Below are 72,089 nucleotides of genomic sequence, written 5' to 3'. Positions count from 1 at the left end.
TTAATTTTGAAATACCGGTAATATGAGTATAATCAATACACATGCCATTAGTTACGTTTGAAAATATAAGACACCATAAATCTCGATATGTTACATAAATGTACATTATGTTATGTTTAGTGTTAAATAATTAGAATACCATGAGATATAATAAAAAAAAAAGTATTAATAATCATCTTTAAGTTCTCAAAACAATATTTTGTTTTGTAAACAAAACTTACCCAAAATGTCCTTTGGGTTTTTCAAAAAATGTTTGTTAAAGAGAATAAATGTTTTTGGTGAAAATATGATTTTTTTAAATAATAATAAAAAAAGTTAGAAAATGCCATGTGACAATTTGAAGAATTTTGGTGAAAACTAAATGGAGAATTTTGTGAAAGACCCACTCTTTTATTAGATAGGTAGATTATTATTATTGCCAAGTGTTTTAAATTTAATTTTAACGAATAATAAAGTTATTTATACATGAAATGATAAATATTTATGGACAACACAAGTTTTTTAACTTTATATTTTTGCTTAGGCATGCAAACGAATCGAAACTTTTCATAAATTGTTCGGTGATAAGTTTTTTTATGTTCGTTTGTTTAATAAGCGAGCTTACATGAACTAAAAATACGTGTTCCTTTAATTAAACCAACGGATGTTAAGACATGTTTCGTTCATCAATTATGTTTGTAAACGTTCGTTTATATATGCTCGTTTACATATTAATAACAAATAATTAAACATTATCTGGAAGGGTTATCTACTTAATGGTTTTATATTTGTTCATTTGTATTCATTTAAGTGTGTTTGTATATGTCTGTTCATGTTTGTTTGTAATTATTTATATTTCTTCATTTATGTTTGTGAACTGTTCGTTTAGATTTCAAACAAATGAACATAAACGAACACAAACATGTTCATTTTTTAAATAAACGAACAAAATATGTGCCCGTGTTCATTCGGATCATTCACAGACATTTAATTTGTTGTATCGTTGTCAATAAATAAAAGATCTAAGGCGGAATCATAAACTCACATGTTTTTTTCATGACCAAACATGAAACTAACGTGTTTTCATTAGAGGTATAGAAGTTTTATTATATAAATCTAAGTATATATTACAGAGTTAACTACAAAGGTGATTTTATTATGGGTGATCGAGCAAATATGTTTGGTTAATGTCACACCCTGACTTACGGTCTAGGCGTGTGGTCAACAGTTGGTACCGGTTTTGTTAATGTATAAATTTTAGCAGAAGACTTTAAAAATTATATTTTTAAAAGAAAGCTTTATTATAATAAAATATTAATATATCTTTTATCAGAGTTTTTTAGCGAAAGACTTTTAAAAATATTTATTATAAAATATTTATATACTTTTGAAATCATTATTAATAAAATATAATTTCTTTTGTAAAAAAAAAAGCTTCTCGGGTAATAAATACCCAAGTATTTGTTTTATAAATCTTTGTTTAAATCATGTTGTTTTAACAATTTAAAACAATGAGCCATATCTACCCTGCGAACATCCACTTCATGAATGACTTCAATTCTTAATACTGTAATTTCCTGAAATATTAGAAAATACGTCAACGATATGCTGGTGAATACGCTGACGCTAAAAATATTTTCTTTTACTTTATTACCCCTCGAGGGTTACGCAAGCCTCGGCCCATCTTGGCTTAGGAATAACAAAGTTAAAACATCATTATAAACTCGAGTCTCTACACTAGGTCACCTCAGCAAAACACCGCAGCGTTTCGACATAACTTAGGTACCATAAATATACACATGATCAGTCTCACTCGAACATAACTTAGGTTCGGCCCATCGTGGCTGGAGGTCGTGACCAAGCGTGGTGCGATGAGCCCACCGCATTCCACATATGTAAGGATCCAGACAAACGTATACTACAGCCTGAGGGCTAGGCTTATATTCTTATTTACAATGTTTTTAGAGACACTTAGTCTCATGTAAAGTTTTACACATAACACGTTTGATTGTTTGAAAACAAGTTTGTAAAAGTGTAGCGTATTCACCTTTTCGATTTGGATCGGCTTCAATACACCGTCCGAAGGTCTTTCCCGTTGCTATCTCGCACCTATAGTACGAGTATAGCCTTTTCTTTTGGATCAGCTTCAATACACTGTCCGAGGGTCTTTCCCTCTTCTTTGTTATCTCGCACCTATAGTACGAGTATAACTTTTTGTTAGTCGGATATACAATCTGGCTTAAGACCTCTAGTCTCTTTTGTAAAAATCTTTACCTCGATTTTAATTTCTTTTTGAACCTTTAGTTCAAAACATATTTTCTTTATTTTAAAGATTTTAGTTTAAATATTATTTCGTTCTTTTCTTTTTCAAGTAAAAACTCTTTCTTTTAGCTTATTTCTTTTACAAGATAAACTTCTAGTTTAACTTGTTTTCCTTTTCTTAAACTCTACGTTTCTTCTTTATTAAGAAAGATATATTTTTCTTTTACTTATTAATTAAGAATAATAAACTTAAATAATATTTTCAACTATAACTATTTTCTACTTTTCTTTTCCTTTTTCTTTTATAATATGTTTGAATCTATAGTTCAAATATATATTCTTTATTCTCATATTCGGACTTTTAGTCCATCATGTTTACTTTACGTTTCCAAAACGTATGCGCATATATATATATATATATATATATATATATTCTTTTACTTATATTTCTATCTTTATTTATTAATAAAGATTATTTTACTTTTCTTTTATTTCTTTTCTTTTATTATTATTTAAAATATTTTTAAATAATAATTTCGCTTGATATATATAAGCGATAGTTATATTTATATCTCTCTTTATATAATTTCTTTGTTTTTTTTTCTTTATTTTCGAGGTATTAACTATACCCTTGACTAGAGTCTAAGCCTTTATTATTTTATTAAGATTTTATTTGAGCATTATGCCTACCTTGTTTGGCTTATTATTTTCTAAACTCACGGGCAGCACTTCGACGTTGGCACGTATATCGAGAATATTGATCAACACCTCCTTGGCACGCAAATAGAGGCACGCCGGTCTTCAAGTCTCGTCGGTACGCACTTCAAGGTGGGTCGTCGGGTCGTCTCGGGTCGACACGTACTTCGATGCGGAACGTCGGGTCGTCTCGGATCGACACGAACTTTGCGACACCACAATGGCCGGTCGGAATTTTGGTGGCGGTTCGCCGACAATAGAGGCGGTTCGCCACCTTTGCTATTTTTACGCGAACCAGCCGGTCTCTTAATAGGGATCCGTTGGGATTTTCTTTTAATATAACAATGACTCACTATCTCCTTCATGAACTATTACCACTACGGCACTACCCATTTCTTTTTTTTTTTGTGAATTCGTAACACACACATATGACACTCATATGTCTTTTATCCCATGAATTTTATATTTATAGATTTAAGGGTCGGCTCCTTCGTTTAATGAAGGACCAGATGTCATTAATTGGAGTTTAGTGTCAATTTTTAGTTGGATAAATAAACAGATGTCATCAAATTAAAAAGAAAGGTGGCACTAACAGAAATGAATATATTTATTATTATTATTTTTTAACGATCGTATGGTATTTTTGACCCGTTATTTTCGTAATGTTACAGTTAAGTTTTTAAACATAGCCAAAAGCGATGACTAATAATCGGTTTTTGAAATATCATTAACCGAAACCGGTTCGTTTATATTGGTTAGTATTTTTGTTTTTGGTTCAATTCGGTTAATAACCAAAACCAGGTGACCAACTCTTTTGCTTGGAAGTACATGGTGGATTAAAAAATATAATATATGAAATGAATGTATAAAAGCTAGAAATATATGATAGTGGAGGTGTAAAAGCTAGAATAATATGAGAACATGAATGGCTCAATTTAGTTCGGTTACTTTGGTTAACTGAGGCTACAAAAAGAAACCATAACCGATTTTTGGTTAATTCGGTTTGGTTTTGTCAGATTTTAGTTCCGCTTTGTTTAACGATTCGGTTTTGTTCACCTCTAGTCTATGTGAATGTTCATGTTTTTAATGTTTTTTTTTATCATATTGTCATATTTAGAAAACTAATGGATTTAGTGTATGTGAAAGAGTTTAATGAAACATGTCATATATATGTTGTTTCAGTTACTTGTCGTCGATGTTGCATTAGTAAGAAACTCATATATTTGGGCAAATGATACTGTTGGCAATTAAAACACAGTTTGCAGTTTTAAACTAATTTACGCATTTTCATGCAAAATATGCAATTATGCATGACTATATTATTTTTAGACTTCGTGGTTATAATTTATAGAGTGTCACTTGTTAAATTATGCAAACAATAAACATGTTACACTTACATGTACGAGATTGTATTTCCATAATCTGAGCACATAAAGTCTTAACATGAGTTTAAGAGAAGCAAAACAACAAAAGACAATGCATACTTCACTTGTATTTGGGTTAGGGTTTAGCATTTCTGGTTAAGGTTCGACGGGCCGGTGTCGACGACGCTGAAATTAGTTCAATCGGAGTTCATCTGATAAATGATTCCCAAGTTTCTTATTTTTTTTGTGGTTTCCCAATGAACTCAAAGCCCTTCACGTACTTACTAGTTATATGTTTGTTATATTAAATAAACGTTGCTACATTTTATATAGCATGTCCGTTTAGGTTTGGGTCCCTATTAAAGCTTGATATATAAAGTTCAGACTTGCTCATTTATAAAATATTTAAATGAGCTCCAACTTAAGCTAGCTGATTTTGAGTATATCATAAACGGCTTTGCTCGTTTACAAAGTTGATCGAGGTTGTCACTTGTCTTGTCAATTTTTTCTCGATAAATATTATACCACATTTTACTATATTTTTTATGCTAATTTTTGTTTGGATTAGTTAAATGAAGAGATAGAAAGATGAAAAAACAATAACTGAGTTCATCTAAAAATGTTTGCTTTGTGAAATAGGTTCTATTGGATGAGATTCATCCTGATTTATTAGAACTAAAAAAATTTCATTTAAATATCGCATTGCTTTAGTTGAAAGATTCCACTTGAATTGGAATCTGGTCATTCACTATGACTCGCTAAACATCCATGGCTGAATGGTTAAAGCACCTAACCGATAATTGGCGAATTCATAGGTTCAATTCCTACCGGATGCACGTCAATGGGACCCTCCAATAAGTCTATTGGAATTAGCTCTGTATCAATGAAATCTCATCATCCATACATAAATAAATGATGTGGTATATTCATATCATACTACATGAACAGTAAGAATTAGCAGTCTTATTGAGACTAGAACTCATAGGGAATCAAATCGATATATGGATGGAATCAGGTATGCAGTATTTACATACAAAAATATTTGGTTATTGGGGAAAAATCAATATACTTCTTATTTCGAATTAGGATCAACTAGGACAGAAATAAAGCATTTGGTCGAACTCTTCTTTGGTGTCGAAGGTAATCGCGAGATATGAAACCGGGCCTAGAGATCAAACACAAAACAATTGGGCCCAATCTAAGTTGATTGGATTCCGTCTTTTTAAATGCTTTCAAAGTTTCAATCCGGGTTATATGAATAGAAATGAATTTGGACTTTAGATCGTTGGCCACAAAATAATAAATTTGTCATAATTCAATAATAAATATTCAAAGAATTTTGTGGTTCGGTTTTGGTGATTAGGTTTTGAAACAAGGCGCAATAAATAACGAAGCGTAATTTTCGGGTTTGAAAAAAAAAACAAAACCGAATCGTCGGTTATTATTTGGTTTTGTCCGTTAATCCGTTGTTTGATTCGATTAACTGAGTTTCTCTCGATCCTACTCCAAACAAAATCATGCTCTCTTAAAGATAATAAAAGGGAATAAAAGAGACAACTTAACAACCAAATGGGCTTAGTATATGCCCACGTATCTAGCCTAGTTCGGAGGCAAGGCCCACGTATCTAACCAAATTGTCAACACCTTTTTTTTAAAGTCCGAATATATAAAAACCAAAAAGAAAACCCTCTAATCAGAAGCTAGGAGCCTTTCTTGTTCTTTCGGTTTCATTACTTGTGTCTTTCTTGTTCTTTTGGCGGTGTGATTTTTGTATTTAGGTGTTTGTGGTTGTAATGGTGTTTCTAACGTCTTGCTAGTTGATTGTTGAACATTTTACCATTTCTTTATTCCCAAACCATCCACAACGTAACCGCTATGATTACTTATAACACCTCTAAAGGTCATCGATAAAAGAAACAAAGTCAAAAACCCGTAACTTCGTATGTTGTTTGGGTTGGGGTTGCAACAAAGGTGTGCAAGTGCATTTTTTTATTTGAAACTTAACCAACATATGTGACATCATTACTATCTCGAACTTGATGTTCCCTAAACGAAAAAAAAAAGTAGACGTTCTAGTTGATACACCATACACGATTAAGGTTTTTTGAAGGTTAAAGTACGAGGCTCGTTTTTACTTTTTATAAAACTTCATAATGTGTAATAGTGTCGAGTCAGTGGACTGCTGGGGGACTAAACAGATCTTACTACCGAAATTGTTTCTACTCGTCCAACTTTTTGTAATTTTTTTTAGCTTCCTCCGTCTCGTTAGAGGGGCGTTTGATCTGTTCCGGAGCCTCAAGCATAATTTTTAGATTGTAGTGTTTCGTATAACAAAAAGTAAGATAAGAGCATCCACAACAATATATTTTTATGGGATGTTTTTGGATGTTCATCCACGTCACCCATTTTTATCTATTGTGGATGTAATTTTTGGCATCCATTTTTCAAAGACGTTCTTTCACAAGAACAACCAAAAACTCGACTTTTTGCAGGTGATTTGGGGGGGGGGGGACTTGAATAAAAGGGAAAATGGTTAAAGGTAGTGACGATATGACATTGATTATGGGTGTTTGAAGGATTTCTTTTTGGATGGGTTTTTGGTGTTTTTAAAGAAAATGAATTTTTTATGACGTGGTAGTTGACTGGACTTGTTTTTCTTTTCTTTTCTTTATTTTTTATTTTTTTTTGTTTGTGTGTTTTTAGGTGTCCTTATTGTGGATGCTCTAATGAAAATCAGTTTTGCTCAAGTTTGTCGTCCCACATTAATGAATAAAACAAAAATATAAACTTCACAAAATCTGTAAAAACTATTAAAAAATGTAGTTTTAAAGAAAACATTTACAAAACAAACACCCATTTTGTATTGTTTAAAACGAATAAAACATCGTTAAACAAACGATGAAACATATAAGATACGTTTTTCGAGTATAAATTTAAAGAGTCCTTCTAAATGTAATACACGTTTATTTTTTCACCTAATGAATCAACATGTCATCGTTATAAAGAGAAAATGTTAGGAAAGTTAGCACTACAAAGAACGATGCTTAGGCAACATACCATTCATATACATGTTGACTAATTCTATATGAAAATGCTTTGTAAGGTCATAAACAAACTCATAATGCAATCAATTTTAGACAAAAGGATGATTGACTTTTAGAAAGAAAAGTTAAACATCACATTAATGAGATTGCTCACCATATCCATATTCATACCACTTTATTTCTACATTAAATGGGATTCATATTATAACTTTCAAAATATAAAAAGACAAGTTATTCGCGATAAAGCTATGCGTTATGGTCCACTCAAACACCGTGTCGTGTGAGGCGTTGTCAATATGCAGCTTGACGCACCCTTGGTTATTTGTTTTAAGTGTAAAATGTGTAGTTTTTATAAATGTAATATATAACAGTTAATTTAATCATTTGTTTTCACTTTCATTACATCATATCATTTTTGGTAAAGTATTTATAATATAGAAATGATTAAGTGATTCTTAATTTTAATATTTACAATTGATACATCACTTGAATTAAAGTTAAGCCATCATTATTAGTTTATTACCACTCATGCGTTTGCATCATCCTCCTTATAAATAAGTTTATGTTATGAAACCATTGACTAATTGTGCAAGTTGTATGTTAACTTTTCACAATTGTCAAAAATATGGTCACATAAATACTCCAAGTAAAATCTAATAATTTGAGTTTGTCGGCAATTTTACTTTTGTGTAGTATAAATAATACTACGATGTAAATGAAAGATTATCCCAGTACACATTCTCATCTTTTCACATTCTCATCTTTTCTTTTTATCCTCTTGTTTCTTTGTTCAAATATTACTTCAATAATCTTATTGTAATTAAGGCTAATATTATAACACGTTATTAGCACGAGCCGCTTATATCCTAATCAAGAAAGGTAATAGACACAAAGGTGTATACATAAGCATCATAAACACTTCTTTAATTATGTACATTGGAAATATATATATATATATATGCATATACATATATTAAGTAATAGCAGTAATGTGTATAAACATTGTTATTAAAATTTGATAACTATTCTAACTTATATTTATATATGCACACTAATATCTCATTTAAAAGTTAGATTTATTTACACTAACAATTCTATTCTTATTATTATGCATAATAATTATATATTTTATAAAATAAACAGTATTTAATATCTTATTTATTATCTTACTTTAAAATAATTAATATTATACACACACACACATACAAACGGTAATGTTACCGTTATAAAACGGTAATATAACCGTTGTAAAACAGTTATAAATTTTCATTATAAATAACCAATTATCAACTCCATTTTATTTACAACAAACATTCTTCTTAAGTTTATCCAATATAAAGCTTTCAAGATAATTCATCCAGTTTTAGTGTTAACTACCATAATGCTGATAATCTTATTGTTCTTAATTTGTAATCTCCCACCTAGAGAGTTTAATCTTTTCTTTTTTCTTTATCTGTTTATAGCTTTACCTTTGTATTTTCTTTCAATTTTAATAAGTATGTAATCCTAATATTTATCTTAGTTGTGTTTAGTAATAAAATGGCAAATATCGCAAAACTTGAATTTCCGGCTCTCAATATCACCGGAGATAATTATATGTCATGGATGGCACATGTCAAACAACATCTTAAATCAATTGGTGTTTTGGATACGATAACAATGGGAAATAATTGCGAGGATCAAGACAAGGCAAAAGCCGATGTCTTCCTCCACAAACACATTGATGAGATGTTACAATTTGAGTATTCAAATTGTGAGGATCCATGCATTTTGTGGGATGATTTAAAAAACAGATTTGACCATCAAAGGGAAGTTCTACTTCCAACTGCTAGAGATGAATGGAACAATCTCAGGTTCCAAGATTTTAAAAAAGTAAACGAGTACACCTCTGCTTTGTTCAGAATAGGGCTGTCACTTTTACCCGAAACCCGAAACCCGACCCGAAAAAACCCGTACCCGAACCCGAACTAACCCGACTCGAAGAACCCAAACCCGAGAAAATACTAACCCGAACCCGAACCGAAGTAATTCGGGTTGGTTCTCGGGTTTGATTTATAAGATTTGGGTCAACCCGAAAAACCCGAATAAACTTTTAGTTTTGAAATTAAATATATTTTTATATATAATAGGCTAAGTCTTAGTCACTAAAATTATCAGAATATGGCTCTAATCGATTATTGTCATTCTAACTATTATGGATCGATTGCTTATTATTAATTTATGAATTCCGTTTATTACTAATAGCAACCATAATCGAACAACCAAATCACGCCCGATTTAATACGATTATGGTTCGAGTTAGTTTTATTCTTCTTTTTGAATTGGTTTATGTTAAGTTAATTTATTATTTGATTATATATGTTATAAGTAAAGAAGAATATTCTGTTTTAATTTTAGCATTATAGTTTTTAAAATAATTTTAGTTTTGTGTTTTTTTCTAGGATACACGAAACCCGATTAACCCAACCCGAAAAAACCTGAAGTACCCGAACCCAAAAAACCCGTGAGAGATTTGGGTCGGGTTTCGAGTCAAGATTTAAAACTTTGAAACCTGAATAACCCGACCCGAAAAACCCGAAACCCAAAAAACAAACCCGAAGAACACCCCTAGTTCATAATATGCTCAACGCTCTGATTTTGTGGGCAAACTGTTACTGAAGGAGATATGTTGGAGAAACTTTCTCCACATTTCATGCATCAAATATAACCTTGCAAACGCATTATCGATTGCAGAATTTTAGGAGATACTCTGATCTAAATGCATTTCTCCTTGTAGCAGAAAAAAATAATGAATTATTGATGAAAAATCATCAATCTCGTCCCACAGGTTCATTGGCAATACCAGAAGCAAATGTTGCTCACAAAAATTCTCATAAAAATTCTTGTAATAAATGGGAACAAGGTCGTGGACGAGACCATGGACGTGGCCGTGGTCATTTTGACAAAAGGCATTTTAATGATCGTAAACATTCATTCAAATGGAACATTAATTCTTACGGTCGTGGTCGTGGCCGTGGTCGTAACCAGAGATCCAATAATTATCATGTCCCACACAATACCAATTCCAACCACCACAATAAATGGAATGAAGCTTGTAGGTCCGAGAACAATGGCACACCCTGTTTTAGATGTGGAAGTACAAACCACTGGGCAAAGGCTTGTCGCACAGCTCCACATCTGTGTAAACTGTACCAAGCCTCTTTTAAAGGAAAAGAGAAAGAAGTGAACCATGTTGATAATTTTGATGATCTCAATGCTGATTTGAGCATTGCAGACTTTGGTGTGGATCTCTGAAACAAATGTTGCTTGACGACAATAATTATATGCAATAATTAAGTGTGTTTCTTTCTATCTTTAGTTATGTAGTTTCCTTCATGTATTGTTTGTTTTTCAATTAAATAAAGTTACTATTAACATATCATAATATCTTTGTTATACACTTATTATTTTTCTTAATACTTTCAAGATTTAAAATGAAAATCACTGGAGCACAAGATCAAACAAATGAAGAAGATATATGTATAATGGATAGTGGAGCCACGCTACTATACTTAGATCTAAAAAATATTTTCATAAACTGAAACCGACAAAAGGGATCATCAATACAATATCAGGTCCTACAAACTTGATAGAAGGAGTGGGAAAAGCTAATTTAGCATTACCAAATGGTACAGAGCTCAAAATAGAAAATCCTCTATTTTCCCCAAAATCAACAAGAAATTTGTTTAGTTTCAAAAACATATATCATAATGGATATGATACTCAGTCAAGGACTGTTAGTAATGAAAAATATTTGCATATCATAAGCAAAGATCAGATATTGGAAAAATTGCCTATGCTCCATTCTGGTTTGCATTATACATATGTAAATGTGCCTCAAGCACATATGGGAATCAAAGAAAATTGTTGCGATTCTGGTATCATAAACTTATGGCATGACAGATTAGGCCATCCAGGATCCACAATGATGAAAAGGATCATTGAAAATACACATGGGCATCCACTGAAAAATCAAAAGATCCACAAAATAGATAAAAATGTCACAATGTACATCTTTTTCTCTTGGAAAATTAATTACAAGGCCTTCGCCATTAAAAGTCGATAAAGAAACACCAATATTTCTTGAAAGAATTCAAGGGGACATATGTGGACCAATTCATCCACCATGCGGGCCATTTAGATACTTCATGGTCTTAATAGACGCATCCAGCAGATGGTATAATATCTCTTTATTATCGACTCGTAATGTTGCTTTTGCAAAATTTCTTGCTCAAATTATCAAATTACGTGCACATTTTCCCGATTATACTATTAAGAGAGTAAGGCTTGATAATGCGGGAGAATTTACATCACATGCTTTTGATAACTATTGCATGTCTGTGGGGATTGTTGTAGAACACCCTGTTGCTCATGTACACACACAAAATGGCTTAGCCGAGTCGTTGATCAAACGCGTACAGCTAATAGCTAGACCATTAATAATGAGGAAAAAACTCTCTGTTTCTATTTGGGGTCATGCAATTATGCATGCTGGGTCATTAATTCGTGTGAGACCAAGTGCAAATTATAAATATTCTCCCACACAACTTGTTTCCGGAAATGAGCCAAATGTCTCTCACCTTAGAATTTTTGGGTGTGCTGTGTATGTTCCTATTTCACAACCACAACACACAAAAATGGGTACCCAAAGAAAGTTGGGAATATACGTTGGATATGAAACATCTTCCATAATAAGATACCTTGAACCTTTAACAGGTGATGTATTTACAACACGTTTTGCTAATTGCCATTTTAATTATACAATATTCCCGGCATTAGGGGGAGAAATGAAAAAGCAAGAAAGAGATATATCATGGTGTGTGCCACCATTGTTACACCTAGACCCAAGATCAAAACAAACTGAGACAGAGGTTCAAAAAATAATACATCTACAAGAAATTGCTAATCAGTTACCTGATGCATTTACTGATATAAACAGGGTCACTAAATCTCATATACCAGCTGCTAATGTTCCAGCTCGAGTTGATATTCCAAGCAAGCAAAATAATAATAATGCACCTCATGAATCCCCAAAACGTTTAAAACGTGGAAGGCCAATCGGTTTAAAGGATAAAAATCCTCGAAAAAGAAAGGGCTCTGAAAAGGATACTGACCCTAAGGAAGGAATGATCGAAAAAACCTTCCCTCAGGAAAGAATAAATGATATAACATTTCCTCATGAAGGAATAAATGATTCCAATAAAGAATTGTCAATCAACTATGGTCAATCACATATAATGTGGGATCGAGATGAAATGGAAAATGTTGATAATATATTTTCTCATTCTGTGGCAAGTGATATCATGGAAGAAAATGATGACCCTGAACCAAAATCTGTAGATGATTGTAAAAATCGACAAGATTGGAACAAATGGAAAGATGCCATGCAAGCTGAATTAAATTCCCTAAATAATCGAAAGGTTTTTGGACCTATTGTCATTACACCAAATTCAATGAAACCTGTAGGATATAAATGGGTTTTTGTGAGAAAACGAAATGAGAAAAATGAAGTTACAAGATATAAAACAAGACTTGTAGCTCAAGGTTTTTCTCAGAGGCCAGGAATTGACTATGAAGAAACGTATTCTCCTGTTATGGATGCTATTACGTTTAGCTATTTAATCAGCTTAGCAGTCTCTAAACATTTAGAGATGCGTCTTATGGATGTTGTCACAGCTTACTTGTATGGATCACTAGACAGTGACATCTATATGAAAATTCCCGAAGGATTTAAACTCCCCGAAGCAATAAGCTCAAAGCCTAAGGAAATGTATTCCATAAAGTTACAAAGATCGTTGTATGGACTGAAACAATCTGGAAGGATGTGGTACAATCGTTTGAGTGATTATTTAGTAAGCAAAGGATATACAAATAATCTTATTTGTCCATGCGTCTTCATCAAGAAGACAAAATCAGGATATGTGATCATATCTGTGTATGTTTGTTAGTGCACAAAAATTTGACACTGTGGATATGTTATCCTGGCATATGTTTTGGATCAGTTATCCTTAGCGTGTGTTCCAGATCCCGTTAGGATCAAGGATCCATAGTACTTATTATTTACTAACGGTTGTTCTCACGTGTAATCTAATATTTAGCAGGTATAACGATTAGAAGACTCAGTCTATCTACTAACTTGTAGTCAAGAAGATATTTACGTATCTGGATCAATTATCCTTCTGAAAAGTTCCAGAGCTATGTCAGGATCATGGATCCTTGGTATTTGGTGCTATTAACGGTTATTTCTTATATGAAGGCTGATATTTATCAAGTGTAACGGCTCCAAGACCTGGTCTACCCCCTATTTCGCAGCCTGAGTGATGGAGCACGTGGTCAAAGAGGCTGTTACGTTTACATTGAAGATAAAGGCGGATTTTTAGGAAAATTAGTTAATATCATTTATTATTAATAACTCCATTGAGTTATTATCTATTATATATAATTGAGATTATGATTAGTTATAGGACACATTGTATACACACACACCTGAGTATTCTCTCTATCACAGCTCACACACTTAGAATTATTGTACCACTGATCATAATATCCACAATTGTAACACCCTTTTTTGATTAATAAAGTGGCGATAGATGATTTGTCATCATCCGGGGTTTTTGTGCCGGTGATCCGAACCAGATCAAGGGCTTTTCCCCGTAACAAATCCGTGTGTTTGTGTTTGCAATCGATACATACTTGTTTTCATCACCATAGCACTAATCCTCACTAAACGAATTTGGATACATTATCCTTGAGTGATTTTTATCCAAAACAATGTTGATGATCTAAATTTAATTGGGACACAAAAAGAAATTAATGAATCAATTGCTCTTTTAAAGAAAGAATTTGAAATGAAAGACCTTGGAAAAACCAAATATTGTCTTGGTTTACAAATTGAGCATATGCATAATGGGATACTTGTGCATCAGTCAACTTATACTGAGAAACTCTTAAAGCATTTCAATATGGACAAAGCAAATCCTTTAAGCACACCAATGGTTGTTAGATCACTCAATGTTGACAATGATCCATTTCGTCCTTGCGAAGATAATGAAGAGATTCTTGGTCCCGAAGTACCATACCTCAGTGCAATTGGAGCACTTATGTATCTGTACAAGACCTGACATTTCTTTTGCAGTTAATTTATTGGCAAGATTCAGTTCATCCCTTACTAAAAGACATTAGAATGGCATTAAACATATTTTTCGGTATTTAAAAGGAATTGCTGATTTAGGTTTATTTTATCCTAACGATTTAAAAGAAGGGTTAGTTGGTTATGCAGATGCAGGTTATTTATCTGATCCCCATAAAGCAAAATCTCAAACTGGATACGTATTTAAGAATGGAGGAACTGCGATTTCATGGCGTTCTCAGAAACATACACTCATTGCAACATCTTCAAATCATGCTGAAGTCATTGCATTGCATGAAGCTTCAAGAGAATGTGTATGGTTAAGATCTATGTCACGACACATATTGATTTCTTGTGGACTAGAGAAAGATCGAATTACAACTCCTATCTATGAAGATAATGCAGCTCGTGTCTCGCAAATGAAGGAAGGGTATATCAAAAGTGACAGAACAAAGCATATACCACCAAGATACTTTGAGTATACTCGGGATCTATTAAAGACAATCAGGTTGAGATGAGATATGTCCAGTCCAGCAAGAACTCAGCTGATCTTTTCACAAAAGCACTTCCCACAGCAACATTCAGGAAAGATGTTCATAATATTGGCATGCACCATGTACGGACAATGTAATGACCTGCAATTTGAGGGGGAGCTATATACTGCATTCTTTTTCCATTAGTTAAAGTTTTTTCCCATTGGGTTTTTCTTTAGCAAGGTTTTTAATGAGGCAGTTTTCAAGACCCCGAATTTTTGAAAAGGTGTCATCCAAGGGGGAGTGTTATGAAACCACCGACGAATTGTGCAAGTTGTATGTCACCTTTTCACAATTGTCAAAAATATGGTCACATGAACACTCCAAGTAAAATCTAATAATTTGAGTTTGTCGGCAATTTTACTTTTGTGTAGTATAAATAATACTACGATGTAAATGAAAGATTATCCCAGTACACATTCTCATCTTTTTCTTTTATCCTCTTGTTTCTTGGTTCAAATATTACTTCAATAATGTTGTTGTAATTAAGGCTAATATTATAACAGTTTATGAGATATATTAAAAATTGTGTAGATGCATATAAATTGACATTGTATGTACACAAATGGAAACCAAATAAATATATATTAGCCACACTATACCGGTCACCTGTATTTCCCTCTTTAGGGGAGTGTACCCAAATAAATCAATACACATATTTGAACACACGAAATATCCATTGACTTTTTAATTCACCACCACATGTTTTACATGAAATTGTTTTTTGTTTGTTTATTTATTTTATTATTTTTTTTAATGTTTTTGGGATGTTTAGGTAATTCTTTCAAACTTGCTTATTTAGTTATTTGATTTTTAAAAAGCATTTTTGGAGAAGTTTTGCCAAACACATTTTATTTTTTAAAAATCAAATAAGCAATATTTAAAAGCTTACTCTCCCCCCCCTCCTTTATAGCATACTTGAAGTCAAACGTCGGCCAAGAATTGTTGGATTTCTCAAAGACTCTCAATTGATAAGCCCATACGGGCGTTTAGGTGGAATAGAGAGGGAGACCTGATTACGTATGTTGCAAACACGTTGCGAGGAGAGAGGCAACTTGTTGTTCGTGATTAAATACTGTGTGTAAAGGAAGTGGAAGACTGGAAGTCGACCGATTTTGTGAGAGGGATGAGAAAGAGCGAGGTGATGCGTTGGACAAATGTCGGGTAAGTTGATATAGAAGTGGTATGCGTTGCTAGTTGAGTGGAATTAGATGTGTGTATGTAAAATAAATAGAATAGAAAATATATCTTTATTGATATCAAACTAAAAAAGAAAAGTAGTTCAAAAGTGTGTATATTTAATGTCATATAATATAATTTTATCATTACATTTTACATATGTTACATCTTGTTGCCTTGTTGGAGTATTATACATTTATATAATATTACAAATTACAATAATGAATACTATATGTAATAGTACAATGAGGTGTATCAATAGTTAAAGTGGTTGACCAACACACTATCTGTTGTAACCTTTGAGTTGATACACCAAAGGTAATTTATTTATTGTTACTATAATAATAGTAATTTCAAATCATATACCATCATTTTCTGAAAGAAATAGTCCTCAATGATGCATGAACATTAAAAAATATTTTTTTAACTACATGAGTTTTTCAAAGAATAAACAAGCACACCCATGCTTCTTATGTAGCTGTAAATAAGCACGCGAATCTTGTTTTTTAAGATATAGACGAAACACAAATTGTCATCTAATCATATTAATTTATAAAATCCACCTTTAAAAAAGTTGATTTTTATTTAAAAGCAACCTAAAAAGTTAAGTGTAAATTAATTTTGTTTGCAATGACAAATTGACAAGACACTTACATTACAATAATTTGTGAGATTAGGTTGGCTAGTTTGATGGCATTTATGATCAATTGAGTTAATTAGGAACAACTGCCGTCTTAAAAATAAGATTGTAAACAATGATTTATTTTTTAACCCAAATTTAACCGAAATTAACCTAATTGAACTATACATATTTTCATATGTTTTTAGATTTTATGCCTCTATTTAATGTATTTCATGCACTTATACACCATTTCATGCACTTATACATCCGTTTCATGTATATATGTCTACACTTTATGTATTTTTATTTTCATCTCAAATATTTTTAATATAAAATAAAGCTTAAATTTGTTTTTAGTTATTAACCAACATTAATTGAACTTGAAAACAGAAAACTGGTTGTTAATTTGATTGAGCCTACTGACCTAACTGAATCGTGCACACACCACCTGTACCCGCCCATTATTATTTAAAACTAGTACAGAGCCCGTGCGATACACATGTGGTTAAAAAATACAACAATAAAGGTAAATTTAATAATATGCATAATAACATACCCTATGTATTCATAAAATATAAATAATTTTATAAAATACACAGATTAGTTAGAATAATATATATATTTGTATTATAAATCAAAATGAAATGTTGTGAATCTATACCAATTAAACAAAAAAGAAGGTTACCATTAATTCGTCATAATTAAGTTGGTAAACCACTAACATTTTAAAATCAACGTAATGAGCTCGAGTTTCAGTAACAACATATTTTTCATTTGATAGTTACATGTGTAACAATAACTTACACAATAGTTAATGAGTTTGACCACTCAACAACTCAAATATATAGAAATAAATGAAATAAGTAAAAATTGCACGTTTCATTTTAATATTGAGTGTGAAGCCAAAAGAAACCCATCGATTGACTCAACAATGTCTGTAAAGACTTAAAAGTCTTTTAGTTGACACATAAAATACGTTGGAATTTACAAACATGTTTGAACCTCACTAATTCACACTTTTTTAATAGAGAAGAGAATACTCCATATGAAAATTAAACCCGTGAACTTTGATTTTATACATTTATACATTTCAAAGTTATAGATAAAATATGTATAATTACTTTTTTACAATTATGGCCCTCTTTAGAGATTGAGCCTCGGTCTATCGCCCTCCCTTTAAGCCGGCTCTAGTTCCGATTAAAATAGGGTTGGATCAATCTGAAATCATTTTAGAAAATCAATCTGATTCGGGTTAAAACAACTTTCGACAAAAATGATCCATTTTGAAATTCCTTGTTTAGAAACAAATTAATAAAACAAGTTCAACCCTTATAATCTGTCTCTTATTGTTATGATCAGTAGCGACATGTAGAGTTGACAATGATATTGACGTTAAGACTTCAACAATGTAGGTGGCGCAATGGTGTTGACAAAGATAGGGTGGTGAAGTCTTCAATGGCGGCAGGTGGTTGGTGATGGACAGAAACGTGGGAGGTGGAGGCAACATCAGTTATGGAATCCGCAAAGACAATAGGGAATGATAGGGTCAACAAGTGATAACATTAGCGACAATCGATAGGTGGTGATATGGGTGATATTGAACTGTTGTTCCATGGAAACCCGTCTAACAACTTTTTAAAAAACGAAGGTTGATTATCTCTGTAAATACTACACATTATATTATATAACATATATTGTGAGGAAAAAATAAAAGTGTTGCCGTACTAGAAACTCAAATAAAACACAACACATTTTCTAAAGTATTCACTCATTATATAAAGATTACATTTTATTTTCTAGAACGTTAGTATGATCAATGATATTACGATTGCATCAGAAGTCTATATACCCTATCTTAAATACCATTTTCACAAAATTCCCAAATATTTATTTTGATTAGTATATGAAGGAATTATTCGTTAGCCTGTTGGCTTTACGTGGCAAGATTCATTCCAAGAAAAAGACATTTTTGGTAGTTAGTAAATACCTTATTTTAAGTTAGGCTTGTTTTTCAACATCATCACGCTATATAAGTTTTAATATAAGATAATGTTTATAAAAGAAAAAGATCGGAATCTTATAACCAAATTACCTAATAAAGTTTGTGACACGTAATTTAGTTTGATCATATTACAAGTTTTGGACTAAGTAACTCAATTTAAACATTTATAAGTGGGTTGCACGTTTAGACTTTAACATTAATTCTCGTCAGCTTTCAACGAAAAATGGCCTCATGTGTCATCCACGTTAGGGTAATTCACTATTTTCAAATTGCAATCTCGGATAAGTTGCTCCTTTATGCCCACAAATTGTTGTTCGTTCGACTTCCTTCAACACCGTTCGGCTTTCTTCAACACATCATTACATCATTCAACAACCATCATCACACCATCAATATTTAAAAAATCACCCAACCCACACCCATTCCTTTTACATTCATTTATAAATAAAGGAAACAAAATGTGTTGTTACAGGAGTATCTCCTCTTGTTGGGTTCAGAGACCGTGGGTTTGTTGTGGGTCAGACTGCGTTGAAAGCTGAATCGGACAAAGTTGTTAAACACGATAAATCTTGTTTAGAGAATCAACATGTCTTTCTCAAATTTGCTTTTGATACATTTGATTTTCTGGCTCCAGAGGCTGTGAATTTTTTAAGTAGGGTTCAGCATGTCGTACACGGAACCTCTTCGGCTCCTAGGTTCCAGAGCTTCGTTTTTAGTAGAATTGGCTTTGCTATTCAAAAGGGGGTTGTGACACAGCTTGTTGCCCGTTTGCTTGTCACTTATTGTAATCGTTTTGTACTTATGAAAGATCCAAATGAAAACAAAACCAATATACTTTTCGCTTAAAATGTGTTGTTCGGTTCGTCGAAACGAAAAATCAACTGTATCTTACTTGTTTGATTTTGAAAAAAAAAACAAACAAAACTATATAAAAAAAAGCAAATCACATAGAATAATGATCCACCACTTATAGCCTAGTAGTATGAGGCTTGAGTTTTCACAATGGGAACCTAAGTGGAAATTTATGACACTTTGATGGGCTATGGCAATAAAAAGCTTGAGTTAAAAGGTTGTCAACCCAAATCCTGAGCCCTCTTGGTTTTCGTCCCACTATGTGTTACACAAAGAGTTCTGTTTTTGTGGCGACACAACGAATGTTAAGTCGCAACCATATGGCTTTTTGAGGGAATGCCCAAGCTAAATTTTAAACCCAACGTGAGCCCGATTAAGACAACATAGTCTGAAGTCTTGACAAAGTGGGCCGAGAATACTTTCCACATTTAGAAAGTACGATAACCAAAAATTACAAGAAAGATGACATTATAAAATAAAAACTAAAATAGGAAACCGAATAAAGTAATAATTTTGATTAGTAATATTCAATCTTCTTTTTGAGAAATTAATTAATAATATTAAAAATGAATTGAAAACTTCGTTAAAAGTACACTAATACCCATATAGGTTGGCTTGAATATCTCCTATTTCTAAACAAGAAACAATCAACCCTCTAGTCAACAGTCAACGCCTAAACATCTTCTTCTTCTTCATGCAGCGTCCAATTGACAGAAAACAAACAATAATAATCTTCTTCAAATATCCAAAACCCATCATCAATTCTTATTAAAGATTAAAAACCCATCAATATTTTCATCAAATCATAAAAACCCATCAAGTTTCTTGCATCAATTTCACTCTGTTAGCTTTAGCTTTATTTCCTCTGTTTTCAACCGGAATTTGTGTTTTTTCTTTATAGAGATCAAAACCCATCTTCAAATCTTTATAAAGATTAAAACCCATCAATATTTTCATCAAATCAACAAAACCCATCAATTTTCTAGCTTCAATTTCACTCTGTTAGCTTTAGCTTTATTTCCTCTGTTTTCAATTGGATTTTGCATTTTATTTCAATAAACATTAAAACCCATCATCAAATCTTAATAAAGATCAAAACCCATCAATCAGTTTCTTCAATTTCCACAAACCCACTTCAAATCAACAAAACCCACCAATTTTCTTGCTTCAATTTCACTCTGTTTCCTCTGTTTTCTACCGGAATTTGTATTTTACTGTTTTACATAATAAAGCTTAAAACCCACCAAAAAATCTTAATAAAGATTAAAACCCATCAATAAATCTCTTCAATTTCCACAAACCCACATAAAATCAATAAAACCCACCAATTTTCTTGCTTAAATTTCACTCTGTTAGCTTTATTCCTCTGTTTTCAACAGGAATTTGTTTTACCTTAATAAACATTAAAACCATCAATTTTTTACCTCAATTTCCACAAACCCACATCAAATCAATGAAACCCATCAATTTTCTTGCTCCAGTTTTACTATATTTCCTCTGTTTTCAACCAAAAATTGCATTTTCCGACCTCGCCGGAGACAGAGCAGCCTTAATAAACCTCCGATCAGCCGTCGGCGGCAACACTATCCTATGGAACATATCTAACCCATCACCATGTAATTGGACCGGAGTTACATGCAACAACGTAACCAATCGTGTAACAGAGCTCCGATTACCCGGAGACAGACTCACCGGAGTAATTCCGGCGAACACAATCGGAAACTTGACGGATTTACAAGTACTCAGCATCCGTGGAAACCGGATTTCGGGTCCAATTCCGGTGGATTTGGGGCTGTGTACGGACCTCTGGATGCTTAATTTGCAAAATAATAATATCTCCGGCGAAGTTCCGGTGACTCTGTTTCGGTTGGTTAATTTACTCCGGTTGGATATCTCCGGTAATAATATTACCGGAGACATTTCATTGGGGTTTAATAATTTTACAAGATTGACACATTTGAATCTTGAAGACAATCAATTCACCGGTCAAATGCCTAATTTGAATCTTAATTTGGTTCAATTTAATGTGTCGGTGAATCGATTAACGGGAAGTATTCCCGGGAATTTGGCGCGTTTTCCGGCGGGTTCTTTTGCCGGAAATGATTTATGTGGCCCCCCTTTGAATTCTTGTCCAATTGAAGGTGAAAATGAAAGTAGTGGAAATAATGATGGTGGACTTTCCGGTGGAGCGATTGCCGGAATTGTTGTCGGGTCGACGTTCGGTTCGATCGCGGTCGTTGGGATAATTTTTGTTTTGTTGAGAAAGAAGAAGGGTTTAAGGAATTCGAATCCGGCGGTTCGAGATGCGGCGACGCCGGTACCTGCGTCGCCGGAGAAGCCGCCGGAGTTTAATTTTCGGAGTCCGGATCATATTATGGCTAGTGAGAATACCGGGTTGGAAGACGGGTATTCGGGTCGACCCGATGTTAATGATGAGTTAACATTTTTTAGGGAAGGGGGGTTTTTGTTGGATGATTTGTTAAGGGCTTCTGCTGAGGTTTTAGGGAAGGGGATTGTGGGTACAACTTATAAAGCTTATTTAGGATTAGAGCATGGTGGTGAGGTGATTGTTAAGAGGCTTAAGAATGTTTGTGTTTCTAAGAGGGAGTTTACTAAGAAGATTGTGTGCATTGGAGAGTTGTACCATGAGAATTTGGTGCCTATTAAGGGGTATTATTATGGGAAGGAAGAAAAGCTTCTTGTTTTTGATTTCTATCCCATGGGAAGCTTGTGTTCAATCTTGCATGGTATGTATCATTGCATCTCACTCTTTTGGTTATTTTGCATTGATGCAATTAGAAACGTATGTTAAATGGCAGTCAAGAAACTCATACGATTATTAGTCAAAAGCTTTGAAACCAAAGGGTTGTAAACTTTGAAGGTTTATAGTGTTTATTCAAAATCCGAAAACTAACAAACTAAACAATGATAACCCTACTTATACTATGACGGAAAGAGATAATCTTGGAAACAAAATAAATATAAAGTAACAAATAAAAGATTTCCGTTAAAATGCTCCTGCATTATGCGTTTTTTTTATATTATTGTGTGTTTAGATTGTTGTTAATTGAGTTTTGTGATTATTATAGGTAACATGGAGGAAAGATCTCAATTAACATGGGAGATAAGAAGTAAAATTGCTTTGGATGTAGCTTGTGGTCTTGAACACCTTCATTCTCACAATCTTTCTCATGGTAACATTAAATCAAACAACGTTCTTCTCACCGTTGGATACCAAGCATGCTTGTCGGAATCCGGATTGATACAACTTGTGTCATCTTCGACCCCAAACTTGTCTGGATACCGCGCTCCAGAGTTGATTGATACACGTGTAACTTCTAAAGACGCGGATGTGTATAGTTTTGGGATACTAATTCTTGAACTTTTGACGGGTAAGGAACCTACTGATTTGTTGAACGAGGAAGGGCTTGATCTTCCTACATGGGTCCAGTCGGTGGATGAATCTAGGTGGAAGAACAATGTATTTGATATAAATATGGTAAACGTTAATGACAACTCGGATAAGATTATCAAATTGTTGCATCTTGGCATTCGTTGTGCTTCTCAAGTTCCACGTAGACGAGGTTCTATAACCGAAGTGGCGAAACAAATCAAGAAAGTATGCAAGTTTTGATGCTCTTATTTAGTTATTATTTTAAAATTGATGTCTGATTAGTGTTTGGAATCTTGATGTATATTTCTTGAGGATTGATTGATGTAAAAATATTATTTTTATCCAATATTTACATCTCCTAGTATTTTTTAATTGTGGGGCAAAAATTGTGATTCAACTTGCTATAGAAGTCTTTGTAGATATAAATCTATAATCATATAGTGTCCAATTGTCCATGAACCATAAAAGCCTTCTGTTCTCTATTTTAGCTAAGTTGACCAATGAACACATAATTTGGGATTAAAGCCCAAACAGTCCAGTTTTTGCTCAAATGGATTCTCTCTACTCTCTAGCTTTCAATGTTTAAATGTCTAGTTGTCCACTAAAATTTAAGATATGTGTCACGGATGAGGGAAAAAATATTCGAAGGTCGGATTGCTTATTTGTGCTTGAACGTTTGAGTTTGCTTTCCAATTCCGAACTCATTGGGCACGGCCTCAGCTGGATAAATGACACGTACTGACGTACATGCCTAGTTATGCTTGCACAACGAAGGCATTGCCGATTGCGAGCTGTTTTCGCTCTTCTAGTGAGTCAAAGGCAGGACAAAACGAGTGGACCCTGATCATAAGTAGGATGGAATAGCTGGTTTTTGGATGCCAAACATAGTATGAACGATTGCTCCGTGACATATGACTAGGAGTCTAGGACATAAATTGTTTTTATGATTTTACTGGTAAAAGCAAGAATTTTCCTTTGCTTATATCACCATAATATAGGATATATGAGTTGGCAGATTATATTTGTAATATATTATTATGTGGACAATATAAGGCTCTTGCTACCTAAAGCTATTATGTTAATTAAGCCTTCTGGGACATGTTGGACTGCTAGGTGATCACTTGTGTTGATGATCTTTAACAGGCTGGAGGGTTCACCTTGCAAGTAATCAACTTTTGACAACCTGGTATATGGTATCTTATATAATATAAAACTTCCTGTGATAATAAGATACACGATTTGTCATTTGTGTGTCGCTTTTTCTTTGCTTGATCGCACGGGGAACACTGATTCCCGGGATTGTATTTGCTTATGAGTTATCGAGTTTAGGATATGATTAGCAAAGTTTTGTGGATTGTGTATGATTATGTAATAGATAAATATCTTGTTCAATGTAACAATTTTATTAACACCTCCTCAGTTTATATTTTTCTTAATGAGCTACCTTAGCCTCATGAATCATGATTAGACTAAAGGAAACCTTATCAGGCGTAAGTCAAGTCGGCCGAAGTTTATTAAGCCCAAATTAGGATTGGGCAAGATTTAGTGAGCCCAAGTAATGAGCTGCCAGGTACCGATTTGGTAGTGCTTGCAATTTAGACACAATACACGACACGAATCTACACGATTTTAACAGGCGTAGGGTATAAAGATTTCATATACTAAACAGATAGACACGAATCAACCTGTTAATTTTCGTGTCTAAACAAACCCTTCTCCAATTCTCCCTCTCTGGATCTCCAGTAGTCCGGTGGTTTCCGTCCACACCTCCGGTACACGCAACCCATCGATTCTCTGGCAATCCAGCCTCTTGCAATTGCAGCAGCGCCACCGACCACCGAACGGCCGAACCCTTCTTCGATTATTCAGCAGGTTTGTGTCATATCGTGTACACATGGTATTAGCAAGTTCGTGTTCGAGTTTGAATACAGGTACGCGATAAGTTTTCATGTCGTGTACATGTTTCATATTCATGACTTATCGTGTATACATGGATCTAAACGGGAGTTATCTTTCCTTTTTTTATTATTTTACATCGAAACTATCATAATTTGTATACATATGTTTAACGTAAGCCACACGGACGCCAGTCTTGGATATGGTCACACCATAACTATCGTTACCTTCAACACATACATGAATCAAAAACCTAATCTTGATGCATGTAACAACCAATAATAACCAAATATCCAAATAACCAATAACCTCCAACACAAGGCAACAAACCGAAACCCGACATTTAGTAACAAGTTCATCGTCTTCTTCATTATTCTTCGTTGTCACTTTCAATTCATCCATCTTTTCAATCAAATTCAACCACTTTCTTCAAATTAAACCAAAACCCACTTTTAATTGTTCATCAATTTCTTGAAATCAGCTGTTTTTTTATCTGGGTTTCGATCAATTTCAAGACTTTCTTCAAATTAAACCAAAAATCAACAAAACCCACCTTCAATTGTTCATCAATTGTTCGAAATCAGCTGTCTTTTGATCTGGGTTTTGATCAATTTCAAGACTTTCTTCAAATTAAACCAAAACCCACCTTCAATTGTTCATCAATTTCTTGAAATCAGCTGTTTTTTGATCTGGGTTTTGATCAATTTCAAGACTTTTTTCAAATTAAACCAAAACCCACCTTCAATTGTTCATTAATTTATTGAATTCAGCTGTTTTTTGATCTGGGTATCAACCAAATGGACGATATGAAGGATAAAATGAAAGGATTCATGAAAAAGTTGAACAAAACTTCTTCATCTTCCAGCAAATTCAAAGGCCAGGGTCGGGTTTTGGGCTCATCTTCTTCGGATCCGGTTAATCCGAACCCAACCCGTTTACCCGACCCGAAACCCGTCACTTACCGCCCACCCAGTTCATCAGTTTCCAACAATTTGCCTCAAAAGTCTTTAGTTTCTGAGAAAACTGAAAAGTCAACGGATGGGTTTGACCCATTTGATGCTTTGATCACTACTGGTAAGAGGAATAAAAATGGGTATGATTTGAAGGTGTTTGAGTGCCCGGTGTGTACCCGGGTGTTCGGGTCGGAACAAGAGGTGTCGGATCATGTCGAGAGTTGTTTGACTAATAATGAATCACAATCATCTGATAATACCGATGAACAGATAGCGAGTGAGTTGGATACTTGTGTCGGCGCGTATGTTAGTGGGAAGCCGTCGGACGGGTCGGTTGAGATTGTGCTTAAGTTGTTGAGGAATATTGTTAAGGAGCCGGAGAATGTGAAGTTTAGGAAGGTTCGGTTAGGGAACCCGAAGATTAAAGAGGCGATTGCTGATGTGGCGGGGGGGTTGGATTTGTTGGAGTGCGTCGGGTTTGAGTTGAAAGAGGAGAATGGGGAGATGTGGGCGGTGATGGAGGCTGCGAGTGATGAGAAGGTTAAGTTGATTAAGCAAGCGGTTTGCTTGTTGGAGCCGCCAAAGAATGTGCAGCCGCAGGCTAAGGCGGTTGTTGAACCGGTGGAGGTGAAGAAGGTCGAGAGACAGGTATATTGTTATATTCTACTGAATCGTTACGGCTTTGTTAGTATTCTGTTTTTTTTTTTTTGTTAAGAATGGTCTTATAGGATTGCTTTAAATGGTTTATGGAATTTGTTGTGAAAGTAGGTAGTTTGCTCGAGTAGGAAATGAGCCCGTCAGATCTCTCATGCAGGAAGCGAACTCGCGTTTGACTTTTTTCTTTTTTCAATATTTCATTTAACAGATAATTTTGATTCTTTTTAAGTAACTTATGATATCTAACTTTTAAGAATAATCTAAATAGTATATACATAGTTTTGTATAAGTTGCTTTCTCGATATTCTGATATAACTTTCATTGAAAACCGAGTTGTATTCAAAATTTCAAATTACAGTATATCTGGTGTTGTAATTCGTAAATATAAAAAAAAGACATTTTAGTTTGAATACAACTCGGTTTCCAATAAAGTTATATTGGAATGTTGACAAAGAAATTTAAACAAAACTGTGTATTTAGATTTTTTAAAAGTTAAATATTACATGTTATTTGAGAAAAATTAGATTATGTGTTAAATGAAATATTGCAATAGAAAAAATAAAATAAAAGTGAATTTGCTTCCTGTACGAGTAAATTTGATGAGTTTGCTTCCTACTCGAGCGGACTATTACTTTCACAACCAGATTCCCTAAACAATCTACTAATGCAAACAATTCTTGTTACATTACTAAATTTTTTTTTTTGAAAAAACATAATCTTGATTATAATAGAAACATAGATATTACATCAACATAGCAGGTAGGCGGGCAACAAGCTGAGCCGCCACCCCTTTCTGAATTGCAAACCCTAACCTGCTAAAGACATACCCTTGCCCCTTTGGAGTCGGCACATTGCTATACACAACCCGTTGGACCCTGGTTAGGAAACGGATAGCTTCCGGTGCCAAGGAGCCAAAGGTATCAAAAGCCAGAGGGACAAAAACATGTTGGTTCTCTTCGCAGGCTTTAGCATGTTTCTCCACCTTCTTCGTTTCAGCCCTTTTCATTGCTTGCCCAGCTATAAACCCATTATCCCTCAAACCAGCTAAAGGAGATACCCCTGTGAGGTCAACACAAGCGTGTTTTCCCCCGGCCCAACCAAAGACGAGCAAATCTGCCAGTCGTAGAGTGGATCTCCCTTCCGTGGTAAGGAAGTTTACGGGGGCTTCCTTTTTAGCTGGTATCACAGCTCGCCTTAAGATGTCCCAAAGAACGTCCCGCACCCAATCATGTCGGTATTTGAACCCAGGCATCTCCTTGCAATGAACCGCATACTCTCCGAATTTATCCAGGCAAGCCTTACGGCAGATCGGACATGTTTCGTCTTCTGGGTACATTGGGACCATCAAACGGTACTTAAGAATGGCCCTATACTCGACCGCAGAGATGCTTTGGCCCAAGCCATCAATCGGGATAACGGTCAGAAAATCTTGGGCATGAGGCCCTTGTAAGCATTCAATAACCGCCTTCTGTCGGGGGGACAATCCAAAAACTTCTCCCAGGCTCTGAGCGATTTTGCCAAAAAGGGCATTCGCCAAAGTTTTTTGAGGCTTTGGTGGGGCGGTGTCTTTATTAGAGAAACCGCCAATGTCAAAGTCTAGGAGAGCGCCATTTAGGCGTTCCAGGGCCTGCACGTAGTTTGAGTCCAGGTCGACAACTCCGCTATTCCTTAAGATGTGATTCTGTAGCTTCCAAGACTGAGCCCTCGACGCTACAAAAGCGTAAACCCCAACATCATGAGCCGAAAGAAGGCCTAAACCCCCCAAGCGCATCGGTAATGATGCAAGTCGCCACTGAAGATCACCAAAGAACGGGCCTCCACATACAACTATGTCTTCGATGGCTTCTCGAAGCCCCTTATCAAAACAGGATACCGCATCATCCATCATATGGGGGTGGCATGTTCGTAACCCAAAAAGCAATTTAGCAACCCCCATGCAAGACCTAAGCAGGAGGATTTCGCTCTGGGGATCCCTAAGGCAAGGTAAGAATTTCATAAGTGATTTATGAATTTATGTTAACAAATCAAGTGTATAGAAATCTTGGTTGACAAAGAAGTATGCGCAGTTGAGTTGGCCACATTGCCCTTAAACCTTTGGATGTTTTAGTTTGCCACATTGAAGTAAGCGTTAAGTTGACTTTTTATTGGGAGTGTTGATAGCGATAAATTGAGGTCATGGTTGACTTTTTTTTGGATAATTTTAAGGGAATATTAGAAGTAAGCATTAAGGCAGGACAACCTGTTTTTGACTTTTAAGAAGTCAAAGTTCTTTGTAGAATACTAGAATATATAAAGATGCTATCTATTCTCTATGATAGTTTAATACAAGGTCAGCAGATTCATAAATAACAGCAAGTTCCTAACCAGTATTGCAAAAATACAAAGCGATAACATAAACAAAATTATGACTAATTTGTAAAATAATTCAAATATCACATTCATTAACTCGTCTGCTTGTCAAATACCTAAATTACCCTTCACTTGTATCGAATGAATTTTTGTTGGCCCAAATAATTATGAATGAATTCATGATCAATCTTTGTAATGACTACTATGGTTAACCAGGTAACGATAGTTCAAAAACTTTCCAAAAATGGAAATATTTTTATGTTTGATTAAGGGTCAAGTTATTCTACAAAGGGGAACAAAAATGGAAAGTGTGAGAAGGATTTGTAGCCACACAAAAAAACCCTTAAAAAATGTAAAAAAATAATAAAAAAATCATAACTCAAAATTTAATAAAAAAACTAAAAAAGTAAAAATACAAAAATGTTTCCACTGTGTTTCTCGTTCTCATAAAAAAACACACAATGGTAAGTGAAAAGAGCCGTGTCTTTTTGTTTATCATTGTGTTTTGTGTTTATTTTCGTCATTGATTGTGTCTTTTTTTCTTTACATTGTGTTATATTACTCAACATTGTGCTGTATTTTGTTCGGCATTGTGTTATATTTTGCGATCTATTGTCTTTTTTTAGTTATAATTGTGTCTTTTGTTCATTTTCGTCATTGTGTCTTTGATCTCGCCATTGTGTCTTTTCCTCAGTTTTTTTTTATTTTTTTGTATATTTTTTTGAACGGGAATGATGGCGGAAACATTTTAGTTTTTTTAATTTTTTTCGTTTTTTATTTATATTTTGAGTTATGATTTTTTTATTATTTTTTTTTAATTTATTTTTAAGGGGTTTTTTTTGTGGTCACAAATCCTTCTCACACTTCATTATTAATAGGTCTATATAAATCATTTTCTTGATCACAGATTCGAGTGTTCTTTTCTGTATCTGAAAGTGTAGCTGCAAAGATTGAGCTTCCGGATTCTTTCTATAATCTCTCCATTGATGAAGTGAAAAGAGAAGCCGAGTCAAGAAGGAAAAAACTTGCAGAGTCTCAACTTTTAGTACCTAAATCATACAAGGAAAAACAAGCCAAAGCTGCAAGAAAAAGATACGAAAAAACAGTCATCAGGATACAGTTTCCGGATGGTGTGGTGCTCCAAGCATTTTTTAACCCGAGGGAACCAACTACCGCTCTTTACGAGGTTAGTTTAAAATAAATCTCATCTTTATTTACTTTCTTGATTATTTTCATTGCGAGTCCCGTTTATATTAGATACCACGAACCGAAAAGTGTACTTTAATAATCTTATTTAAAAATTTATGTTTTTTATTATAGTTTGTGAGCTCGTCATTTGAAAAGTATCTTTATCTACTTTCATGATAATTTCTAAGGCTAAACGTAGTGGGCGATTTCCGGCGAGTTGGGGCGCAAACACCCCCCCCCCCCCCCGGCGATTTGTGGGGCGAGGGGGGGGGACTAATTCTCGTCTGCTTGTGTTTGTATATATATTAATATTATATATGTTTTTGAGTGTCGAGTTGGGGCGCAAACACCCCCCCCCCCCACCCCACACCGGGCGATTTGTGGGGCAATGGGGGGGGGGGGTACTAATTCTCGTCTGTTTGTGTTTGTGTATATATTAATATTATATATGTTTGTGAGTGTGATATATATATATATATATATGTGTGTGTGTGTGTATATGGGGCTGCAACACCATTACACCCCAAAAACAAAAAACTACCCTTTGCTGACTGGGCGCCACATGGCGCAAAACGCCCCATTTTGTAGCCCCTCCACTACACATAGCCTAATGTTGGAATCATTTATACTAGACACTCACAAACCGAGAAGTGTAATTTAACATACTTGTTTTCGAAAGTTATATTTTTTTATTTTATTTTGCATGCTCGTTGTTTAAACAACTCATTTTTATTTACTTTCTTGATTATTTTCAATGCGGGTCCCATTCATATTAGACGCCTACAAATCGAAAGTATAAATTAACTATCTTTTTTTTTCAAAATTTAGGTTTTTTTATTATATTTAGTGAGCTTGTTGTTCAAAGATCTCATCTTTGTTTACTTTCATGATCATTTCCAACGCGGGTCTTGTTTATACTATATGCCCACACACCGAAAAGTGTTATTTAACAATCTTTTTTTTCAAAATTTATGTTTTTATTATAGTTTGTGAACTCGTCGTTGAAAGATCTCGTCTTTATTTACTTTCATGATAATACTAGACATCTGCAACCTGAAAAGTGTAATTTAACAATCTTTTTTTTTCATTCAAAATTTATGTTTTTTTTTATTATAGTTTGCGAGCTCGTTGAACCATCTCAATGTCTCATTTTTATTTATATCTATGCATATTCCCTGTGTGGGTCCCATTTTTACTAGACACTAGGGGTGTGCGTGGTGCGGTTTTCATCTAAAACCAAACCGAAAACAAAAACTTCGGTTTTTGGAGTTTTTAAAACCGTTCGGTTTCGGTGATTTTGGTTTCGGTTTTTTCGGTTTTCGTCATTTGAGCTTGAAAATTTTAGGCCGAAAAAAAAGTTGGCAAAAATCAATGAATTTAGGTATAAATAATTTGTTAATTGTAAAGTAATAGACTATTATACATTTGAACAAAAATATTTGAGTTACATATTTATTAATTCTTGTAAGTTACTTAATATAAAATATAAAAAAACAAAATTTTCGGAATTCGGTTCGGTTTTTTCGGTTTTTATTACATGCAAAACCAAAACCGAACCGTTAGTTCGGTTTTTACAAAATCATCAAACCAAACCGTTGGTTTTTGTTTTGGTTCAGTTTTTTTGGTTTCTTGCACCGAAAAGTGTAATTTAACAGTCTTTTTTTTTTGTAATTTATTTTTTTGATTATAGTTTGTGAGCTCGTCATTGAAAGATCCGAGCTTGGAATTTGAATTACTGCATCCCGTTTTGATAAAACGTCGCGTGATCCCAAACTTTGGAGAGAAAGTTGTAACACTTGAAGACGAAGACATGGTCCCGTCGGCTTTAATAAAGTTTAGACCAAAAGAAACGGATTCGGTTGTTTTTACAGGTCTTTGCAATGAACTTCTTGAAATTATGGAGCCTTTGGTTTCTGAATCAGCAGTTGCACCACAATAACAGTTTAAGCATGATATTGATTTTAAGTTGTCAATCTTCTTGTTGAACACATTTTTGTTATATTGAATTGCTATTGTTTTGTTATCTTTTAGTCCATACAATCACTGGGATAAAACTGTGAAAGTTGCATAATTTTAATTTTAATATTAAGAGAAAAGTTAATATTAGTTAATTAATTGTCGAGTAAACTGCGGTTTTCGTCTCTGTGGTTTGTTCAAATATGAAGTTTTACTCCAATAGTTTCAAATTTGTCATTTTCGTCCCTGTGGTTTCATTTTACTTGCAGTTAAACCCGAATTCATTAACCCCGTTAAGTCTGGTCGTTAAACCCATCAACGTGCCTCTCACGTGAGGTGTAGTTTTGTTCTTTTTCTTCCTAAATAAACCCCAGTTCTAATTCGCAAGCCCCATCACGTGAGGGGCTGAGGTGTATTTGGGGGAAAAAATGACAAAACTGCCCCTCATGTGAAAGGTACGCTGATGGGTTTAATGATCATAATTAACGGGATTAGTGAATTCGGGTTTAATTGCAAGTGAAATGAAACCACGGAGACGAAAATCGCAAATTTAAAATAGTTGGATTAAAATCACAGATTTAGACAAACCACATGGACTAGAACCACATTTCACTCTTTGTTGTCTATAAATAGTACTTAAGTTCTGAAGCAGTTTACTCACTTGGATTTGTGCCATTATTTAAAAAGTGTGAGGGGTTTCGAGGCGATAGGGTGTCTGGTTAAAAAGTGTGAGGGTGAGGCTGAGGCGATTGTGCATACATTATATACGTGACGCGTAGGTTTTCTTGAATGTTTTAAGGTGAGTTACACATTATAGTTTCTATGATGTAAGTGTTTAAACGGGTCGGGTCTAAACGAGTTGAGTTAAGCCATGCTTTAGATTGTCTAAAACCAAGTACGATATATATGTGATGCGTACGTTTTCTTGAATGCTTTAAGGTTACACGTTATAGTTTCTACAGTTTAAGTGTTTAAATGGGTCTAAATGAGTTGTGTCGAGCCAAGCCTGAGATTGTCTAAGACCAAGTACGACTCGTTAGTGTAATAGAGCTTGAGCTCAATTCCTTTCAAGTAGCATGTCTAAATCGAGCTCGGATCATTAAGAAATTTGGAAGCTCGGCCTTGGGATTGGCTCAGCTTGGCTCATTTGTTATCTAGAGTTAAATACATTAATGGTCTGTGTGGTTTAATAGGAACCAACATGTTTGAAAGTCTAAAGTTGAAAAGCAACATGCTTGATAATTCTAGTTTCAGTTTTGTAACACTTTTGAGATCTAACACGAACTTCTGTCTATTTGGGTGTTGAATCACTTGATATGCCTTACATATAAGGGTGTGTTTGGCATTTCACTTACCCGCTCTTCCTTGCCGCTTATTGGCATCATTCATGCTTATTCCGTTGTTTTTCCTCTTGAAAACCCTAGTGTTATAATCATTTATTGTACACTTGTAAAACCGTAGCATTTGAAGATTGTCATCCTTTGTTGCGGCCTTGCTAACCAACTAACCGGACGACAACAATACTTCTTATGAACCTTAACTTTCATTGATCTTACTTCGTTTTCAGGGTACTGTTCGACCTTAAATCCTATGAATGACTTCGACAACACAAGGATCAACCACACAATGAATCTACACCATGGTCTCCGATAGCACTTGGCTTGGATTAGGTTTTGGTCAAGAAAAATGTAGAACGCACAAATTACAGCCTTACCAATTGCGAGCAAGAGTAGAAATGACGCCCCCATGATGTTCATATTACAAATTGTCTTTGGCAATCACTAATCAAGACTGTCGAGTTCGAATGAAGAAGATGGTGCTTGATCGGGATAGAGTTGAGACAATGTATAGTTCGAATGAAAAAGATAATTTTGTATAAAAGAAATTAATTACAAGAATAACAACAATAACCTCAACTGTTAAAACACACATAGTCTTTATTAAAAAAATTAGACGAAAGCTAGTGTTACATCTCGAAAGTGTTATAAATTTGAAACTAGAAATATCAAATTTGTTAGTTATAAAACACGGGAACTGTTTATGTATTTAACTGTCTTGTTCATTTAAATTAGACGAAAGTTTGTGTTACATCTCGAAAAAATTGAAACAGGAAATATCAAAGTTATTACTTATAAAACACGGGAACTGTTTATATATTTAACTCCATTGGATACTAAAATTTTAATTTCATATTTATATACATATATAATTATGTGCTTCTTTGTTTTTATATCTTTGTAGAGTATATTTCCGGTTATATTAAATAAAATTTATTATATTCTTAATGAAAACGAGAGCATAACATGTGATGCACAAACATGGTCAAATAGCACATTTGACATTTAAGTTTTATTTTGCAATATAATACACTTATTATTTAATATGCAAATAATCAAAAATAAAATAATACATTAAGAAAAGGACCACCAACTCTCAGTATTTAAATAGAAACAAAAAAATAATATTATGAATATTCGCAAAGACAGCACAAATTGTTATATGTGGTTACTAGTCATTTTGTTTGATTAAACAGGACCACATTTATCAATTATCATAGCAAGATTAAACATATGTGTATCTCAATGGTCCATAACTTATTTCTTCAAGATAAGTTTGATTTATGATTAAGACAGAAATGAATCAATGATTAGAAAGGAAAAAATATCTAAGATTCAATGTGAGTTTTTGAATTAGCTATTATTACCTAAAGTTGCAGTCTCTGAATTGAGACATGTTTAGGTTAAAATGGAAATTTATAAACCAAAAGATGTAATCGTAATGTAGGTATCACTACGGGTGTTTCTAGATGATTGTAAGGTGTTATTGCAATTTTTGGCATGTTACTTAGGGGGTGTTTGGCCTAGCTTTTTTAACCAAGCTTATAGCTTTTCTAGCTTTTTTTTTTTATAAAATAAGCTTAACTTGGTGTTTGGCTTAGCTTTTTAAGCTTATGCTTATAAGCTTATATAAGCTCATTTGAAAAAGCTTATGTGAAGATGGTTTTTTAGCTTATTTGATAAAAGCTTATTTGTTTAAGGGTGTAAATTACTCATTTGTCCTCAAATGGTGGTGGATCAGTAATTATTACTCTAACAAATTAAAGAATGTTGGATTTAACAACTTATTAAGACACATAATTACAATCTCTCGGTGTCGTGCATCGTTTGTGGGGATTATGATCAGGCTTAGGGTAAGCATGATAACAACCCAATGGAATATGCGAAAGCATTATCAAGTGTACGCTGATGGAGAAAGTTGTGTGTGCATGTACGATGTGTGAGAATTAATTGAATTGGAATCTGGCTAAACTATCGCCAGTAATGATAGATTGCATAAAAGTGGGATGAAGGTTACCGAATACAACAGATGACAATCAAATTTGTTGACCCTCTCATGCCTTCACATGAATGTATATTTAGTTGATTGGATTTTAATTGGTTGTATAACTTTATTTTCTTTCTTTCTTAAGTAGGGTATAATAATAATTTCTTACGAATTTAACGTATTTCTTAATGAAAGTTAGTGATAACTGATAAACCCCCAAGGTGTTACAATATAACATCTATATTATTAAGCATACAACCTTTTAAAGTTAGATGTGTAATATTTGACAAAACAAAGAAAGTGTTTATGCAATCAAATCTTCAATTTGTTACCAACATAACATGTTATAATGTCTTGACTTATGAATGATGAGTTAAGTTCAAAATCAAGATTTAGATAGAGAAATACAAGAACAGTATAAGCATATAAATATAGTGCATTCAAGATAGTCATGCATGGTGAGTCACACGGTTAAAAATTACTACCGCTTTTATATTTTTATTTATATATGATAATAAATTTATCCTCAAGTAGAACAAATGTGTGATGCCCTATTTTGAATTTTTAAACACCACATTGTTTTTTAATATTTAAAAAACGTTACATTGTTTTTAATGTGTAACACCCAATTTTAAAATTCAATAAAATATAATTGGTGGGGCAGTCAACTCACAAGTTACTTTATATATTTATATAAAAGTATAAAACAATGAAAAGCATCAATTGTGGGGACATAGACACGGACATGGTTTGTGCAAAACCATGGGTTTTTGTTTGGTCCACGATACATATTATTATACATAAATATCACATGTGTTATTTTTATTTCATTTTTATAATATATATGATTATTAGGTCGACATGTTTTATGCTTCCACCCAAAGATTCCTTTACAAATTATATATTGGTTCATTTACACCTTTTAATACCCGTTGTTCCGTTGTCTATATTGCATTTTAATACATGTGAGGACGGCAAAAATATAAGTTAAAGTGATAAATTAATTATTGCAATTATTAAAACACAATGTATAATTCGTTAAATCCTTTGAATTCCTAAATCTCTTGGAATTTTTATAATTTTGTCTATCCTATAACGAACGAGAAAACAACTTTAGATTAAAAACGGTCATAAAATGGCTCGTTGCTTTCCCGAAGAATTAATTTATTCCATTGCTAAATTAACTTTGATTCGAGAAGTTTATCTATTTTACTCTAACGAAATACTTTTAATTAAATTTATAAAGTCGAAATTTGTATACTTGGAATTTTTATAATAGGGCTGAAGAAACACTAACCAGACCCCGGGCAGATTACTGGTAACCTGGGGGTTGGAGAGCTGTTTCCCACGAGGGGTTAGACCCTTGGAAGATGGTTCTTCTGATAACCTGCAAAACAGACACCGTGAGCTCGTCACTGAGAAGGGGGGGGGTTCCTCCTTGTGACCACCCTCCGGCGTGAGAATCAGACTAGATTGCTCTTTAAATATAAAAGTATATTCAGAGATTGCTAGAGCAGATATCAGATATATATGATAAGATAAGATGATCATACCATTGGGGTATTTATAGCCGAAGGTAGGTTTCCAAGGGGTTTAGCCGGCCCAACACGCTACCAACTGTAACCTATGCACGTGCCCTGCCTGTGAGTGGTGGATAGGTAGCGGCTGACACAGAGCAGGCGTGTCGTGCACTCTTCCTCTTCTGCCAACTACAGGCTAGGCACGTGGTATGGCAGGAGTTGGTGGGTAGGCGGCGGCTATTGGTCACAGTGCTGTGGCGTGCTGCCTGCCATGCTGCTGTCAGTGAGCTGTCGCATTCTTGGTCAGATCTTTTGTCTGTACCTCGTCAGGTATCACACAAAAGATCCTCCATCATACGGACTGGCTCATTTAGGCGGGAGTTTTCCCCCTCCCGCCTTTGCTCATTCCTTCAGGTGACACTGGGGAGAGTTAAGTGCCTTGTGCGTGTAGCCATGCTGCGCGGGTGGCCTTCCCTAATGACTTGTATCCGAGGCTGCGGGGACAGGCGGAGTCCTTCACCATTGGGAGGCATTTCCTGCGGGACCAGCTTGCGTACTGCGCGTAAGGACGTTACGTCTCTGAGCATGGTTGGTCCTGCGGATCCAGTTGGTCTCTGCGCAGACGTCCCTGTTTAAGGTGAGTCTTGCGGGTCCAACTGGGCTCTGCTGGGACCTACCTCTTCAAGTCCCCCCAGTCCAATGTTCTTCTCATGAGTGTTTAATAAAATGAGGTGAACTTTTGGACTTGAGCAAAGGGTTTTGAAAAGGGTTTTGTAAGGTTTTCCATGGGGATTCTTTCCGCGGAAGTCCTTGTCACTTGCAGAAATGCCCGAGTTTCCTGCTTGGTCTTTGGGTATGATGCGGGTAGGTCTGTAACCTCCTCGCAAGTCAGGAGCATTGAGTCCCAGTTGTATGTATTTTCCATGAGGTTTTGGTAGTTTTGAACATAGTGATCAATTATGTTAAGACCACCAATTCCATCTTGGAGCTTCAAACAACGTAGTTCTCGACGTTCCCGCTATGCGGGGATGTTATTTCCGTTTCCGCAAGCATTGCCCAGAAGATCCTTCTCGGTTTCAATTCCCAGCGGAGCGCTAGGTATGTGAAGGGTTTTGCCTTAACACTGTACCTGTGCTCGTCTTACGGTTACTTTACTTCCAAGGTATTCCTGGCGTCAATTCCCTGCGGGTGCTAGGTATGTGAAGGGTTTTGCCTTTACACTGTACCCGCACCCGTCTTATAGTTACTTGGGTTGCCGAGGTACTTGGCTTCAATTCCCTGCGGGTGCTAGGTATGTGAAGGGTTTTGCCTTAACACTGTACCCGCATCCGTCTTACGGTTACTTGTTCACCAAGGTTTTCTTGGCTTCAATTCCCTGCGGGTGTTAGGTATGTGAAGGGTTTTGCCTTAACACTGTACCCACAGCCGTCTTACGGTTATTTGTTTGCCAAGGTTTATTTGGCTTCAATTCCCTGCGGGTGCTAGGTATGTGAAGGGTTTTGCCTTTACACTGTACCCGCATCCGTCTTACGGTTACTTGCTTGCCAAGGGGTAAGGGGTATTTTCCCGCTTCTTTTTAAATTTTGAATTTTGAAATTCGAAAGGTTGGTGGGAAGATAGGAACAGTCCAAACCTCTGAAACGTCGCGCGACGGTTTCTTCTGACTGTCAGGACGTGCAGGGAGTTATGGTGACGTGACATTATATGGTCATTCCAGACGCTTTTTCAAGCGCGTGGGCGCGATTTTTCGGGCGCGTGGCCGCGAAATTACTGGCACACGTCCTGTCAACAGCTGTTGCCAGTCTGCTTTTTGCCACGTGTCATAGTTTCATTGCACCTTCGATTTCTCTCTCCTTCGCATTAAATTCACCGCATTAATTGCGATTAGTATATAAAGGGGGAGAGGGTTATTTGCAATTCACACTTTTCACTTTCATCTCTTCTTCTCAAGTAATTTCCGGCGAATTTTTCTGTTCAGTAAAGCATTACCCTGAAATCTCTTTTCATCTTTCTTCCACCATGCCTTCTCATGATGCTGATGACCAGAAGACTGCTGGCGAATGCCAGTGCTCTCTTCCTGTCGATCTGTACCAGTATATCGTCAGGAAGTTCATGCTCGAGTCTCTCGAGCCTGAGTTTCCTGAACCCCACCATACTGTGTACGATGCCCCTAGTGGCAAGATCGGGGTTTATGCTGCATTCTTTGTCTACGGAAACCTTAGGTTTCCGTTGACAAAGTTTGTGTACCGTGTCCTGGAGAGGCACGGTGTGCACCTGACAGAGGTGCACCCCATGGCCATTGCCAAGGTCCGGCACTTTGAGTGGGTGTGCCGGATACTGGGCCTTGAGCCCCTCGTTGACCGTCTGATGACCTTCTACACTTGGAGGTGCATCCAGGGGTGGTATACTCTTACAACCCGTATCAAGGGTTTAAAGATTTGTACCACCGAGCGGAGTCTTCGCTCATGGAGAAGAGAGTTCTTCTTCATATCCGCTCGTGCCATCCCCATCGCCATGAAGTTCAAGAATGGCCAGGCGCTTCCGAACCTTCCCGCCCTCTTCTCAAGTAATTTCCGGCGAATTTTTCTGTTCAGTAAAGCATTACCCTGAAATCTCTTTTCATCTTTCTTCCACCATGCCTTCTCATGATGCTGATGACCAGAAGACTGCTGGCGAATGCCAGTGCTCTCTTCCTGTCGATCTGTACCAGTATATCGTCAGGAAGTTCATGCTCGAGTCTCTCGAGCCTGAGTTTCCTGAACCCCACCATACTGTGTACGATGCCCCTAGTGGCAAGATCGGGGTTTATGCTGCATTCTTTGTCTACGGAAACCTTAGGTTTCCGTTGACAAAGTTTGTGTACCGTGTCCTGGAGAGGCACGGTGTGCACCTGACAGAGGTGCACCCCATGGCCATTGCCAAGGTCCGGCACTTTGAGTGGGTGTGCCGGATACTGGGCCTTGAGCCCCTCGTTGACCGTCTGATGACCTTCTACACTTGGAGGTGCATCCAGGGGTGGTATACTCTTACAACCCGTATCAAGGGTTTAAAGATTTGTACCACCGAGCGGAGTCTTCGCTCATGGAGAAGAGAGTTCTTCTTCATATCCGCTCGCGCCATCCCCATCGCCATGAAGTTCAAGAATGGCCAGGCGCTTCCGAACCTTCCCGCCCTCAACTACGAGGAGGCGGAATGGTTCTCGAAGATATCCCGGGTCCAGTCCCCGGTTTTCCGTTTTCCGGAGTCGGCGATGGTGATGCTGGGGATGAGCCGGGTGTGGAAGGCGGCGAATGCGGATAAGGTTCCGATCGTTCTTGAATATGGTTCGAACTCTGTCCCTTATGGTACGTCTTGTTTCATTTTGCTGACTTCGATTTTTTCTAACTTTCTTGTTAATTTCAGAGGGGAACGATCTTCAGTCGCTCCTGAACCCGCGGGAGGAAGATGGTCCCGCGCGGATGGGTACTCGTGCTCTGGACGAGAACGAGTTGCCCATCTTAGAGCAGACCGCGGGTCGGTTCGTGGAGGTTTACCCGCCAGGCCAAGAGATCCTGAGCCACCGACGGCCAGGTAAGCCTATCTTCTACCCTGAACCTCTCAATGCTGTGCCTGCTGCTGGAGTTGACATTTCTTCTTCTGAGGAATCCGCAGAAGGTCCTCCACTGGTGCGGAAGAAAAAGGCTGCCGTCGGGAAAGGCAAGGAGAAGGTGGCCTCTACGGCCGACCCGGTAGTCCTATCTGACTCGGAGTCAGATAGTGCAGAGGTGGCGGGGGAGCCCGGTGGTGAGGAGACCACCGCTCCGGAGGCTGTAGCTGTTACCTCCGGGGAGGCAGCGACGACGACTGTTATCGGTGTCAAGAGGCCGGCTCCATCGGGTTCGCCCCCGCTCGTCCGTACGTTCAAGCTCAAGAAACCCCGTAAGTGCCCCCATAATTCTTGTCTAGATTTGTTGTTTCAAATAAATTTTTCTAACACTTTTGCTTGTGCAGGTGTGGATGTTGACGCATTCCAGGGTGGAGTTGGAGCAAGTATTCCCCCGCCAATGAGGGAAGGCTCGGTCAGCCTTCCCGAGGCGTCGACCCAGGCGTCTGTGCCTGCTTCCGCTGGTTCCAGCCTTCCTGAGGCTGTTCCAGCTGAGAAGTTGTCTCCGCCGGCCGTGAGTGCAATTTTTACAGCATCTTTCACGGAGCCGGCGGTTACTGTTGCTGAGGAGGTGGCGCCAACAATGGCTACCACAGCGGCTGCAACTATACCTGCGCCACCGGCACCGATGGCCGGACCATCAGGTACGCGCCGGGCTTCCCGCCGATCTATGCCACCTTCCCGTCTACCTGACCTGTTGGATGGATTTCCTTTAGGTTCAGGTGATGGGTTTGGCGGCTATCGGCCTGTTATTGACCCTACAGGTACGTAGGGTTCTTTTTCCTTTGTATATTTTTATCATCTTTTCCTAACTGCCTTTTTTTCTTTTGCAGTGTCGGATTCCAATGAAGTGTATGTTCCAAGATGGAACATACGCCGAGGAACAACCCTTCGTACCCCTGTGGAGTGCGTGGACTGGGCTCGCCACGCTGCTCCTCATGGTGCGTTGGGGGAAGCCATGGCTAGCTACCAAGAGGGTAGGCTAACCAATGAGCTTCGGGTTCTCCAGGCCCGGACGCAGCCCCGCGTCGAGCTGCTTTGTCGTGAAAACGACAAGTTAAAAGCAGCTCGCGCCAAAGATGTATCTGAAGCGCGGGCTCTTCGGGAGGAGAACCGGCAGTTGGCCGCTGCCGCAGCCGAGAAGGAGAAGGCATTCAAGGCCCTCGAGGTTGAAGTCCAGGCGCGACTCGAGGCCCGCTCCAAGGCTGCCCAAGCTGTGAATGAACAGCTTCGGCTGGCCAAGGAGACTGCGCGAAACTCAACTGAGAGGGCTGCCAAGGCTGAAGCTGTTGCTGAGCCGCTTCGCGAAGAGAATGAGCAGCTTAAATGCAAATTAAAGGCTCTTCAGCATGCTCATGACGCCTTGGCAATGGAAGATGCCAAGAAGCTGCAGGAGATCCTTGACCAGAGGGGGGTGCTTGACCGCACTGAAAGGAAACTCAAAAGCGTCGAAGAGGCTGCCGCCAAGGAAGTTCAACTTGCCAACCTTGATAAGAGCGGAGCCGAACGTGCTTACAAAGAAAGTCAAGCTACCCTCCAATGGCTGCTTCGAGAAGCGTTGCCTCAGGTATCTTTATCTTTTTCTTTACGCTTTCCGCTCGTAATTAGAAAATGTTCTAACTTGTATTCTTTTGTAGGTTGTGCGTCGGGTCCTTTCAGAGACCTCTTATGACGATGCGATGAGCACAGCCCTCAACGCTTCTCATGAGGATGGGGAGAAGACTGGCTTCCTGCTTGGTCTAGGGTTTGCTGAGAGAGGCTTTCCGCCCTCCAACTTCCCTTTATTCAATGTTAATACTGAAGCTGCTTATGACCAAGCTGTGAACCAGTACGCTGCCTTCCCGCATCCAGTGGTGGAGAAGGTGAACGAAGCTGCTGCTGCTGATGATGGGCTAAACATCCTTAAGGCTTTCCTTGGGCAGCCGCGCTCTGACGGTGCTGGTCCAAGCGGAGGTGGCCCTGAAGCCTGATCCTGAAGGTCCCTTCCCACTGCTAAGATAGACTTCGCTTTGTATAGATTTCTTTTAGGCGGGTAGTTACCCGGCCACTGTTGTAATATATCATTGAAATATACGATTGTTATTCCTTTCATTGGATTCTTTGCTTTATAAACTTATGACTTGCATACTTAGTTTAAAATAGCAATTTTCCAAGTGTTTAGAATAAGAACCTTTGAACGTGGTTGATAGTGGGTTAAAGTTTCGCTTCCTCCTTCGTGATTGTGCGGGTAGAACCGTCACTTGCACTTGGTAGGATGGCTAAACTTTAACTTTTATCTAACCTGCGCGCTGGTTTTTCTTACTTTTTGAGGATAAGTTAACCTTTGAACGTGGTTGATAATAGGTGTGAAGTTTTGCTTCCTCTTTCGTGATTGTGCGGGTAGAACCGTCACTTGCACTTAGGATGGCAAAACTTTACCCATACCTGACCTGCGTGTAGGTTTTCTTACCTTTTTAAGAATTTTGTTTTGAACCGTTCGACGCGCGGTTGTCGATAGGTTAGTGTTCATTTTCCTTTCATGATTCATGCGGATAGACCGGCACTTTCATTTAATGGGATGAACTCCTTCAACTGACCTGCGTGAAGGTTTGCCACGTTATTGGGTTCGTGCGGGTAAGACCGCCTTCCCACGCAACGACTTCACGTAATGTGAATGTCGTCACCAGTGTTGGATAGTTTTAACCGTTCGACGCGCGGTTGTTGACAGGTTATTATTCAGTTTCCTTAATGATTCATGCGGATAGACCGGCACTTTCATTTTTGGGTGCCGAACTTTTCCCCTTCAACTGACCTGCGTGAAGGTTTGTCACGTTATTGGGTTCGTGCGGGTAGGACCGCCTTCCCATTCACTGACTTCACGTAATTATGCGGTGAAGACCGGCATATTAGTGTCCAGAAAAGTATAAATGTAAAATCATCAGCTTCGATATTCTTAAAGAGAATCATTTCCATTAGAAGTGGCTCTTGGCCTTCTCTTTACAAATTGGAATTGATTACATGCAAACTGTGTAATTGAACTCCCTTCCATGTTGGGACAGGAGTGCCATCGAGCCGACACGCACCTGTTTCGGGATCTCGTTCTTTACGCAGCATGTAGTCTCTATTGAAGCTGATTTTTTATTCGTGTTTACCCCAGCCGTGGTTCCACACGCACCTGCCTGCCTGTTTAACTTTTATTTCGCCACGAGGTGCGCGAGCGTCCCATCTCTGACGAATGTTTCGACCATGTCTTTTACGTCTATGCATTCTTCAGTGTTGTGGCCTTTTGTTCTGTGATAGTCACAGTACTTGCTCCGATCAGCATCGTGACGATGTCGGATTACTGGAGGCTTTGGCCATGGGAGTTCTTCAGTAGCAAATATGTCAGTGACGCTTTTGGTAAGTGGCGTCCATCTGGAGTTCCGGTGCGGCTTTACATTATCCCTTTCACCCAATCGGTGCTGTAAGCCGGATGAGGTGTCAAAGTTTACCCTTGACTGCCAAATGCCTTGCTTCCGTTTTTTGTTCAATCGGGCGGTGAGGACGTTGTCCTCTCTCGTCCTCTGGGTGTAAAGGTTTGTGCTCTGCGGAAGGTCTCTACCCAGTTGCTTCTCCGTTTCCGCATAGCGTTTGGCTGCTGTCATGATGCCATCCCATGTGGATGGCATTCCATCTTTACCCGTTAGGGTGCGGATAAGCTCTGGGTCCTGCGCGCCCTGGATGAAGGCTGCGCGAACAAGATCCTCGCTGATATTGCCCAAACTTAACTTCTTTGAGTTGAAGCGAGTGATGAAGTTTGGCAGAGATTCATCTTCTTCCCGTATGCATTTGAGGATTGTCCATTGCTCCTCGGTATACTTTCGCTGCTGGCTGAAGTGTTGGCTAAACTTCTGCTGGAAGTCTGCCCAGTCGTAAATGTGGTTAACCGGTAATCGATCAAACCAAACCCTAGCAGCCCCCACCAGCGTCATTTGAAACATGTAACACCACGTGGGTTCCGTCCAGTTGCTGACGGTTGCCCCTGCTATGAACCTGTTCAAATGGTCGTCTGGGTCGGACATACCATCATAAGTGCCTATGTTGGGCATTTGTTTGGCACTTTTTGGGGCAATTGCTTCCGCAATGTCCCTTGCAAATTTGGACGTTCCCGCATTTGCAACGTTCGGTCTGTACGTTTTGGAGAAGTCTCGTGAACTTCCACCTGTGCTTTTTGGTTTGAAGGCTTGTCCAAAATGCCTTCTCGGTTGGGAGTCCGTTTCCTTACGCTTCCCTTTTGCCCTATGGCGAGGGTTCGCGTCGGAGTCGGATTCCTCCGAGTCATTGTCCAAGTATTCTTCGAATTCGTCGGCCTGTTGGACGGAACGCAAGCGTTCGTCCAACTCAGCTTGGAATTCCTTTTGTCGTGCCTCCGCCCATGCCTTAACTTCATCGAGAGTTTGGCGGGGGAGTCTTGTTCGTTTTTTAAACTGGGTATCGGTGAATCCCAGTGGGCGATTATTTACTGCACTTGCCCCAGCTTGGGTAACTGGGGTAGTGTTCGTAAAATTTACTTCACTTGCCCCGGCTTGGGTAACCGGGGTAGTGTTTGTAAAAACTGTGTTGCCGGTATTCCCTCCAGTAGCTGGGGTTGTGGTTACCGGAGTTTCTTTAACCATCTTTCTAGAAGTTTGAAAAAACTGGAGAAAAATGAAGTTCTAGCTTTATGCACGGATGGCGCCAATGAAGAAACACTAACCAGACCCCGGGCAGATTACTGGTAACCTGGGGGTTGGAGAGCTGTTTCCCACGAGGGGTTAGACCCTTGGAAGATGGTTCTTCTGATAACCTGCAAAACAGACACCGTGAGCTCGTCACTGAGAAGGGGGGGGGTTCCTCCTTGTGACCACCCTCCGGCGTGAGAATCAGACTAGATTGCTCTTTAAATATAAAAGTATATTCAGAGATTGCTAGAGCAGATATCAGGTATATATGATAAGATAAGATGATCATACCATTGGGGTATTTATAGCCGAAGGTAGGTTTCCAAGGGGTTTAGCCGGCCCAACACGCTACCAACTGTAACCTATGCACGTGCCCTGCCTGTGAGTGGTGGATAGGTAGCGGCTGACACAGAGCAGGCGTGTCGTGCACTCTTCCTCTTCTGCCAACTACAGGCTAGGCACGTGGTATGGCAGGAGTTGGTGGGTAGGCGGCGGCTATTGGTCACAGTGCTGTGGCGTGCTGCCTGCCATGCTGCTGTCAGTGAGCTGTCGCATTCTTGGTCAGATCTTTTGTCTGTACCTCGTCAGGTATCACACAAAAGATCCTCCATCATACGGACTGGCTCATTTAGGCGGGAGTTTTCCCCCTCCCGCCTTTGCTCATTCCTTCAGGTGACACTGGGGAGAGTTAAGTGCCTTGTGCGTGTAGCCATGCTGCGCGGGTGGCCTTCCCTAATGACTTGTATCCGAGGCTGCGGGGACAGGCGGAGTCCTTCACCATTGGGAGGCATTTCCTGCGGGACCAGCTTGCGTACTGCGCGTAAGGACGTTACGTCTCTGAGCATGGTTGGTCCTGCGGATCCAGTTGGTCTCTGCGCAGACGTCCCTGTTTAAGGTGAGTCTTGCGGGTCCAACTGGGCTCTGCTGGGACCTACCTCTTCAAGGGCCATAGTATAGCTCAAAGGGTAATCCCGTCAAATAACTTTATGAGTATTAAATAGCTCGTGGTAAAAAAAAAAAGACGTGTAGGTTCTATAAATATATGATAAATCACAACAAGATTCATGTGACCATATATCACTATTAGGCCACAAGTAGAACACCTCTTGCCACTCGTGTTGCACAACTTGTGTCAATTATCAACACGAAGTAGATGACATATAAATAGTTAGATACTTTAAACACTCAACCTTCCTCATATGCTATAACCTCTCAATGGTAAATTAGAATTCATGTTACGAATATCTGAATACCTGATATTATAGTGATCTTAGTTATTTTCAACTCGATCTACTTATAAACGAATAAAACCATTTCTAATGTACTCAAGAACACGACAAAAAGTACACGATCAACCATCACATCAAATTCCAACCATCTTTAAAAAACATATTCACGTTTCAAACTATCAACACTTTTATATTTGGTTTTTGTATTAAATTTACTTTTTTTTACTCGTGTCTAAAAATAATAATGAGGACAACCACATTCTCCCCATGCTACGACTTAATCGTGATATTAATGAGGAATTTAATATAATATACATGTACGTTAAAATCTTGATGTTTTAAGAGGTGGTCCAATCTTTCGTACCCAGTGAATCATACCAAATTACCCGACCCAACTTTTAATACCTTAGTTTTTAATAGAATAGGATCGGTCACATGCTAATTTATTGGCCGCATGATTTGTTTATTCAAACACAAGCTCATCTCATTTCTTAATTATTGATTAATTTATATATAAGCAAAAGGTGGAAAAAGAGTTGTCATTCAAACAAAATCAATTTATATACATTTTTAATATTTATATATATATTTCATGAAATATCTTAAACGGGCCTAAGAGCATTCCCGGTAACTACTCCATCTATATTTCTATATAATTACACTAAAAATTAGGGATGAGCGTTTTCGATAGTGGTACCAATTTGGTACCGTAAGTATCAAATTGATACCAAGTTTTTAGTTTCCGGTATCGGGAAGGTACCGGTATTTCCCGAATTTTGCACGAAATATCGTACCGGTACTGAATCGATACCGGTACTAAATATTATAAATTTTTGGGATCGATACTGGTTGATATTGGTACCATCCCGAGCTCATCCATACTAAAAAAGTAAAAATCACTACATTTCAGTAAATAATACATTTTTATACATTTATCATTATAGTTCATATCATTTACTCACAAATACTTGAATACAGTAAAATATTTTTAAAATTATTATAGAGTATGAACCGTGTTTTATCAGATTTACTAATAATTAATTTTTTTCTTTCTCCTCCATTCACAAATACTCCATAAAATATAAAGAACCCCATTCACATAAATATGGAGTAACCACTATGAATGCTCTAAGCCCGGCTAAAGCTAGTGTAGCATTTTTAAATGGGTTGTAACATGTGAAATTAATACAATACATAGAATTTCAAAAGAGAGTTAACATTCAACAATACACAAGGTTCGATAAGCTTAAACGAGCCTCCATGCAACGCTCGAGCACCAGCCCAATAACTTCGAGGCTCTGCATCACTCGAGCTCAGAAGGAACCAGCTCGACTCTTTTTGAGCTTTTTATCAATTCAATATCTAGTAGCTCGTTAACATCTCAACTTGTTTGCACCCGTGACACCGAACCTGCTTTTAATACTTTAGTTTTGAAGAGGGTTTGCTAGGTGCTGATCTACCAACTACAAAATCAATTTTTTATATAATTTTTAATTCTTTATATATTTTTTAAGAAAAACCTTAAATAATGCTCGACAAGCCTAATAAAGCTTCTATTCAAAGTTCGAGCTCCAACTCGATAAGGCTCAGGGTCAACTCGAGCTTAAAAAAGCTCAGCTTTTTATTAATTCAACATCGAGTAACTCGTTCGCAGCTCAACTTGTTTGCACCCATAACACCACCGAACCTAGTTTAAAGAGGGTTTGCCACGTGCTGATATACCGTCTACAAAGACAACCACTTTACAAATAAATACACAAAACATAAGAATCACACCTCCGATTAATAATCTCTCTCTCTCACACATACACACACAAACACATACTTTTTTCTGTAATCTTGTTGGGTCTTTCTTGATAAAGTTTTGAACTTTGAAGGTGATTTTAGTTTCTTGGTTTCAAGATTTTTGTGGGTGTTCTTGATTCATCAGTTTTGGTTGTGATTATAATATTATATAATATAATTTATAATTTGTGTAGTTGAAAGATGGAAAGAGATTTTATGGGTTTGAATTCTAAAGATTCAGTGGTCAAGGATGAAGCTGTTGATGGATGCAAAGATTCAGGTTTTTTTTTATTTATTTTTTTTAAATTATATATTTTGATATAGTTAGAATTATATATTTGATGAACTGAACTGAATTGAATTCAATTATGTTACAGTTTAATCTATATTTTACTATGTTTTATTAAATAAATTTATGAAAGTTTTAGTTTTTATTTGTATTTATTTATTTTTTAGTATTTTGGGTTGAATAAATGTTTGGTCTAATTTGGGTATTTTAATATTTGAACTAATTAGAATCATATATATTTAATGAGCTGAACTGAATTTAATTCAATTATGTTACAGTTTAAACTAATTGATCTAGAATTTTGTTGTTAATTATACTATATCTAGTGTTATTTGGATTTGGGATTAAATTTTTATTAAACTAATTTATGAATATATATATATATTTTTTTGGTTGAATAGATGTTTGATCTAATTTGGGTAATTTTAGTATTTTGGGTTGAATAGATGTTTGATCAAATTTGGGTAATTTTTAATATTTTAACCTAATTAGTATCATATATATTTAATGAGCTGAACTGAGTTTAATTATGTTACAGGTTAAATAAATCAATCTGCAATTTTTTTATTAGTTTTACTATATCAAGTGTTATTTTGATTTGGGTTTATATTATTTTTACTCGAGATTTTTACCTAATTAAATTGCCCTGTTTTTTAAAGATTAATTATGAAAGATTTTTATTTTTTTACTTTTTTTTGTTGGATCTAATTTGGGTATTTTAATCACATGCAGGGATTTCAAAGAACTCTGCAGTTAACTGGCCTCTGTCAGGTAAAGATCTTTAACTGTAAAAACATTCTTAAATGGTTGATTTTTTTTTTATTATTTTTTTAAGGCTGTTGATCAAGCTTATGAACAGTTAACTAACTTTTTTTTTCATTTTGGTTTATTGATGTATCAGGTGCAGATGGTTTCGAAGGCCCAAAAAACCGCCAAACCGGTGAAATTCAGGTTAGTTGATAATCTTTTATTTAAAAATTTTCTTGAAATTGTGTTTAAAAGTCACAAAACAATTAATTCAAGATAAATGTACATTTTATTATTTTAGAAAAGCATTGGTAAGCAAGTGGTTCCTATATCCGTGAGCCACCCGTTCTACCGGGCTCAGTTTGGCAGTGCATCCTTTAAGCAACACGGAGTTGCGATTCCATCCATCGGTTCCTTTCTTGCTGGAACCACCGAACCGTGGTATGAATATTTTTTGTGTTGTTTACTTGTTTATAAATTCATCCGTTTTGAGATGACAATTTTTTTAATTATTATTTTTGGGTTAATTGAAGGTATAATAATAATTCCAAGGCTTCTTGCGCTCCCGCTCAACTAACCATCTTTTATGGCGGCATGGTGAATGTGTACGATGATATCTCCCCCGAAAAGGTATAAAGATTAAATCTTTATTGTTAAAAATGAAATCTTGATGTAAAAAGTAATAACTTTTTTTTTAAAAAAAAATAAACTTTTTTAAAAAGTATTACTGTTTGAGAACTTAAACTTTTTTTTAAAAATAAATTATTAGAAATTATTACTTTTTATTTATATCTACCTATACTAATAAAAGAAAATAATTCTGACACATGTCATTCTGAGGTTAATTCTCAATATCAAATTCCCTCCAAAATCACTTTCTATTGATGGAAAAGAAAAAAAATTATTGATTCTAAATATCGTATTAAACTCCGTTGATTAAATTATTAATGCAATAAATTATATAATAAACATACTTAATATAAAAAAATATTAATATAATAATTATGTGTCATAAATATATTTTTTTAAGATTAAAATGCATATATAAAAGAGTTTATTTTTAAAAAATACATTAACATTTTATTTTTTGAGACATATTCATATTGAAGAAAGCTATAATAAACTTTTTTTTTATTTTTAAACAAACATTTAGTCTTAAAAATCATAGACAAATCTTTCATTTTTTATATTCATTATAAAACTATTGTGATAGTTGAACAACAATGTGTTTATAAGGACAACATGAAAGCTGTTTAAAAAGGAAAATCTGGTTTCTTTTTTGTCTATGGCCGGGTATGAAACGTATAACATTTTTGTGAAAGACTTTTGCTACATCTTTCACATCGAAATACCTCATTATTTTAAATGTTGCTTCCAGTGGCATTGCTTCATTATTGTATACCGATAGTAGAACAACTCATTCTTGATGATATAAAACGACTATATTTGTAATACATTTTTTTACATAATATAAAGAGACTTAATTATATTTTTTTTATTTATATTAAATTATTCATTATAATTTATTCATTAATTTATCCCGTGTAATACACGGGTTTCTAAAGCTAGTTTATATATACATATATATGTATTACTTTTTAATTTTATTTATTATATATACATAATATGCATATATATATATATGTGTGTGTGTATGTATATATACTATTTTCTTAATAATCTTGATGGATAAAAGCTCGAATCTTGATTATCTTTTTATTTTATTTTATATTTATATACATATATATGTATTACTTTTTAAAATTATTACCTTTTAATTTTATATATTATATATACATATATATGCATATATATATATATATATTATTTTTTAATAATCTTGATGGATAAAAGCTCGAATCTTGATTATCTTTTTTTGGATTATATTATATATAAAGGCTCAAGCTATTATGTTGTTGGCGGGAAATGGTGCGTCTGCAAGCACACCTCAGGCTAGGGTTCAAACCCAGGTGCCGGTTTATGTGAACCAACCGGTTAACCCGCAGACCTGCTCAGCCATCTCGAGCCCGATGTCGGTATCTTCACACCCTCTGGGCCCCACTCACAAAGATGAAGGTGCTAAAGCCGTTAAAGGCTCGGTGGCTCATGTTAACAAAGTGGATAGCCCGAGAGTTATTAGTTCACTTGAAGAAGTTATAAAATCAGGTAACATATTATTATTATTAATTTTTTTTAACGCGTTTTTAAGTTGTTTATATGGAAGTTGACAAATCAATTTGTCGTATGCAGCTGTTCCCCAAGCGCGCAAGGCATCTTTGGCTCGGTTTCTTGAGAAGCGCAAAGAAAGGTATAAATCTTCAAGGGTATTTTAGACTTTTCACCTAGTAACCGAATATAAGTATGGCAAAAACGGGTCAAAACATGTTAAAAAATTGTAACTTTAGACCAACTGTTTGCACGAACGTAACACCATTTGTCCCTAAAATGGATGGAGGTTAACTTTTTCCGTAACGTGCACCTTAAATGACCAAAATACCCCCAGGTTTAAAAATGAAAGAGAGTTATTAAAAATTCATGGGCCTAATAACTCTCGGTTTCTTGAGAAGCGCAAAGAAAGGTATAAATCTTTAAGGGTATTTTAGACTTTTAACACGCTAATCGAATATAAGCCTAGCAAAAACGGGTCAAAACATGTTCAAAAATTTGTATAACTTTAGACCATCTGTTTGCACGAACGAACGAACGTAACACCATTTGTCCCTAAAATGGATGGAGGTTATATTTTTCCATAAAGTGCACCTGAAATGACCAAACTACCCCTAGGTTTAAAAATGAAAGAGTTATTAAAATCTCATGGGCCCCACTCTTTTTATCGATAAATTATATAAACCAAAAAAAAATTAATAACCTTAAATGGTATTTTAGACATTTAACCCAATAGTAACGTAAACTGGTCGGGTCAGAACGGGTCATTTTAAAAAATATCATTTTTATTGGGTTTATTTTTTGATTATACAGAGTAATGTCTTCGGCTCCGTATAATGTGACCAAGGACTCAATTGTGAATGGTGGACCGAGCAACATGAATGCTGTAGCCGCAGCTGATAATTAGTGAAATTTAATCAAGAGTTTTATAAGTTTTTAGGAGTTTAAAGCCACATAAATGTATACATAGTGAACAAAGACGAACAAGATACCGGTATCTTCAACTAGCGTTGAATGTTTATGTCCGTTGCGTGTTTTTAGTAACTTTTATATATGTTTATTGCGTATAAGGTAATTTGTGTAGATGTTGGCCGCGTTAAAGTTTGTAACAAATATGACAATGTAACGTGTCGGTTGTTAAGTTAAAATTATTTTTCTTTATTAGAACAAATGTGACTTGTGTTGGTAGGTTTTGGGGTCATATTCATGCCATCATATTCTTCTATTTATGGCATAAGTTGGATTAGGACTTATTATGTGAAGTGAAGTGAAGTGATGTGATGTCAATTATGATTTGGTTGAATTTTGGGATTAATTATTGGAGATATTTTGAATGGATTATATTGATATTTGATATTTTTCTAATTTTTAAACATTAATATGAGTTTAAAGTTATGGAGTATACGCTCGTTCAAGACTATTTTCACGTTCACAGAGTACTAAGGGGCGAATCCCTACACCATGGGAGGTTCAAAGAAGGCATCGCCTCTATCCCTCTAGGTGGGGTCGTGTTGACTAGGGATGAACATTTTTTCCCCGAATACCCGTACCCGTACCTGTTCAGTACCCGTACCTGTACCCGTAAATTTCTATTGGGTACGGGTATGGGTACCAAGATTTACTGATTTTAGGTACGGGTACAGGTACGGGTAAAGGTACGGGTATTACGGGTACTGGTACCTGTTTAGAATATGTAGGGGTTTTTATTAGGTTTCCGACATTCATAACTTAACTTTTAAGCGGGATTTTCAAAATATAATATATATTAGTTGAATAACTTCATTCTCAATCTATATGTGTGTATTCATATATTGTGTATTCGTATATTTTGATTTCATGTATGTGTAATTGTGTATATCATTAAATAACATGTATTAATTTTCTCCCTTGTTTTTCTATAGAAATTAAGAAAGCAATAAACAAAGAAAAGGAAAAGATAAAGGATTTTATATTATGGTTGATTTGTTTCATTTTTAGTTTTGGTATTATGTTTTGGTTGCGGTATTATGGTTCTCGTTATGGTATTACGGTTTTTGGTATTACATATATTTGATTGTCGGTATCGTACCGTTACCTAGTTTAGTGGAGACTTTTTTTTTAAATAAAAAGAACAAAGGGGTACCAAAGCGAGTACTGTACCCAAAGTACCCGTACCCGTACATGTACCCATACCCGTACCCGTACCATATAATTTGGGTACGGGTATGGGTACCAAGATTTACTGATTTTAGGTGCGGGTACTTTCGGGTATAGGTACGGGTACAGTCCCGATCTCATCCCTAGTGTCGACCCATTTACATAGAAAATATATATTTTGTATTAGTGATGTATCGTTGAATGTTGCTTTAAATTTACAGATATTTTTTTGTATTAGTGATGTGTCGCTGAATGTTACTTTAAATTTACAGATATTTTGAAATGTATTGAAATCCGATGTGACATTGGCCTAGAACAATTTGACCCAACAACTAATTTTTTTTCTTTAAAACAGCTACCGTACACTTATTAATTTCACTCCAAAATCTACATCTTATGTCTACGGGACTCGAACCTAAGATCAATCACTTAGCCTATTTAAGAAACAAAATTAACAACCTCATTTTTCACATAAGATTTCTCGTTCCTTTTAGAACTATCCGTTTTACTCAATTATCGATTTCGTACACTTGATATATTTTAGGTAGAAACTAACACAACACGATATATTATTGATTCCACACACTTGATAATTAAGTTCTGATTTTACTGTCATCCACTCATCCCGATCCAGAATGCAAAATGGAAACATGAAACCTCCCTAAATTCAAACCTTTCGATAGTCATTTAAGTTCTAATCTTTACATAAACAATATAGTTTGTTTTGTCTCAAACCGTGAACTTTCTATAAATAAGGCCGAAGCCACGGCTCCCTCCACAACCTGAAGGACAACCAAGCACAGACAAGGAGAAACAATTACATCAAAGAAATTTTATACAAATCCGATCAACTAATCAATTTGCATCTAGCTCTAAGTTTAAACCAAATAATATCCTTCATCTTCGTCTTTTTTCCTTTAAAAGTCATAACGTTCCGAGCCTTCTAAATTCGTCAACAAGCAATGACAACAAGCAATGTTAGCTTAATAAAAGTATCAAGTATAACGTATTCTTTCTCGTTTCTTTTAGAACCATCCGTTTTACTCAATTACTGATTTCGTACACTTGATATATATTTTAAGTTAAAACTAACACAACATGATATACTATTGATTTCACACACTCGATAATCGGGTTCAGGTTTTACTGTCATCCACTCATCCCGATCCAGGATGCAAAATAGAAACATGAAACTTCCTAAATTCGAACCTTTAGATAGTGATTTAATTTCTAATCTTTACATAAACAATGCAATTTTTTTCCCCATGAACTTCTATAAACAAGGCCGAAGCCATGGCTCCCCCGAAGGGCAGACAAGCACAAACAAGGAGAAACAACTACATCAAAGAAGTTTTATACAAATCCGATCAACTAATCAATTTACATATAGCTCTAAGTTTAAACCATATAATATCTTCCATCTTCGTCTTCTTTCCTTTAAAAGTCATAACGTTTCGAGTCTTCTAAATTCGCCGAATAAATGTTGTATAATAAAAGTAATAATCAAGTAACGTAAATGACGAAAACAAATATTAATTAATATTATAATATTCGATACGGAATTAGAAAACTATAAACGTAATAATCAGATTAGCGTAGACGTTTAAGTAACAAACTCAGAAGCGTCAATCTCACGCGCTATATAGATACATCAACAACAATGGCGATAATATTATTATTATACGTATAATTAGGGTTTCAAATCTACACACAAATCCTTCATTTCTCCTTCATTTTCCTTCAATTAATACTCTAATACATCATCGATCGATTCTTCAACCTTATTTCGACCTTATTAGGAGCTCAATTTTGCTTTTGATTCATGCGATTCGTATGTCCGTCAAAACCGGTAAGTTTGTTGATGTATTTGTTGTAGGTAATTGGAATTGAATTGGATTATAGTTAGGTTTCGTTATTATGATCATGAGGTGTTATGTAGAGTGTTGTGTTGTTAATTTGAGGTGTTTATTGTTGCTGTTTGAGTGTTTGTTGATGAAATTAGGGTTATATAGGATTAAGGCATCATATAGAGCTAATTTGAGCTGTTAGTGTTGCTGTTTATTCATAGAATTAGGGTTATATTAGATTCAGGCCTCATAAGCGGTCTCGTAGACTGTGTGTTTTGCTAATTTGAGCTGTTATTGTTGCTATTTCATTACAGATTTAGGATTATATTATATTATATAGAATCAAACCATCGTATAGAGCCAATTTGAGCTGTTAGTGGTTCTACTTTTTCATAGAATTAAGGTTATATTAGAATCAGGCCGAAGAAGCCGTCTCATAGACTGTTATTTTTACACTTTGAGCTGTTAAGACTCCACGCTATGGGCGCGGCGGAGGGGACTTTTTGGGGGCCGAACACCGCCAAAGGGCGCGGTTTTGGGGGGGGGGGGGGGCTTCTGGGCGATGGGAGCGGGAGGGTGATGAGTGATGGGCCATCCTCATTTTTCTCTCTCTCTTCCTCTCATACACACACACGTACATATATATGTATGTATGTGTATATATATTGGGGCGCCCAAGGGGCTTTAAACCACATCGGGACATTATGGAGAAGGGCTTTGATGCCCTCAGTGCTCACGTGGCACGGTGGAGGGGCTTCGATGCCCCTCACATAGAGAGCAGCCTTATTGTTACAATTGCTTCATTGAATTAGGGTTATATACTTATATTAGAATCAGGAATCACAAACCATCTCATAGACTATTGTTATGCTAGTTTGAACTGTTATTGTTACTATTTTAAGTTAGAATTAGGGTTACGTAGAATCAGGCCTCGCAATCCGTCTCATAGATTGTTGTTTTGACAGTTTTAGCTGTTATTGTTGCTATTTCTTCATAGAATTAGGGGTATGTTAGAATCAGGACTCACAAGCTTTCTGTTAGAGTATTTTTTGTCAATTTGAGCTGTTATTGTTACTATTTTTATATCGAATTAGGGTTAAATAGAATCAATCCATCTCGTAGATCTGATTTCGGTTAGTGAGTTTTCTTAAGCTGGCTTACTGGGAGGTAACAGACGCGTGTTACAAGTGCATTGATTATTGATATATTTTACCTTGATGGCATACATCATACTTGACTTTGAAGGTTCTGCATTGATTATTGATATTTTTTACTTTGATGGCATACAGCATACTTAACTTTGAAGGTTCTATAAGCATAAGATTTGTTTATGGTCTTTACGTCTGCACCTTTTATGATTCCTGTTGTGTATCAATTTTGTTACTGAAATGTAGACTTACCTAATAGGTCTAGAGCTATATGGAAACTTAAACGCTAATCCACTTGCTTCCATTTATTCTTTGTTTTTCAATCAACACTTGTCAAATTGAAGATTTCCATTTTAGTGCAGCTCATGGTTAGGTAATGAAGAATGTACCCGATAGGACTGATACAACTACAGTTAATTCTCCAGATAAAATTTGTGGTCCCAACTGTTCTGAAGCGGGCCCAAGCACCCGCAAATCACCAAAGTCATCATTGTGGTCAGGATTCTTAATATCTGCTTTTTCAGTTTTTGATACCCACAACGAGTCTAAGGTTATCCATAAGAAGAATCAAGAAACCAGTTCTGGAAACCACCATGGTTGGACTGCAACTGTGAAGAGAGTTATGAATTCTGGTTCAATGAGGAGAATTCAAGAACGTGTTTTGGGATACAAGACTAACGTTTCTAACTCAGTTAGTGATATATGGCTTTTAGGTGTTTGCTATAAAATTAGTTTGGAAGATCCGTCTCAAGAACCCGTTCATAGCAGTGGATATGCTGCGTTTTCTGAAGATTTTTCTTCAAGAATTTTGATTACATACCGTAAAGGTTTCCTTTTTTTTCCCTTGGTGATATGTTTTTTTATATAGAACAATATTGTGATATGATAATTGATGACAATTAGGTTTTGTGTCTATCGGTGATTCCAAGTATACAAGTGATGTGAATTGGGGTTGCATGCTTCGAAGTAGTCAGATGCTAGTTGCTCAGGTATTAATGATTTAATAATTAATTACATGGGTAGTCCCCGTGGTATGCACTGATTTAGTTTTTGTCCCCAAGTTTGAAAAAAATACACATTTAGTTTAATAATGTGCACAAACGTAACACCATTGATCCCTAAAATAGACATTCATTAACTTTGGTTGTTAAGTCAGTGTGTAATGACCAAAATATCTCTTCACTTGAAAGTTGTTAATGTGTACAGGCATTACTAGTTCATCGGTTAGGCAGACCTTGGAGAAAACCTTTGCAACCGGTATGAATATGATATTTTTGAGTGATTGGTATTTCTTTATCATTTGATTACTTATTAATGCTTGTTTTTTGTTGTTAATGATGTAGCCATTTGATCGGGATTATGTTGAAATACTAAACATGTTTGGTGATTCTGAGGATTCTATATTCTCCATTCACAATCTTCTCAAAGCGGGAGAGAGTTATGCACTTGCTCCGGGGTCATGGGTGGGCCCATATGCTATGTGTCGCACATGGGAGACGCTTGCACGTTCCAAGATTGAGAAAAACGAGCCCAAAGATAAATTATTTCCAATGGCGGTTTATATCGTTTCGGGAGATGAAGATGGTGAACGTGGTGGTGCACCTGTTCTTTGTATTGAAGATGCTTCTAGAATTTGTTCCGAGTTTGCAAGAAACCAGGCTGACTGGTCACCTCTCTTGTTGTTGGTTCCTTTGGTTCTTGGTCTTGACAAAGTAAACCCTAGGTACATAATGTTTCATTATTGTTTAATCATTAATGATTTCATGTACTAATCTGTTTTCTTGATTGTTGACTTGACTTTTATTTTCCGTTTTGACCAGATATTTACCTTTGCTGGCTGCCACATTCACCTTTCCTCAAAGCCTTGGTATATTGGGTGGTAGGCCCGATGCTTCAACGTATCTTGTTGGTGTCCAAGATGATAAAGTTTTTTATCTTGATCCCCATGAAGTTCAACAGGTAAATAACTATATATATATATGTTTCGAGTTGTAATATTAAGTTAAGCAAATAAGCAGAGCATGTGTATCGACTGTTTTTTTATTTGTTTGTCACATTAATATTTTTATATTTTCATCAGGCGGTTAATATCAGCAAGGATAATGTAGAGACTGATACTTCATCATATCACTGCAAGTAAGAATATATCAAAAAAGTGTTTTTTTTTAATTTCTTAACTCAACCCTTTTTTCTGTTATTTTAACCTTTCATAATTTTATAATGTCAGTGTTATACGCCAAATTCCTCTCGAATCCATTGACCCGTCTCTAGCCATAGGATTTTATTGCCGAGACAGAGGTACACATGTTACGAATATGATAACCTTTTACTGTAATATTTGACCATGTTGACGTTTTCCTATCTGAAAATCTGGCTATCTTATGACTTATGTGCTTTCCTCAAATAAAATTTTGAAAGTTGGATTGTTTTTTGGGTCTAAAATAAGTTGAGCTTTTGAGTTTTGACCGTGTTCACTTTTCCTCGTTTGTGTTTAGATGATTTTGATGACTTTTGTTCACGGGCATCTGAGCTAGCTGCAGAGTCTAACGGTGCTCCATTATTCACAATAACTCAGGCCCGACATTCACCAAAATCAAGCAACGCCAGCAAGAGTCACGAGGCTGATTCCTTTGATGCAGCTGATGGTGACGATGCTGAAGGCTCTGCACAAGATGACTGGCAGCTTCTTTGATTTAGTCGTGTGATGCTCATCAGAAATGTGCATAATGGAAGTTGGAAACCTGGTGTTTGTATGATTTAAACTCGAAAGGAGTTAGGACTTGGTTGTGTTATGTTATGTTAGAAGATATGTTGCGGTTGAAGCGTTCACATTCTTTTAAATTTCATATGGTTGTAAATTCTTGCAATGCTTTATGTTTCGTTACAACTTTGATTAACATTTGATGCTAATAAGGGTGTGTTTGGTACGCAATATTAAATGGAACCGGAATATGAGTTTTGTTCCTAACGTTTCGCCACCACCGCTTTTGCTATGCTGCCACCACTACTGATCACCACCATTTCCGCTAAGTCGTTGCCACCACCTCCTTAATGGGTGGTGCAGGTGGCAACCACAAGGGTTTTGCGATGAAGGTGAGTGGTAGGTAGTGATGGTTGGGACGATCGATAAGTGATGAAAAATTAAATTTTTTTATGGTTGTTTTGTCACTTAATTTATCATGAATTCCAATTCTTTTAATGTTATTCTAATTCCTAAAATTCTAAATACTTTCAAATTTTAATTTCAAATACAAGTGTTCAAACTTAGTAGGCTGGGTCTATTTATCAATCATACGAGTCGTACAAGTCACATGTATTGTATAAGCGTTATACGATACATTGACATATCATATTGGACAACATGTTACATGGGTCGTATGAGGTTTTATGATGCCACATCATACATGCCATGAGGTGGTATAGGTCGTATATTGATACATCACACGATGAACGAGTCATATAATGGGACTATATAACTTTACAACATTGTCTTATGTGACTTAGTTGGATTCTGCGACAGCCATATTGCTCAACTCGTCTGATATGGTTGGCGTATTAACGTGTAATTGAGAAATACCATCTTTCTATTAGCTTAAAAAAAGCTTCCTTAATTCAAAGACACCCCTAAAAGGCTAAAAGACATGGTGGAACTTAGTCATCAAATCCAATTCCATTAGCTATATATATGGCAAACTATATAATAAGTTTAAAATGTTATAATAAAGTGTTTATTAACAAATAATAATCATGTCATTTCTTTGGGCCATGTTTGTTTGTCATTTGTCCAAAAAACAGGAATACATGACCATTGAGTGGAATCCAACTAAGCAAATTGCCACGTCAGCATATGCAAGTACTAGCACTTGTGGTTGAAGATCATAGGACCACCATAGTTAGATACACTCACACATATAGGATACAATTTAATCTCAACCATCCATTCTCTGCCATATGTACATGGATCACTTTTCATAACACCCAATGTTACAACATACTACCTTATTATATTGTAGTTTGACATGTTACACCCTTGAACAAACACAATTTTAAGAAGTTTTCTAAAACATGCATTTAATGGTTAGGTATTTCATTCATGACTCGTAGTCAAGAAACAGAAACTCACACCGAAACAAAACCGATAATGTATTTGAGTTTTGAATATTTGAAGTGAACTGAAATCAAATAATGATTTTGAATTTGGGGTTCTAGTCGGTTCGGGAATTGAATCCAAATTAATTTCAAATATATGATTTTCGAATCATCCGAGTTGTAACTTTTATTTATTTATATTAAAAAGTGTATATTTTACTTGTTATATGCATTTACTCTACTTTAATTATTCAATTATGTTTACTTACATTTTTCTCATAATTCGATTTTCGCATGAAATTGAATTCGATTTTTTGAATTCAAATTAGTTTTTTTAATTCAATTTAAAATTAAAATAATCCGTATTGTGTATCATCACTCGCGTATTGTGTGCATGATCGCCTGTTCGGATCAATACACATAATGAGTCTACTTGAACCCATTTAACATTGCAAAATCTTACCAAAATACAAAATAGTTTCTTAGATTATTTTAAGCTAAGTTATTAAATATCTAGTTATGAAGATTTAGAAATTATAAAACGATAAGTTGAATTAAGATATGATTGATTACTATTGTTATTCAAATCAAGAAATAAAATACAAAACGGTGAAACAAAAGAAGCAAGAATAGAAAAGCATACGATTCACATTATGATAATACGCGAGATAATCATAACACACAATAAAACCCGTACTCGTTTATTAGATATAGATTTCGTTTGGAAAACCAGACAACTAAATGCACCCACCCATAAAACACCCGGTTCATGTCACCAACCAATTGGTTTCTAAAGGTATATATGAATTTACAAAGGGCCTCTCTTGTAATTCTTCAATCTAAAAGCCCATACCCCACTGTTTGTCATCCTCAAACAAACCACTTAATGTTTCTGTCTTCTTGAGTTCTAGTTTCAAACCTTCAATGGCTATCTAAACTCTAAATCTCTATACATCAACATCATAATTAACTCCAAAATCCACTTACTTTACATCTCTAGATTATCACATGTATTCTTGTTGATGTGCTTTGTTGTAGCATAACATAGTTAATTAGTTGAAGGTTTCATATTGATCAAGAGTAAAAAATGGTGACCAATATCTTCATCCTTGTTCTACTTCTTCCATTGATTGTTTCAGCTGACCAAGGTCAACTCTTTACCCTTTTTTACCTTTTTAACTTTTTTTTATTCACACTAGAGTCAAAAAGGTTTTTACCTTTACCTTTCCCTTTATTATTATTCTCTTAGCATAATGTAATTATTCGACATGAAAGTTTTCTATATGATGGTTTGTAGCCTTTTTCCTTTTTGTGGGGTGGGGAGTAGAACCTGTCGGCTAAACCGTTTAAACCTTAGAAATTCGGTCTGTTTGAAATATATATGGTTTGGTTATAACGGTTTAATAATTTACGGTATAACTTGGAACTGGTCGTATAAACTAAACGAATTTTTTAAATATAAAGTTGTATGTATATTTATATATTATATCATAAACAATCTTTTTTTAAAATGAAATACAAAATATTTTACAAAAAAGAAAATCTTTGTTTTAAACCGCTAAACCGTCAAAGCCAACCTTTACGACCAACACAACACAACCAACATGTGGGGCTGGCAATTGAGTATCTGTTTAAGACACGATAAGACCTGTTAATCAAAAAAGAGCGGTATGTGATTTTTTTATTTTCTAAAATAATTGAAATTAGTAGGCTAGACTCCATCGGTGAAACTTAAAACTGTCTTATAGTCATGCCATATAAAGTAGTTAAACGAGTCGTATTCATGTTTGATATTTTTGTTAAGCGCGTCGCTTCTAACCTGTTAAACATGCTAAGACACGAATTGCTAGCCCTACCAACATGATCGGTTCAATTTGTTTTTACGTAAAAACCGTAATTAGCGATTCAACTTAGATCTCACGTGTGTTTGTCTAAAATCGTAGTTAACAGTTCGACTCAAGTGCTAGCGGGCTCGGCCCGCGCACTTTACAGCTTCAACCCTAAATGGTAGTTGGGTGGGGGTCCTCTCTAGAGTGCTTTCTTGTCATTATTTTTTGGGTAGTGAGAAATGACATCAAATTTTGGATGTGTGTGTAGTTGTGTACCATTGTGGTTTGCATTTGTCTATTGCGTTGTTTTGTTTAAAATGTCATTCCATTTATGATGCTTTAAATATGTTGGACCATTGCATAACTCTTTCTAATAATTTTGTCAATTAATGTTTAGTAGTATTCAATCATGTTCTTTTATAGAAACAATAACTTTTTTTATACAAATTCAAATATGTCAATATGTTTTTTATTTATGTTTTGATATATTATATTTGATTCGATTCGATTCGGCTTTTATAAAATTTATATCAAAATGTTACATGTGTTTATGGCAGATGCTTTCATAGGAGTAAACATAGGCACCGCGGTCTCCAACATGCCACACCCGACACAAGTCGTCGTCCTCCTCAAATCTCAACAAATTCGCCATGTCCGCCTCTACGACGCGGACCCCGCTATGCTCTTCGCCCTCGCTGGCACAGGAATCCAGGTCATGGTTTCCGTTCCCAGCCAACAAGTTCTCGCCATCGCCCAATCCAACACCACCGCCGCCAATTGGGTTTCCCGCAACATCCTCCCTTACATCTCCACCACCAACATCACCGCCATTTCGGTTGGCAACGAAGTCCTCACCACCACCCCGAACGCCGCCGCCGTCCTAGTATCCGCCCTAAAAAACATCCACTCCGCTCTCGTCTCCACGAAACTCGACTCCCAAATAGAAGTCTCCACCACTCACTCGTCCACCATCATTCTCGACTCATTTCCGCCATCACAAGCCTTCTTTAACCGCACGTGGGACCCGGTTATCATTCCATTACTGGATTTCCTCCAGTCAACCGGGTCCCACCTCATGTTAAACGTCTACCCGTACTACGATTACACGCGTTCCAATGGTGCAATCCCGCTCGATTACGCATTGTTCCGCCCACTATCACCCGAACAAGAAGCCATCGATTTAAACACGCTTTTACATTATACAAACGTCTTCGACGCGGTAGTCGATGCGGCTTATTTCGCAATGTTGTATCTAAACTACACAAACATTCCGATTCTTGTAACCGAATCGGGCTGGCCGTCAAAAGGCGGCCCCAACGAGCCCGATGCCACCGCGGACAACGCCAACGCGTACAATAGTAACTTAATCAAACACGTTTTAAACAACACCGGGACTCCAAAAAACCCCGGTGTAGCCATTAGTACTTACATTTACGAGCTTTACAACGAGGATTTGAAACCGGGTTTGACATCCGAGAAAAACTGGGGGCTTTTTAACCCGGACGGGAGCCCGGTTTACGTGTTGCATTTAACAGACTCCGGGCCCGTGTTGTCAAATGACACAACAGACCAAACTTATTGTGTGGCAAAAAGTGGTGCCGATGTGAAAATGTTGCAAGCGGCATTGGATTGGGCCTGTGGGCCCGGTAAAGTTAATTGCTCATTGATGTCGCAGGGTGGGCCGTGTTATGAGCCCGATACGGTCATGGCCCACGCCACTTACGCGTTCAATGCGTATTATCAAAGGATGGGGATGGCGGACGGGACTTGCGATTTTAACGGGGTTGCTACCGTCACGACTACCGACCCGAGTAAGTCGTTTACTTGTACATTATGCTTAGATTAATTGTACATTTCGTGTACTAAAATTATTATTTACTAATAACTTGTTGAAAATTTATATAGGTTTTGGTGATTGTACGGTTCCAGGAAGGTAACAATAACAATATAACATACTTATTATTATTAATATTATTTTTGTAATTATAAGTTTATAACGTTACATGTTATATTTTGTTTTAATGTAGTGGTGGGACTAATGTGACATTCACTAATGGTACATCAATGGTTCCGTCTACAAACTCGACTACTTCGGGCGCGTTTTCGCTATGTAACTTGGTTTCGATTTTTGACCTAGCTAGAGCGCTAATTTTGTTTGCGGGTTTCTTGTAACTGTACCCGAATTTGGTTCGATGTTCGTTTTTTTATTAATGTAGCATTCTTTTGTGTCGTTGGGTGTTAATCTAGTTGACTTGATTTTAACTTTAACTTGTTAGTAGAGGTGAGCTAATTTCATATAACCCGAAAAAATTAAAGCCCGGCCCAATAAAATCCGAAACCTGGCTCGTATGTATGTTAGTCGGGCCCCCGGGTTCCAAATTTAAATAGAAATCGGTGTCGGTCTTATCCCTAACAGAGTGCAACTGAACCCAATTGTGACCGATACCCGACATGCCTATTAAGGTCCGGTCCTCGATTCATGTTTGACATGTGAAATTTGGTCTCGGTTGGGTCACCTTTGTAAACGAGCCGGGTTGAGCTTGACTGGGCTCAAGCTTGGCTCAATTTGACTTATAAGAGCTTGAGCTCTGCTTGTTTCGAGCTCCTTTCTAAAGCTCGAGCACAACGCGTTGGTCGTTTTTTTCAAGCTCGAGTTTGGATCGGGTTGGCTCGTTTTATAATTTATTAATTTATATACATTTATAATTATTTTTATATATTTTGAGAAATACCTTAAACGAGCCTAAACTCAGCTCGAGCTTGAGTGAATATGAATTAATAGTTTAATACATAAAAAAAAAACTAAATTTAAAAAACACATAAAAAGCTCAATAAGGCTCGACAAGCCCAAATGATCTTTACACCCAAGGGCCGTGCTTGGGCTCGATTACTCAACGGGTTTTATATAAGGCTCAGACTTGATAAGGCTCTGCTAGTTTCAAGCTTTTAATCAATCTAATCTAAAGTAGCTTGCGAAAAACTCAACTTGTTTGAACCCCTAGATTTACGACATTAACATTAGACACAAGTTACGCTAAAAATCACGAAAAACTACTCCATGTCATACAATAGGTTTCACAAAAACTTGCTAATGTTGAACTACTAGAGTGTTTTCCTACAACTAAGGTTACACTAAGATAAGTTAATGTTGGATGTTTATCGGGTCAACGGTTGTCTTGAACAGAAGAACATGAACTTTGTCGATCGAAAAATATAAAAAACATCCAGAAGAATGTGTGACATATGATCCAAAGCTAGTTCCCACAATGCAGTGCCAAGCTGGTCCATATAAACAATCAAATTTCTGTAAACAACAAACATATAATCATATTATTAGGAAAGGTTATGTTAAGGTTAAAAGTGATTTATTATCTTTTTGTGTGTGTTTTTGTTTTATAAAACATAATCTATTGAATCAAGTTTAGATGACAAATAAGTTAGTCCAAGTCTGATACAAACTTACAAAGTACAAACAAATTTGACCATTTTCTTTGGAATTTTCTGTTTAATTATTTTCAGATTCTTGGACGTGAAGGCTCATCAAAAGTCTAAAAACTTAATCCATACGTGCAAGTGGACTAGCTAGATTATTTGTAATAATGTTATTATTTTCTTTATTTTTACTTTTTTTTAAGTAAACATGGTAATGTAAAAATCTTTTATCCAATAAATAAGTAACAAAAAAAATATATGAACTCTTATGATATTTATACATTTTTATTCTTGTCTCACTCAATGACTCAATTAATAGAGTTGCTAATCCATATTGTTTTTTGAGTAAGACGGTTTACTTGTTTGAAGTTATGAATTTATAATTTACGATAATAGATAGGGATGTAAGTGAGTCGAGCTAAACTCAAGGCCCAAGCTTTTCGAGTAAGACGGTTTACTTGTTTGAAGTTATGAATTTATAATTTACGATAATAGATAGGGATGTAAGTGAGTCGGGCCAAACTCAAGGCCCAAGCTTGGCTCATCAGCGAAAGGTCAGGTTCAAGCTATGAGAAACTTCATAAGCTAACGTTCAACTTGACTTGGCTTGTTTGATCGTTATATAATTTTGTTATATGTGTAATATAATTAAAATTGCAAATATAACATAATGTATATTTTATTTATTTATTCATAATACTAGTATTGATTATGTAATTATATAGTATAATAGTATATCATATTCTAAAGTTACAATATATCTATATTCCATCATATTCTACAAAGATTATTACATTTGATATAATTAATAGGTTTCTTTTAGCATGATTAGAATTATCAAGTTCATCTTATAAAGGTCGAACTCAAGCTCATTCACTTAATTAGCCTTTGTTTAAGTTCAACTTAATTCGAACTTTTAATATCAGCAAGTAAATCTCGTGGAACTGCTGAACAATTTACCCCTAGCAGCGTTGCAGAATATTTTAGGCGTTAGTTGGACTGTGGGGTAGGTAGTAGTGATTAACCGGGATTAGTCATATTGAAATTGATATGTAATTTTCGAATATACATAAATATACCAAGTCTTATATATAAAATGTTTAATTTTGACCGATTTTGACCAAATAGCGATTAATCAGCAACTAGTCGGTAGGGTAACGACTACCAACTAGCGATTAATTGATATCTAATCGGCATCTAGGCGTAATTTTTACAACCATAAGTTATCCGTTACGGGTTTATGGTAAGAAAGTAACTCTAAAATACACACCTTCTTGAGGGCAAGAGCGAGACACTTGCTATCAATCTTCTTCACATTTCCCTTTCCAGGAGGAACCACACGAAGATAATCCGTAGCACACTTTAGCACATTGTCCTGCATGCCGGTCGCCATATCCGAAGCTCTCACTCTAATATTAATATCATCATCATTATTATTATCATCATCATTATTATTTTTGTTAACTTGCTTTTGTTCTTGATCAGCTTCTTTCTTTTTCCGAATTAAGCTGCTCAAGAACTTGCTTCTTCTCTCTAGTTCTACTTCTGCACCTTCCATCAATTCATTTATTTCATTCCAAATGTGTGTGTTTTTTATGAGAGTATATGTATATATATGTATTAATAATAATAATAATATTATTATTATGGAGTTTGCTTTTTAAAAAGGGGTGGGAATTGCTTGAGTGATGGGGGACCGGCTTTAATTTTTAAATTGTAATTGATGCCGGAAATGGAGCTATTATAGATTTGTAGTCAATAGACTCCTTTTTATGTTTGATTTTATGAAAACTCCTTAAATAATAAATATGCATGATATTAGTTCTTTTTATAGAATTAATAATTTTCTTCTTTTGTATTTATGTTATAAGTTAACGAATTGGCTGATTACGATCACACATTGAATAATATTTGTTTCCATCGGTCAGCGACTAACATAGTGCTAACGTCATCGGTCCCAACTAACGAGATTTCAAGCCAAATGTGTGTTTTTCTCGCGACTTGTAACTAACGGCGTTACATTCTCTTAGTTGTGGACCGTTGGGAACAAATATGATAAAATGCGGGATCGTTATCAGCCAATTCGTTAGTTGGGTCCGACAACACCAAAAGAAGATAATTGAGATTAATAAAAACTAATACACCTAAGTTAAATAAAGAAAAATATTATGCTACATAATACATGTGGGAATTTTGACATGATACAGAGACTAAAATCGGTGAGTTTGAATTTAGTCTAAACGTGTACGGTAACTTCAAAGAATTGTAGGGGGCGTTTGAGTGAGCTTTTAAAACTTGCTTATTTGCTATTTGTTTGTTGAAAAGTAAAAGGTGTTTGGTAAAGCATCTTCAAAAGCTTTAACATAGAGCTTTTTAAAAGTTGCTTTTACTTTTTAAAAAGCAAATAAACAGAAAAAAAAAAAAACAAAATTACAAGCTCACCCAAATACCCCGTAGTTTAAATATAGCTATGTTAGATTAATTTATAGTTTTAGAATTAATTGTAAAGAATAGGGATATTTAATTTAAAGATATAAAGATTTAAAGTTATAGGAATTCAAAAAGGAAATTCACTTCTCACTAAACGTAAAGAGTAAGACTAAAGAATGGGTTAGGCTGAAAAATGGGCTTTTGTTTTCATAAAACCAGATAATAAAGGTTGTGGGCCTAAACACGTTAATGACAATATGAATTAAAAAAGGTGAGAAGGAGCATAAAATAATAAAAATAAACGAACACTAATAGAGAAAATTAAAGGAAATTATTAGGCCTATAAATGAATCAACGTTCAATAAACTATTTGTGAATCGTTCAGCAGGAAGTTCGTTGATATTCGTTCATTTTATAAACGAGCGAACATGAACACGTGTTTCGTTGTTCATTTATGTCCGTGATGTTCGTTTATGTTCGTGTGCATATTATTAGAAAGTAATTAAGTATTATATGTATTTTACAAATTATATCGCCCAAATATGTATTATATTTGCCAGTTTGTTTTCATATATGTTTATTTGTGTATATTTATATACGTTCATTTATATTCGTTTGTCTTTGTTCAATTATGTTTATGACTGTTCGTTTATATCTTAAATGAACGAACATGTACACAAATATTCGTCCGATTACATGTTCGTGTTCGTTCAATTCGTTTACGGGCTTGACAAATATTATATATGCTAATTTTTGTTCCTTCGTCTAAAGTAACAAAGATTTTTGTAAATGTTTATTGAATAAACGAGTATAATGAATGTTCCTTTCATTTGTCTGACATATAATTTAATCTCTGTTAGGTATTTATTGGACGTTTATTCATATTGACTTGAGTAACAATAATTCACGCGACATAAATTAATACCATTAAACTATTTATATAAATGGTGATTAATTACAGTTATGGCATTTTTATTTCGGACCCACCGGAACAAGGTAGAAAAAAATTGCAATTTGCATGACACGTGCGTCTTAAAATGTTTATAATGCGATTTTGTTAAACGAAAATAACCTTTAGAAATAAAATTTTGTATTAAAGTCAATGATATACATGTAAGAACATAGTATATTATTATTATTATTTTGAATGGCCATATAATTTAAATCTACACATTCATATCATATTGAACTCTCGACCTCAAAGATAAAAGAGAAACAACATACCAATAGAATGCCCCTTGAGACAACATGAATTTTGTCAATCATATCAATATTAGGTGATATATAGACTTCAATAGACTTGGGCATAAAACCGGCTTCCGGACCAAACATTGTGTATCTAACCCACGGGTACGAATCAGGTTTCAGTTTCTCAGGTATCTGGAACTGGTTTCACCTCTACCTGGTTAAAACCCGGACCCGACCCGTCCAAAACCCAATAAAAACCGGTCAAAAACCCGACCATACCTGCAACCGATTCCTACCCGACTTGGTTCTTGACTTTGTTGACCAAACCCATAAGTCTAGAGCGGGTTCCTACCTGACTTCGGTTCCATAAAAAAACCTGGTTTGTGCACCTCTAGACGTCAATACAATTTTTGAGATTCACTGCATAAAATTTGTTTTGCATAACTAATGGGAAAATGAACTTTGATATAGACGTGCACAAAAAAACCGGTTCCGGAACCTAACCGGTGGAACCGAACCGGAACCGGTTCCAGTTCCAACCCGGTTGGAACAATACCCGGTTTGGGTATTTTTGTACCCGAAAATCGGGACCGGTTCTACTATATATATTTCAGTACCGGTTCCAACCCGGTTCCTACCCGGTTCTTATTTGGAACCGGTTCGGGTCGTACCCGGAAAAACCGGTTCCGACGGGTTTTTTTTCAAGGGTCAAACAAAAAGTCAAACTAGTCGTTGGAACCGGTTCCAACGGTAATATAGCCGTTGGAACCGGTTTTTTAGACACCAAGTAGCCGTTGGAACCGGTTCCAACGGTAATATAGCCGTTGGAACCGGTTTTTGAGGCAATATATCCGTTGGAACCGGTTCCAACGGTAATATAGCCGTTGGAACCGGTTTTTGGGCCAAACCTATATATAACTTGTTTCCATTACTTGTTTCACCACCAAACTCAAAAACAAACTAAAATACTACTCCTTTAGTGTAACTTGTTCGACTAATTATTTGTTTTGGTAAAATTATTTGTTTCGACGAAGAAGAATTGTACTATATGTTTTATTATAATTTGTTCGATTAATTTTTGTTACTTTTTTAATAACGACGAACATTTTATTTATTTAAAAACTAACTATTACAAACATTATTAAAACATAAACGATACTAAACATAACAACTAAAACATAAAAAACAAAGTCCGTCGTTTTAATCCGGGAATACTTATTTTTGGGTTGTAGAGCCGGACGACTCTCCCACTTCCTTTTTTTTATCTTCCAATCTTCTTTTCTCTCGACAATACTTATTCGTATGTTTTCGTAATGTCGAGTTGGACCATGCTTTAAGAAACTTCGAGCAATATTTGCAACGTGCCAACTCATGTGAGTCGGTCATGAGACACAAATCGTAATGGACCCAAACATCGGGGCATCTTGTTGTTTCGATCACCATAACAACGTCATCATTGGATGCCATTTGTGGTCGGTTTAAGGTTAATTGTGGTTTGTAGTGTGTTTTATGGTTTTGGAATTGGAGTGTGTTTGATAGTTTTGAAACTTGCTATTCTTAGTAAGAAAATACCCTATTTATAGTTAAAAAACCGGTTCCAACGGTCAAAAACGGCTATATAGCCGTTGGAACCGGTTCCTAACGGCTCTAATTTTTAAATTTCAAAAAAAACCGGTGGAACCGGTTTTTACGTAAAAACCGGTTCCGGTTCATACCCTACCCGGTTCTTAAAAGTTCGCATATCTGGGCACCGGTTCGGGTCGGGAACCGAACCGGTTCCTGACTGGAACCGGTGTCATTCTCTACCCGGGTTGAAAAAAACCGGTTCCGAACCGGTTCGGGTTTTCAAGGTGTACCCGATTTGTGCAGCTCTACTTTGATACTGGGACCAACATTTGGGCTCAAATTCGGTCACACGGGCCCAAGTTTATTCGTTTAAGCTCTCTTCTTTTGTACGTCAAGTCGTCAACATTTAAAAAAAAAAAGATTTCCTACGTAAAATAAAAAGAAAAAAACTAAAAAATATGTTACAATATTTAACTTAATAAAATATGAATGTTGAGTGACTTAATTAAAAAACTTTTACAACTTGGTTACTATTATATGAAATTGCCCATTTGCTAAATTTCATAAATTTGATGAATGTTATGTGTAAATATTTTACTAGCTTTATACCATGTACTACACGTATAATTAAATAATATAAAATATTTAATTAATAATCAAAATACATACTAACAATATGCTTATCATAAATTGTTAATATAAAGTAATTGTACAATACAAATTAATACAATTTAAAAATAAAGAATTAGTTAATTAACTGACATTATTTATTGTTGTGTTACTTTGTTAACTCACGGAACGTAACCCATAAACAAAGAAAAAAACACGATATAAATAACGTCAATAGAACACATTTTGTTAAAACTTGAAGACAAGGAAACCTAATAGTTTAATATTTTGAAACTTGTTTAGAGAAATACGTAATTTTAGATCATTTAATCATAAATA

The 72,089-nt window shown here is 35.9% G+C and overlaps 6 protein-coding genes across 7 annotated transcripts; 5 read left to right on the top strand and 1 right to left on the bottom strand.

Moving 5' to 3' along the window:
* Positions 1-20,329: 20,329 nt before the first annotated feature.
* On the top strand, positions 20,330-23,366 carry LOC143587137 (putative inactive receptor kinase At1g48480). Its single transcript, XM_077068513.1, has 2 exons — positions 20,330-22,448; positions 22,791-23,366. The coding sequence occupies exons 1-2, from the start codon at positions 21,155-21,157 to the stop codon at positions 23,333-23,335; spliced, it is 1,839 nt and encodes a 612-aa protein (XP_076924628.1). The 5' UTR covers positions 20,330-21,154; the 3' UTR covers positions 23,336-23,366.
* Positions 23,367-25,433: 2,067 nt separating this feature from the next.
* LOC143587136 (plant UBX domain-containing protein 2-like) lies at positions 25,434-32,085 on the top strand. The gene is made up of 3 exons (XM_077068512.1): positions 25,434-26,592; positions 29,858-30,136; positions 31,829-32,085. Exons 1-3 carry the CDS (start codon positions 25,789-25,791, stop codon positions 32,075-32,077), a joined length of 1,332 nt encoding a protein of 443 aa, XP_076924627.1. The 5' UTR covers positions 25,434-25,788; the 3' UTR covers positions 32,078-32,085.
* Positions 32,086-48,219: 16,134 nt separating this feature from the next.
* LOC143587144 (protein TIFY 7-like) lies at positions 48,220-52,406 on the top strand. 2 transcript variants are annotated; one of them, XM_077068517.1, is made up of 9 exons: positions 48,220-48,366; positions 48,469-48,554; positions 49,296-49,334; positions 49,465-49,514; positions 49,612-49,748; positions 49,844-49,940; positions 51,209-51,476; positions 51,561-51,618; positions 52,290-52,406. In XM_077068517.1, exons 2-9 carry the CDS (start codon positions 48,476-48,478, stop codon positions 52,381-52,383), a joined length of 822 nt encoding a protein of 273 aa, XP_076924632.1. In that variant the 5' UTR covers positions 48,220-48,366; positions 48,469-48,475; the 3' UTR covers positions 52,384-52,406. The 2 variants fall into 2 exon arrangements, with proteins under 2 accessions (XP_076924632.1, XP_076924634.1); XM_077068519.1 differs by having other exon boundaries at positions 48,294-48,375; positions 48,476-48,554.
* Positions 52,407-55,284: 2,878 nt separating this feature from the next.
* LOC143587134 (cysteine protease ATG4-like) lies at positions 55,285-59,342 on the top strand. Its single transcript, XM_077068510.1, has 9 exons — positions 55,285-55,461; positions 56,970-57,434; positions 57,511-57,596; positions 57,814-57,864; positions 57,951-58,330; positions 58,428-58,566; positions 58,688-58,743; positions 58,835-58,905; positions 59,103-59,342. Exons 2-9 carry the CDS (start codon positions 56,984-56,986, stop codon positions 59,297-59,299), a joined length of 1,431 nt encoding a protein of 476 aa, XP_076924625.1. The 5' UTR covers positions 55,285-55,461; positions 56,970-56,983; the 3' UTR covers positions 59,300-59,342.
* A 1,930-nt stretch (positions 59,343-61,272) lies between these two features.
* LOC143587133 (glucan endo-1,3-beta-glucosidase 3-like) lies at positions 61,273-65,104 on the top strand. Its single transcript, XM_077068508.1, has 4 exons — positions 61,273-61,844; positions 63,083-64,336; positions 64,431-64,458; positions 64,553-65,104. Exons 1-4 carry the CDS (start codon positions 61,784-61,786, stop codon positions 64,695-64,697), a joined length of 1,488 nt encoding a protein of 495 aa, XP_076924623.1. The 5' UTR covers positions 61,273-61,783; the 3' UTR covers positions 64,698-65,104.
* Positions 65,105-65,575: 471 nt separating this feature from the next.
* LOC143587135 (uncharacterized) lies at positions 65,576-67,544 on the bottom strand. The gene is made up of 2 exons (XM_077068511.1): positions 67,228-67,544; positions 65,576-65,829 (listed from the first exon to the last, which is right to left on the bottom strand). The coding sequence occupies exons 1-2, from the start codon at positions 67,513-67,515 to the stop codon at positions 65,668-65,670; spliced, it is 450 nt and encodes a 149-aa protein (XP_076924626.1). The 5' UTR covers positions 67,516-67,544; the 3' UTR covers positions 65,576-65,667.
* Positions 67,545-72,089: the final 4,545 nt, after the last annotated feature.

The sequence above is a fragment of the Bidens hawaiensis genome, unplaced genomic scaffold (assembly GCF_021521415.1).
Source record: "Bidens hawaiensis isolate Kalapana, Puna unplaced genomic scaffold, B.hawaiensis_p1.1 tig00035159_1, whole genome shotgun sequence".
Lineage (NCBI taxonomy): Eukaryota > Viridiplantae > Streptophyta > Magnoliopsida > Asterales > Asteraceae > Bidens > Bidens hawaiensis.
Note: the sequence above shows the minus strand (reverse complement) of the source record. Positions and strands in the feature narration are given on the sequence as shown.

Coding starts and splice junctions, on each gene's coding strand:
- LOC143587134 (XM_077068510.1), top strand. CDS start 56,984: ATGAAGAATGTACCCGATAGGACTGATACAACTACAGTTAATTCTCCA. Junction 57,597..57,813: donor GTCAGATGCTAGTTGCTCAG/GTATTAATGATT, acceptor TAATGTGTACAG/GCATTACTAGTTCATCGGTT. Junction 58,906..59,102: donor ATTTTATTGCCGAGACAGAG/GTACACATGTTA, acceptor GTTTGTGTTTAG/ATGATTTTGATGACTTTTGT.
- LOC143587137 (XM_077068513.1), top strand. CDS start 21,155: ATGAAACCCATCAATTTTCTTGCTCCAGTTTTACTATATTTCCTCTGT. Junction 22,449..22,790: donor CTTGTGTTCAATCTTGCATG/GTATGTATCATT, acceptor TGATTATTATAG/GTAACATGGAGGAAAGATCT.
- LOC143587136 (XM_077068512.1), top strand. CDS start 25,789: ATGGACGATATGAAGGATAAAATGAAAGGATTCATGAAAAAGTTGAAC. Junction 26,593..29,857: donor TGAAGAAGGTCGAGAGACAG/GTATATTGTTAT, acceptor TCTTGATCACAG/ATTCGAGTGTTCTTTTCTGT. Junction 30,137..31,828: donor CAACTACCGCTCTTTACGAG/GTTAGTTTAAAA, acceptor TTTTGATTATAG/TTTGTGAGCTCGTCATTGAA.
- LOC143587133 (XM_077068508.1), top strand. CDS start 61,784: ATGGTGACCAATATCTTCATCCTTGTTCTACTTCTTCCATTGATTGTT. Junction 61,845..63,082: donor GATTGTTTCAGCTGACCAAG/GTCAACTCTTTA, acceptor TGTTTATGGCAG/ATGCTTTCATAGGAGTAAAC. Junction 64,337..64,430: donor CGTCACGACTACCGACCCGA/GTAAGTCGTTTA, acceptor AAATTTATATAG/GTTTTGGTGATTGTACGGTT.
- LOC143587144 (XM_077068517.1), top strand. CDS start 48,476: ATGGAAAGAGATTTTATGGGTTTGAATTCTAAAGATTCAGTGGTCAAG. Junction 49,515..49,611: donor GCCAAACCGGTGAAATTCAG/GTTAGTTGATAA, acceptor TTATTATTTTAG/AAAAGCATTGGTAAGCAAGT. Junction 51,619..52,289: donor CTTGAGAAGCGCAAAGAAAG/GTATAAATCTTC, acceptor TTGATTATACAG/AGTAATGTCTTCGGCTCCGT.
- LOC143587135 (XM_077068511.1), bottom strand. CDS start 67,515: ATGGAAGGTGCAGAAGTAGAACTAGAGAGAAGAAGCAAGTTCTTGAGC. Junction 65,830..67,227: donor TCGCTCTTGCCCTCAAGAAG/GTGTGTATTTTA, acceptor TGTTGTTTACAG/AAATTTGATTGTTTATATGG.